This window comes from Dreissena polymorpha, chromosome 4, assembly GCF_020536995.1.
Source record: "Dreissena polymorpha isolate Duluth1 chromosome 4, UMN_Dpol_1.0, whole genome shotgun sequence".
NCBI lineage: Eukaryota > Metazoa > Mollusca > Bivalvia > Myida > Dreissenidae > Dreissena > Dreissena polymorpha.
Window position 1 is genome coordinate 47,162,389 of NC_068358.1, and position 61,059 is coordinate 47,223,447.

A 61,059-nucleotide genomic window follows, 5' to 3' on the forward strand; every position below is an offset into this window, starting at 1 on the left:
TAGAAGTTTTATGATGTGTTTGATGTAACCTCATTTTAATGTCTCCCCTCCGGCATTTCTCAAAGACAAATGTAAATAAATATAAAAACAGTTTAAAAACATTGCTGTAACACAACTTACTAAAGTCATGTTAAAGTAATGCTTAATCTGACCCGTTGGATAAGTCTCTCTATATATTTATCAATTTAAATCGCAATTCTCAACATACATTTCTCCATTTAAGACCCAAATCTCGACATATTTATCAAATTAGTTACCTGTACCAATTTAAGACCCAATACCGTACATACATGCATCTATTGTAGACCCAGCATACATGTGTCCATTGAAGACCAAATTCTCAAAATGTATTCATTTAAGACCCAACGTACACGTATCAATTTATGAGCCAGTTCTCTACATACATGTACTCATTAAAAACCCAACTTAAATGAATCAATTTAAGACCCCATTATATATACATGTATCAATTAAAGATCCAACAAACACGTATCAATTTGAAACCCAGTTCTCTACATACATTATCCATTGAATACCCAACATACACGTATCAATTTAAGACCCAATTCTCTACATTTATGTATCCACTGAAGACCCAACATATATGTATCAATTTAAGACCCAATTATCTACATACATGTATCAATTAAAGATCCAACAAACACGTATCAATTTAAGGCCAAATTCTTTACATACATGTATCACTTAAAGACCCAACATACATGAATCCTTTTAAGGCCCAACACTGTACATTCATTTATCAATTTAAGACCCAGTACTGTACATACATTTATCCACCATAACAATGCTTGTGAAATAGAACTAAAGTGAAAATAAGAAGACATACGATGCATATTAGCATTATTATATAATTAGATCTAACGTATACATGCGTATTGCACATATTTTGGCATTTTATCTATTAACATATATAGTAGTAGGAAAATTATTACAATGTTATAAAGTTACTCTTTACAATATATCACTATAGTAACCCGTGTTATTTGGTGACGGACTTCAGCGATAATTGTTGAATTGATTTGTGCTGCCAGAGTCTCTGTGTATTATCTAGGTATGTGTTCAAATTATGAAACACGAATAGAAACACTATAAATTTGTATCGTAGGTCCCACAAAAAATGCTTTTCTGTTACGCCTTAAACGGCATTTGATATCTGCCAAAGATTCAAGATAGTCAAGAACATGTCGAATACAAATGTATATGTAAAGACTCCGCGCAACGAATTGAAATGGCAACACATTAGCGCGAGCATTCCAAGATAGAACGGTTCCGGTGTCCGCATCCCATTATAACTTTTTAATCGTGCTCTGTTTACCTTCAAACTTGTCCCTAGAAAGTTCGCCATAATTATAATTAAGATGTTTTCAAACATGATTTGGTATATTTTCTAAATAAATAATTATATTTGTAATATATCAAAAACGATTACAAGCATATTTTAAACATGTTTCCTCTCACATTTTGTTCTCTGACACTTATAAGAAACTCGGCTTTGTTCATGTTTGCTCCGGTTATTACTAAAGCGCCCAATGTTTTCCACAGAGACTTTCCAGCCAGACCGTAAGTCCCTATCTTTATTGAAACATTCTGGTTTTCCCGTTTTGTTTACTGCGCTCTTCGGCAACACTTAGTTTGCCGACGTCATCCGCTAATATGTTTCATTGCAACGCACTCCGCAATTTTCAGTCTACTCAACAACATCAGACGCTTGTTTTCTTCGGCTAAATAACACTAATACAATAGGTGTGTAATGTTTATGCGAAATAACAAAGTAAATATTGTTATAACGTTAACATACACTGTCATGGAAATCTATCTACGAACTAATGTGACTGTCCCTTATACATCCAAATCATGTTTAAAGTATAAAACAAGAGCACCGCCTTGCGGGTGCAGACCGCTCATCTATTTTCTTTTTAAAGGTGAAGGGACTCTCATTTTCAATCACAAAGGAGGGAGGGGTGGAGTGAAGAGGGGTGCATTGTGTGGGGGTGTGGACATTTATTACATTATGTTCCAAAAATGCAAAAAAAGGGAAAAAAATATTCGGGGAATGGGGGGGTGGTGGGGGTGGCGGGGGGGGGTGGGGGGGTGGGGGTGGGGATTCTTGGGTGCGATGGTTGGAGGGTATTTCAAACATAAAATAATAAAAATAAATATTGGTGTTTTTTAACCGTTTCAAAAAAAAAATTGGGGGGGGGGTGAGGTGGGGGGGGGGGTATAGTGTGAGGCTGTGGTGGTAATTTGTGAGATGATCTAAAAAAAAAAAAAATTAGGGGGGGGGATTCGGGTGGGGGGTGGGGGGGAGGGGGGGGTGGGGGGATTCTTGGGTGCGATGGTTGGACGGTATTTCAAACATAAAATAATCAAAATAAATAGTTTTGTTTTTTAACCGTTTAAAAAAAAAATTGGGGGAGGGGGTGGGGGGGGAGGGTGTGAGTAGTATGAGGGTGTGGTGGTCATTTGTGAGATGATCTTAAAAAAAAAAAAAAATAGGGGGGGGGATTCGGGGGGGGATTCGGGGGGGGGGGAAGGGGGGGCACGGGCGATGGTTTGGGTGGAGTCTATTGTGGTATGTCAGGTAAGAGTAGTTTTGTCAAAGTATCAATCAAATCTAATCATAAATAAAGAAGTTATGGCAATTTTAGCAAAATTTAATAATTTGACCTTGAGAGTCAAGGTCATTCAAAGGTCAAGGTAAAATTCAACTTGCCAGGTACAGTAACCTCATTATAGCATGAAAGTATTTGAAGTTTGAAAGCAATAGCCTTGATACTTAAGAAGTAAAGTGGATCGAAACACAAAATTTAACCATATATTCAAAGTTACTTAGTCAAAAAAGGGCCATAATTCCGTAAAAATGACATCCAGAGTTATGCAACTTGTCCTTTTACTGTACCCTTATGACAGTTTGCGAGTGTTCCAAGTATGAAAGCAATATCTATGATACTTTAGGGGTAAAGTGGACCAAAACACAAAACTTAACCAAACTTTCAATTTTCTAAGTATAAAGGGCCCATAATTCCGTCCAAATGCCAGTCAGAGTTACATAACTTTGCCTGCACAGTCCCCTTACGATAGTTAGTAAGTGTTTCAAGTATGAAAGCAATAGCTTTGATACTGTAGGAATAAAGTGGACCTAAACACAAAACATAACCAAATTTTCAATTTTCTAAGTATAAAAAGGGCACATAATTCTGTCAAAATGCCAGTCAGAGTTACATTACTTTGCCTGCACAGTCCCCTTATGATAGTTAGTAAGTGTTTCAAGTATGAAAGCAATAGCTTTGATACTTAAGGAATAAAATGGACCTAAACACAAAACTTAACCAAAATTTTAAATTTTCTAAGTATAAAAAGGGCACATAATTCTGTCAAAATGCACGCCAGAGTTATCTAACTTTGCCTGCCCATTCCCCTCATGATAGTAAGTAAGTGTACCAAGTTTGAATGCAATAGCATTGATACTTTCTGAAAAAAGTGGACCTAAACGCAAAACTTAACCAAAATTTTCAATTTTCTAAGTATAAAAAGGGCACATAATTCAGTCAAAATGCACGCCAGAGTTATCTAACTTTGCCTTCCCAGTCCCCTCATGATAGTAAGTGTACCAAGTTTGAATGCAATAGCATTGATACTTTCTGAGAAAAGTGGACCTAAACGCAAAACTTAACCTGACGCCAACGCCGACGCAGACGCCGACGCCGACGCCAAGGTGATGACAATAGCTCATAATTTTTTTTCAAAAAATAGATGAGCTAAAAATGGATTGAGAATAGAATGACACGAACAACATGAAATGGGCAATTTCACAGATTTTGACATGTTATGAACATGTTGAAGTTTGTCATTAATTGCTTTATATTAAAAAAAGGTAAACATCGGATCTAAAAGCTCCAATAAAAAACACAAGAATACAATTAAAGAAAGAAAAAAAAGTAACTCTAATCTCGGCTCGAACCACTTACCCCTGGCGTAAAAGTCTAGCACTTTGACCACACGGCCATCCGTACTCATACAATGAGTGTCCGTATTTTATACTTTATATAAGAAATCCTCGTATTGTTACACAATATAACGACAACAACAGAATTTTCCAAATTATGCAATCGTTTCGCGTTGCAATGCTTTATAATTCTCAGGTTTTTAAATCATCAAAAGATGCATATAATGGATATTGTAGAGCATGGTAAATGTTCAGTACATGTTTTACTGTTTCCTCACAAATATCATAGCTACAACGAAAATTTGCGAATCTGAAACAACATTTTTTTTCAATTTTATCAATTTATCAAAACGTAAAAATGCCCCATTAAAAGAACCACCACAAACATAATACGACATCATCAAAACTATTCTTCACATATGATTATATTTACGGTGTCCGTGGTTGATATATCACGAATTGCGTTACAACATTAATGTTTCAGTTTCAGTTAATTGGCATTGGCAAATGCACTTGCCTTTGGCCATTAACAAACACCAACAACAAAAACTTGGCAAAGACCATATATATATATATATATATATATATATATATATATATATATATATATATATATATATATATATATATATATATATATATATAAAAGCGATCAGAAGACAGGTAAATTATCAAGCGTATTTTGTCGTATGCATAATGCTTCTTTAACATATTTTGCAAGATTATACATACATTTTTTACTTGAAGTTGACATTTACGAATTACATTTTTGTACTGTAGGCCATGAACATTGAACATTGGCCTAGGAATTTTGATCTGATACAACTGTATCGTGAACAACATAACATAATGTGATATTCAGACTCTACTGCATTTTGGTTACATAATTTACACAATCTATTATTTCTTTCTGTATTGTTATACCTTCCTAGTTCTATCTCTATTCTATGAGAACATAATCTTAAACAAGTTAATTGATGTCTAAGTTTATTATTTGATATAATATCCAAATACTTTTCAAAGCAAAATTCAGTTTTATACTAACAATAACTATCTAACTTTGACATTGAATTAACATTATTACTCCACTCTTGAACAAATTGATCTTATTCTCGATTTTAATGAATTATAATAATTAACACTGGGATCAAAATACAATTTAATAATCCGTAAACCTAAATGGTGTATGATAAAATTTATTCTACTAGCCCAACAAGAAGTAGTTACATTGCTACATAGGTCATTATACATTCTATATATAGGTGATTCATTATTTTTCATGATTTTCAACCAAAATTTCATTGCTCTTTCCTTACAAATAACTGACAAAGGTACTCGACCGAGTTCAGTTTGTTTCTTTACACCAAGTATATTCTTACAAAACTTAATATGTAATTTATCAACATGTTTATAACTATACACACCCCATACTTTACAACCATATGTCAGTATAGGTACAATCATAGAATCAAATAGGGATAGCTTCGTCTTAATATCTAGGCTAACTTTATCAAACACATTTAAAAGATTAGTGTACGCCCTAAGGGCTTGATCATGCAGTGCTTTTACTGCATCGGCCATTTTACCAGTATAAGTAAATTCTATTTCAAGATATACAAAGTTGTCAACAATGTCAATTTTTGCATTATCTATATAGAAGTCAGGATACACAGTTTGCTTTCTTTTTTTCAAATACACATATTTTAGTTTTATTTACATTTATTTTTAAACCCCATTTCATAGAATAATGATGTACAGCATCTATTTGCGACTGTAGACTATTTGGATCTGTTGTGAATAATACACTATCATTGGCAAATAAAATCATATACATGGACAAAAGTTCGTAATCTTGTTCAGTTAACGCATTAAAATTAATGTTTTTCAGTGATATCATTTATGAACAATATAAAAAGAAGAAGAGATAAAGGCTCCCCTTGTCTTAATCCAATTGTTACATTGAAAAAGTCAGACATATTCATATTACTCGACAATTTCACACAGGCTTGCACATTTAAATATATACATTTTATCATAGTTGCCATTTTACAACTAATTCCTGATTGTAGCAATTTAGTACATAACGCATCTCTAAAAACTGTATTAAATGCCTTCTGGTCATCAATAAAAACACACCATAATTACTGACTCGTAATTCTCTAAATCTACAGTGAAGAAAACAATAATTATTTACGGCGAATTTTAAGACTTTTTTGAATTATAGGTACAATTGGCTGTGACGTGATGTTGCACCTTTCAATAAAGCGAAACTTTGTTCTTTTGCCGCTTGCGAAAACCAATTGGTCCACTCGTGAAGAGGTCATTTACACAAACTATTTTGAAAACTTCTAAGGTGTTGTTTCAGTCACAATGGTAGAAAATTTCTTGCACAAGTAAGATTAAAATTGTGTATGTCGCATAGTGTACAAATGCGATATAGTACCTCTTAAACCTTCGTGTGGTGCTTTCTTTTTTGTATAACATCCCAATGTGTCAAATGCAGAACAATGTACCTGCCAACGCGTTGTCAACAACAGCTGGACTCTTACGCGGTTTAACAACTTCCGGTGTTATTGTGTATCTGACAGTTTTTTTTTTATTTGTTTGCAGACGACACTTTTTGGGTTCGTGTGTACCATGAGTATGATGTTAGTTGGCATTTTTAGAAAAAAAGTATGAAACTCGTTTCTCCTGTTTTGTGATAGTCCTATTATTGCAAAGTTATACATTTTTGTAAATAGCTTATTTGTATCATCTTAAGAAACAATTAAATACATTTTTTTAATATTAAAAATCTACGCTAAGTGTTACATAGGTGATACATAAGCAAAATATATGTGCATTATAATTAAATAATACAATTAGTATGTGTACGGTTGGCCTATTTGAAAAATCTTGTTTTCTGTCATAATAAAGATTTTAATGTACATGTTTCTTTTAGCGTCGCGTTGAATTTTATTTAAAAAATCCTCAGATTGTATATGATTTTGATTTTAAAATATATGTCGTATTACATCTAAATAAACATAAATTATTCTTTTTCGATATACCAGTCAACTTTTTATTTTCAGAGTTCACCTGTTGTAAATTGCGATGTATTCTATAAAAAACACATATACCACGATGATATATAGTGCATTTTTGGACATATTTCGGAAACAAAATGCCACCAATCAGTGAACAATTATGATTTTAATAAAAAGGAGTGCACGCGTACTAAACTATCACTTGACATACAATGAAAACACATAGATATTTAACTATATAACCGATTTGAGAAAACATGTGCGCCGAGTTTGAAATACAAACATTTGTTTGTATAATAAAATAAGGGATGTATTGTAAACGGTCACATCTTAAGCATCGAAACATGGTTTAGTACGATTATAAAGCGATGGCTTTGTTGGCCGATAGAACAAATGTTATGTGAAATAATATTACTTTACAAAATGTGCATATTGTTCTAACTAATATAGATTAATAGCATATACCTGCGTTGGAATATTTGGACTTAGAGATTATTTGTGTTGTCGTTTTTGTTGTTGCGTAGTTAGTTGTGTTTGTTCTTGTTTATGGGAGAGGATTAATACTAATTTTGCGTCATGTATGAATGGTATATATTACATGTATTATTATATGGATTTTAATGAAATTTATTTATCAATAACATATTAACGTAATAATACAGAATCATGTAAATCAATCTAGATCTAGACGTTCTGTCAGTCGATTAATCATAAAGCAACACATATTTCATTAATAATTTCCATTGTAAATTATGTTTGAAACATCATATCAAAAGATAGATGAACAACGAGTTGGACACTGAAACTTTATTCAATACTGACCATGTTAAAACGAACAATTCCACCAGATCTGTGACAGAATATCTCTTTTTTCTATCTCTTTTTGTCCAATTCATATTCCACAAGCCGTTAACAATTGGCTTCACAAAGCAAAAACAGAGTAAACTACTTATTCGATTTTAAAGAGACCTTTTCACAGATTTTGGCATGTATTGAAGTTTGTCATCAAATGCTTTATGCTGATAAATGTAAACATAGGATCTAAAAAGCTCCAGTAAAAAACACAAAAATACATTTAAAGAAAGAAAAAAAGCCTCAACGGGGCTCGAACCACTGACCCCTGGAGCCCTGCTTAGACCATTCGGCCATCCGTGCTCATACAATACCTTCTCCGTAATGTATTATATACTTTATATAAGCAATCCTCGTAGTAAAACAAAATATAAGGCCAACAGAACTTTCCAAATTTTTCAATCGTTTCGCGTTGCAACGCTTTATAATTTTCAGGTTTTTAAATCGTCAAAAGATGCACAGTATGTATCATTTAGAGCATGGTAAATGTTCAGAATTACTGTTTCCTCACAAATATCATAACCACAACGAAAATTTGCGAATCTGAAACACTTTTTTTTAAATTTTGAAACGTGAAAAGGCCCCTTTAATGATCATTTGGATAATTGTAAGTATATAAAGATGACGACGTGGTCAACTATTAACAGCAAAAAGGTCTCCTTGAGTTCATCGCTTGCGGAATACGAAACATCCCTGTTCACACTGATTCCCAAGCTTGTTTATGTGATTTAGTTATGTCGTTGTTATTTTCCATAAAAATAATTATTCAATACTAAATAACGTTTTAAAAGGAAAACATGTTTTGTTCTTGAGAAGTCATTTTTAAGGATTCGTCGGCATGAAAAACAATGACGCTTCTGAGATGTTGGTAATAAACATCTTTAGATATTACGTCTTTCTCTCAATGGCTAATTTTAATTATTACCTGTTTACATAAACTTACTTGCGATTTTTATTCTAAAACTATTTTAAAAGGCGCTAAAAAGAATACTGCGTTAAAAGGTGCGGACAAGATGGTGACGATGATAAAACATAATAAAACAAAAACAAGATGCACGTACTGACCACAAGGACGTGCATATAAATTCCAGCTGTGCAATGATTGATGCGTTCACACATATTTGTATCGGCTACATTCCATATATATTTTTTATTTGAAATCTGGAATGTTAATACAAAAAAAGAGTACCTGATGTTTTTCAGTTGTTTCCTAAAAATATAAACTTTCTTAATATTGATTTAACGGTACCTTTTAAAATACTGAAGAATAGAAATGTTTTACACATATAAATTCCAGCTGTGCAATGATTGATGCGTTCACACATATTTGTATCGGCTACATTCCATAAATATTTTTTAATTGAAATCTGGAATGTTAATACAAAAAAATGAGTACCTGATGTGTTTCAGTTGTTTCCTAAAAATATAAACTTTCTTAATATTGATTTAACGGTACCTTTTAAAATATTGAAGAATAGAAATGTTTTACACATATCCGAGAAATTTAGAAAATGGTGTATAAATAGGACAAACAAAAATAACACTAAGGACAAACAACAATAAAAATAAATCATCAGCAATCATCCGTATTTTAAAATGAAAAAAAAGGATGCGTTTGTACGGCAAAATGATTGATTAATTCGGCATGTAACCGTTTTTTTTATATAATGCTGACAACAGGTGAAAACAATGTTGTTTGTTTGAATTAATCTGACAGACCCTTATTTTTATGCCGACCCTAAACTTGTTTTTTCTTTACTCATTCTTCAGTTTGCCATAAGTTTTTCTTTTATTGGTCCTATTCGCTAAATTAGCTTTCACATAAAAAAGACATGTCGAGAGTTGGTGTTGGAAGATAACGCACTAACTATTATATGTTTTAGATGTTTGTAGATACACAGAACATATATTTTGGCTTTACATGAATTAAAACCCCTGTAATATTGTAACGTGATGGGAGGACCGAGTGTTTAAGATGTTTAAGATCCAGCCGATCCGCGTATGAACCCCGGCGGTAGCAACTTATTTGTTCAATGTTTTTACTTGTTCAATACATGGAACTTGATGTTTATAATTCTTAAGTTAACAACAAAGACATAACGGGCAATACTTTAAAATAAACACATATCTGTGCATACGTTCCTTAAGTTTAAATCATCAGTAAACATTGACATTTTACTTAAAAATGCATATAATTTCATTTCCAACAATCCGATCTGAACAAAAAATACAATGTTATGCTCCTACTGAAGACGTTTTTTTTTCTGAAAGCAGCTTACGTTGACGCTATACTGAAAGCGTCTTACTTTGATGATTATGACATACCTTAAGTTTAATTTTAAAAGCTAGTTGAACTTTATTGCGAGATATAGTAAAGAGAATGTACCAATGTAAAACAAGTTGATCAAACTAAATAATCAAAATTAACTATTATTTCTTAAAAACAAACTGCGTATTTAACCGTGTACATTTAAATATTTAACCTTTGATTTTTTTTATTTAAACTTACTCAATATGTAATGTTTCAATAACGCGGCATCAACGACATGATGCATTAAAATCGACTGATGTTCCGACAAACAGAATAACACTGAATGCTGCGTTAAATGTTATTGAGCAATACAAATGTATTGGATTTCAAAACAGCAACTCTCGTTGGAGGTCTCGCTATCGAACCTGAAAACCAAGTAGGAGGAGTTATTGTTCATTACAACCATTCTGTGTCCAATAACCGAAGTTCTCGCTTAGCGCGGAGAGGAGCAGGGAGGAGGCCAAAGACCAATAGCAAACAAGAAATAATTGAGAACCAAATATTGATGTTTTTTGGTCCTTGAGATTTGTAAGTTGTGATCGCCAGTTGTGATATTTAATGCCTTTATAGCAGAGCAGTGAGGCATTAAAAAACTGTTTTTATAGGTATTCGATTCGGACAATTAGTGAAACAGTTGCAAAACTACGCACATGTTTTAGATGTGTTCTGACTCGAGCAAAACTTTATAACATTGGATGCTACTAACACTGTTACTGTTGGTGGATTTCTCATACAAATTGATGTTTCAGGTGATAATATATTATTATATTGTATAGCCATGGAACCGCACATTCCTTTTTTTCTTTCCAACGCCGGAACTGCGACAGGCTCTACGGCTGCGCACTTGGAGTTTCAGCGAGCCCAGTTTCAGGAGTATGCCCAGCGGTTACAGATGGGAATTCGGACATTTCCCGGACATTTTCAAGGGATCAATTCACTGGCCTATCAGGGTCATTTGATAAACCCTTATTTCCACCCGTACATGTGCAAGGATCCGCGCACGCGCTATTTGCAAGAGGAACCCAAACCAAATCACAGCTATATTGGTAAATATGAGGGCATTTCGTGATTTGTTTGTTTCCCACAGGTCTCGTATTCACACAATTTTGTGGCTAAATCTCATTATTATTATGAAATATTCAAACATTTTCTATGTGATATCCATTTTTACAAAAAAGTACAGACACACATTGTATACTGAGTCATAGTTTTTATATTTTACTAGGCTAAAAAGATGTAAATCTACAGAGTTTTAAAAACAGTCAACACATCAGAGTTTTAAAAACAGCCAACACATATCTGTCTTCAATTTATTTCAGCTAAGTACTTGAATTTGTGCTCCACAAATGTATTAATATAACTACTGTAATATATTTGTTTCAAAGTAAATAACGGTGGTCTCTTTTATGGTTAAAGGGAACATTTTGTATTTTATTCTGGTAAGCAACAGAAGACTTGTATGCACAATTCATTCGTTAAATCAATTAAAATCCCTCTTTTAATTTTTAATTGATTAAAAACGGGCTAACATAAAAGAAAAAAATGTAAAATGCATATGCATTTTTAATTGTATACTGATGTTAACATGCAGGTATAGTCTTGAAAAAATATACGTGTTTCGTGTTCAGCTAATAGTCTGTAAACAAACATTTTGTATTTTGAACTTCTGGTGTTAAATTTAATATTTTTCTTACAGCATATTGTTTTTGACAAACGTTAATTGTCTACATGAATTCCATGTATAGCTTCCGAAATTTAAGTTGACAATTAGTTTTGATGCACGAATATATTAAAATAACGTTACCATGAATATATAACTTACCGTGGAATCACGTTAAATTGATTAAAGCACATCACACTGATCATAAATTTCTCGTTACAAAATTCACAATAAAAAAATATGAACGATGAGAAAAATCTTTTGGCGTTATTTACGCTAAAAGAGTTCAGGAGGTTCAGGCCAATGTTGGCTAGCTAATATATTAGCTAAATAAATTGTATGAGACTAAATAAATATGAGCCGTACTCAGCGACAAATAGGTTTAATGCATGTGCGTAAAGTGTCGTCCCTGATTAGCCTGTTCAGTCCGCACAGGCTAATCAGAGACGACACTTTCCGCTTTTATTATATTTTTTGTTTAAAAAGTCTCTTCTTGGCAAAAATCCAGTTTAGGCAGAAAGTGTCGTCCCTGATTAGCCTGTGTGGACTGCACAGGCTTATCTGGGACGACACTTTACGCACATGCATTATACTCCTTGTTACAGAGAGCGGCTCATATATGATATATCAGTCAGAAATCTTTCACAAACCTCGACACAATTATTTGAATATAGTATGTCCCCAAGTGTCGTTAGTTCTTATGAATAACAGAACGTTTCTATATTTGTTATAAGACTTAAGACTGTTCCACATTTGTGTACTACCTTTTTTTAACAAAACGTTAGGCACGAATAAAACACACGCTATGTGTTTAAGTACTAGCGGAATAAACTTAAAGGCCCCAACATAGCAACATTAGCAATTGCACAAAGCGATAACAAAAATCCGCTTTCACAGCTTTCGATAACTATTGGATTTGAGGTTGTAAGAGATTCAACATAAGCGTTTTTGTCTGTTTGTATTATTAGTATTTTATGGACTTTTTTCTAGAAAAAAGTATCACACTACGAGTGGGTTTTAAAGTCAATGGATTGGGCAAACCTAATTATTTTACTTCGAGGTTGCCGAGTATTGCAGTTCGCTGTGGCAATACATATATATTTCCGATACATGTTCTGCGCAGCGTATTCATCGTTACGTTACTACATTCATTTAAAAATAATCGAATTGTTTGAGTTTCTGGTAAAATGCTGCGGAAAGAAAGTAGTGACTTATATTAAGTTTATGACATGAAAATATTGACGGACCATACTATGTGTGAAGTCAATTTCATTTCTAAGAAACATAACACCTCTGATTGAAGTAAGAGTTTCAAATGCAAATCATTGTATGTATTTTTTGTTGTTGAAAATGTTCCTATTTTTTTATACATTATTAAGTTATGTTTCACGTAATTGACGTTTAAGCGTGGTCATTTCATCGTACCACAATATACATTTTATGACATTATATATTTTACTAGATAAGAAATTGAAGCGTTCAACGTGAAAAATATTGGACCAGATTTGACTTATGTCTAATGCGTAAACGAATGTTTAATTAAATAAAAACTATTCAGAACAAATAGTGTTGTCACGACAATCGGTCAGTTATTTTAGAAAAACAACACCCACAATAATACCGCGTCATATTAACTATAGCAACAGTATTCCTACAATTACACCATATTAATACATACGCTAAGATAATCATCAAATGTGAAGTTTGCGCTTCACACTGGAACAAGTGCTAAATGACAGAGAAGAAACTGATGACAGCAGCGTCTATGTTGTTGACAATGAGTCAACTGCAAACAGGTTCCCTAGCTGTTGATTTAATTTGCAAGGAACGTGCAATAAACATCACAGAGATTCTTATCTAGCTCACTATGGCACTTTCAGAGACCTCTGTTTTGTGTGATTTTTAGGCTTGATCGCAATGGCAATCTTGAGCGCTAGAGATCAGAAACTCGTTCTTAGCGACATCTACCAGTGGATCCTTGATAACTACAGCTACTTCAGAACCAGGTTGGACTTTTTTCCGTTAATTCAAAGAGCCTGTACACGTGTTTTTTTCTCCATGTTTAAATGTTATTTTTAAATTGAAATCATATCCACATTTTTATTATAGGGCTCATATTTTAAATCGTGACCATTATGTATGTATTTAAATATGAGATTTAAAATAATTTAATGAAAAGGTCTTAAAAGTATACTTTGCATTAATATTTTATAATAGAAACCAGATGATAACTTATTTTAAAATTGTAACGCTCCGTTTGCCTATTTACTTAATTGTATTTAAAACATCCATGTGTATCTTTCATTTTCATTGTAACATAAAAACAATTTAAGAAATACTTGTAGAGTTTCATTATTCGTGGCAATACGTTTGCAATGTATCGTTAGTTAACACCAATGCCGGCACGAGTATTCCATGGAAAGTTTTATCATATCAAAATGACATCCCTGAATTCCAAGATTAGTTTGCATAAATTTACAAAGTTATTTACATAGCTTCATCAAAAATACCTAAATAAAACTACTTTTCGGTAAAATATGGTAATAGTGTACACATATTTCGACAGTTAAGCAGCATTTGAACGTGCATGTTATTTTCGAAAAATATCAAACAAATAATTAAAAGTAAGTGATTGGATTTTAATTGATATTGATAATGTGAAAAAATCATAAATATGTCTAGCGCCCAATACGTGTCCTAATGTAATTATAAAAAAAGTCGTTTTCACTTAATATATAAAAACGTTTTAATAAAAGTAAATAGTTTAATTAATATTTAGAGTTATGTATACATGCACAATTTGACGTCTGTACGATGCATACTTGATTTCTGTATGTTAATTACTTACTTTTATATATTTCAATTTTTATATATTACATACATTTCAGAAAATAAAGCAACGTGTCATATAATTTATTGAACATTTAAGATCATAAAAACAATTATAATGATATGAATTCGCAGGTTTAACATTTATTTACTTGTCTTCGCTTTAAAGACTTTAATTATTCCATATTGTCATCGTTTTTCACCTCACATGGTCGATGACGGTAAATATATTCAGATTCAGAGACATCGTTGAAATTAATTACACTAGAAACGCGTGGGCAAATGTAATGCGTATTCTTTAATTTGATAAATGTCATGAATACACACATTTAAGGATAAAAATGTATTCTACAACTTTTATATAGCGAAAAATAGCATCACAATTTAAATGCATAATACTCTGTCAAAATTAAACATGGTTTGATGCCAAGGTAAAATAAGATTACGTTCACCTTAAATGAATTGTTGTTGCCATAATCTGCTACGTATATGGTGTGGTATTTGAATAAGGGTGCAATACATGTTTTGTATTATTATTTAAATTGCGGTTTTCTTGAACATTATAAATAAAAAGAAAACGTGCGCATGGCTCAACATAGTCAACAAGGAACGCCGCATTCCGAACTTATAATTCATGATTATAATTATACCCCCACCACGTTTACAATATCACCTCCTTTGTTAAGTTTAGCTACTTTAGTTTTGGTCCATTATAACCGTGAAAAATCCGTGCACATTTTTTTCTTTTCTTAAACAGACAATAACTTTTTGTTTGAACTCGTTATGATCAAGGTCCTACAAACGTGTAAGATATTTGCGTTTCGTTTTAATTGTAAACTTAAAACTGCTTTAAGCATCCGCCAAGTCCAAAATGTAGTAACGTACCAGTTCGTGAAATTGTCCGATTTATTTTGTCGATTTCGTAGCGAAAACTTTTTTTGAAAAGTTTTTAAAAATGTTTTTATAACATGTATACAGAGAGACATTTACGTCGATGTTTGATCAATGGAGCGTTATATAACATATGTGTCATAGCAAAATGTATTTCATACACCAACACTAGACAAAACAGCATAACTGTAGAAACACTAAGTGTAATTGAGAAGGGACGTTTATTGCGTTTTTATTAAGAAATCCATTTCGAGTTTGTAAGTACAAGAGTAAAATATGTCATATCTGCGTGACCATGTACGAAAACTGTCATATACTATATTCGTTTTACATCTGAATTTGAATGATGCGTCATGATATAAACATGATATAATTTCCACATACGTGTTGTTCCTATAAATACACGTTGCACTATTATATTAAAGTGATACTACACAATATTTAATAAAAACATGCATATATAGTGTAGCATTTTTCATGTTATAGAAAAACAATCGCTAAAAATTCCTCTTTTTGCATTTTACTTACATAAACAATACTGACGAAGACACAGTAATTGTACAACATTGAAAGAAAATAAATACAATTGGAGATTAATCACACCTCCGAAAACAATAACATTTATTATTTTAAATATTAATTGCAGAGGTCCAGGTTGGAGAAACAGCATACGTCATAATCTTTCGCTTAACGATTGCTTCGTGAAGGCCGGCCGAAGCGCGAACGGAAAGGGGCATTACTGGGCAATCCATCCTGCCAACATAGAGGATTTCCAGAAAGGCGACTTCCGGAGACGTCGTGCGCAAAGACGCGTTCGCAGACACATGGGTCTTTCTGTGGCGGATGACGACGACGACGATAGTCCGGCACCATCGCCCGTTCCTCCACCGCAGCCCGGTTCGGCAGTTTGGACATCCGCAGAAGAAGTCCCATCGGGCTTTACAGGGGATTTGTCAAAGGAACAAACACATCACCATTTATCTACAGAGTCATTAATCGAAGCTGAAAATGGTGCTTTAGATCTTGTATCGCCGATACGAAAAGCGCGTCGTCAATTTGACATGGACAGTCTGCTTGCACCTGACCCTCAAAGAAAAATTGAGTCAAATATTGTATATTTCCCGCCTGGTCATTTTCACAAACTTCCACTTTTTCCAACAGCTATGGATCTGCATTTGTCCAAACAATCCGCGCCAACTTTTAAAGCAGAATATCCGAGAGAAATAAAACAAGAAAACGGTGCAAAGGACGAGAATGACGTCAATAATGAAAACTATACGATAAGAAGCGACACCGATGACCTAAACGATAGCAAACATCAGCAGACCGCGGACGAAAACGAAATTGCTAAATATAGAATAGAAGATGATGAAATTGATGTATCAACGTCTAGTCAAGGATCCCCCTCGGAAAAGAGGTCGATGAATAATAAGTCGCCTAGCGACGAAAAGTACAACGGAAGCGAAAACGGCGACAGCGTGGATCACAGCAGCATCGAAAGCGACAGGGGAAAAGAGGTTGACAAGAAGTGCAACGGCGGCCACGAAACATCGCATCCAAAACGCGGCAGTGATTCAAGTTCAGACAACTATGGCGTCATATCCACCACCTCCTGCAGTGCCGTTTCAAGTCTGCCCATCGCTTTTGATTCCTCGCTGTACGGAAACATAGGTGGGCTGTCTAGCATTGCTCTACATGGCTTCAATGGGGACTTTCAAAGACTCGGTGGACTGGACTTAGTCAGACATAGACTCACATTTCCTGCTCTTCAACGGCACCCTATCTATGCCAGAGCGAGTGTGCCGGCCATCAGATTTGACCACGATGCAATCGCAAAATGGCAGCAGTCCATGAGTGCTAGTTTTGTTTTGAAGAATGTGCACAAGGGCAGCCATGTCGTATTATGAATTAAATTTTATTATTTGCTAATAATAACATATTGCCACTTCTATCTTCATGGTCGCGATTATGTGACACTATTTATGGGAGTAGAAAGAGTCAAAATATCAAAGTAGTGGTGGAAAGAGTTCAACACAAAATGTGTTTAAGATAGAAAAAACGTGAATATTTGAAATGTATATCTTGTTGAAAAAAGCAGCTCGGTGCTTCCGCAAAGATCTTAAAGCACCCAATTTGATTTTGCAATTTATATTTCGGTGTTTGATTTGACCAAAATTGTGACTCGTAACTGTTGACGTCATGTTTCTGCAGAATTTGCAGGAATGTTACATTGCAATTTGAGAAGGAAGATGTTAACAACACTTGTGCGTTGTATAAGTGCTTAACACCAATACTGAACGTTATTTATTAGAATGAAACATCATACACGTTTGTTTTCAGGTTATGAAAATGTTTTGTTCAAGCCTAAAATAAACACTCACTGGGAACGAAACTGATGTCTAGTGACAAGTAAGTTTGAACGCATAAAGAGATCATTTAGTTACATGAAATAACGGTTGAAATGGTTGCTTAATTATGTTGAAATTTCCAGGATGTAAATCAATGTTGTTTGTGACTTAAAGTTCATCTGGGTTTTAATGTGATCTCCGTCATGAAATATATGTGATTTGCAATCGTCGTAAAATCGGTGATCGGTGTTACGGTATTTTCTATTTTTCAATTGTTAAAATAATAAATGTAATTTATTCATCTAGTATTGCATTTTGCATTGCATGTGTACATGTATAACAGTTTTAAAATGTTTTTACCTTTAAGTAGATTGCATGAGTTTTTCTTTTGTACAGTTGGTTTCCCTGTGCAAAGTGCTGTATTTATATTTGCGTTGTTTAACACTATTACTTCTGATAAATTTCAGATTTGTGGAAATATCTTATTTTTGTTTGTGTTCTTCTTTACTGATTCTATTCTAGTAACAACATAGTAAGTGTACATGTTATGCAGAGCGTCTTAGTCATCAGAAGATGCTTGTTTATATGTTGCTTTCAAAGAAAATTGTACACATACAAACACTGTCGTTAGTAAGAAAGACAAGTGGAAGAACGGACGAACATCTTGCGCCAGAACAACGTTTTCTGTCAGGTTACTGTGCGTAAAAATCAGAATTTAAAAGATCAAGTACTCAATATTTATTTCTTTAGACGCTAATTTTTTTTGCAATTTGTGGCTCTTATTTTCATTTTAAATCACATTTGTATATAAAAAGTCAGCATCTTTGCGCATTACATATACAATTGTTTGAAGAACAACAAGCACACGCAATTTTGCGTCTGTATATCTCAACACCATATATTCTGTGCTTCGCTTTTTTGAAAACGTTGGTTATACGGCTCAAGTCAGCCGCAATGCTTGTTAATATTTACCGCTTATACATTTAAGTGTTTGCCAAAACAATAGGTTACTCCATTAAACACTTACTTTTTTCATAATATCTCCATTATGTATCAACGGCTTTGGTACAAAAATGAATATAAGTAAATAAATAATATTGTAAAATCCATTAATCGATAAACTATCATTAACAGTCAGGGTAATACCACTCGAGAATAAAATGTCATAGAATTATGCAATTAAATAATATATACTTTCATTGAAAATAAGTAAGCAATTCATCTCAATGAAACATGCATTAAATGAGTATCAAGTCCTGCTTGATCAGTATAGTCAATTTTTCTCAACTGTCAAAGAATGTATCATTTTTTTCACAGTGGTTGAATGTGTGTTTGTTTTCTTTAGAAATGTAGATGTCAAAGTATTCCCCGGTAGTGACTGTTACTGATTATGAATAAATAGCATTTAATGACATGTAACATACCTGTACTATATGTCGACCGATGTAGTGGACGAGTGGTTTATATCGACAAAGTAGCTTTTAAACGAACTATTCTGATTCGAATACCTCAGCAAAAATATTAACTATTTAAAATTATATCATATTAACATTTTTCTAATATTATTCACGAATGGCATTTCTATAAGATCTGCATTATGACAGCAGCTATACGACAACAGATACGACAGACGTTAATAACAAGAACATTTTTATTATTCATCAATTGTTTGCTGTAGAATTTTGAAAATGATTAAAAGAAACATCAACAAGCAAAAATAGCAAAAAAACTCATCGTATAACTATAAATAAACAATCAAATAATAAAAATATAATAAAAATACATCGGTAAAAAAGTTCAATCTATGAGACTTGAACCTGCGAAATGTTAATCGTACGAGCGAGCATACCACTAGAGCGTTCGCTTTCCAATATGATGCAGCTAGCAAACACTGCTGTATTGACACCAATGCTTTCATATCTCATATAACTTGTGTATTTTCTAACCAATACACGCAGTACGTCATCGATAAATCATTAAAGCTTATCGAGAATATAAAATAATGAATTAAAACACCGTTAAATTACCAATGCTTTGATAAAAAAAGGGCTTTATTATTAAATGTCAAATTATTGATCTGATGTCATCGTGACAGATGCACACATTTATCTCATCGAGAAGTACCGGTATTTCAATGTCTTATATAGAGAAGATTCTTTCATAGAATCTACTAGACACACGTGCCAGTGTGATACTTTCTATCTAGTTTTCAGTGAATGCACGGCCGTTGTCTGCCTCTGAGAGGCAGTTGTCCTGGACAACTGTCTCTCAGAGGCAGACAACGGCCGTGCAGTGCCTGAGAACTGTCCCTACCTAAATAGCAATGAACGTGCAATGAAACACCTGCTTAGGCAGAAACATGCTTTAATATGTGTGGTCATGTTGACAATTGACATTTTACTGACAGAGATACCTTGTTATGCGGAAACACACTTTGGTTGGTGTCGTGTTCATTTACAGACTATATACGTTTACACATCAGAACAAAATTAAGTGAAGCTGTTTGACTTAAACATATTCATTACACTAAAGATGCATTGCGTAGAAAGCCTTACCCTATTTGAGCAAACTGAGGATTAAGTTTCCTGGCTAAAAAATAATATTGTGGGATCAACATTCAATAATGTGGAAAGTGGAATGTGGAATGAATTGCGGAGTCCAAGCATCTCCTGGACCTATTGATGACACTGTATACATTTCCACACTTGCCACCACATACTATTTTATTTATTAAACAAACACTCAAAACCTTATTAAAATAAACTGCAGCAATCGTCAATGATTTGCATTGTTATATAACAAGGATGCACATTATTTGAATAAAAAATAAAACAATAGATACATGCAGTACATTTATTCAATAATTAAAACTTTAAAAGCTATATAAAAAGTTTATTGTCCTTAAATAATATATTTTCAGCTGGTGTTCTTAAAGTCAAACATATGTAAGTCTTTCTTTGATTAGTTAAAATCTCAGTCCCTATATTGCGCTTGATAATTCGAAGGTTACAGAAGTGATTGCACAGAACTCTTCAGAATTAGCCTTGGATAATTGCATTTGGAGTGTCACCACTTTCAGATGAGTTATACCCAGTGCAGTAATAGCACTCAAAATAGAAGATTTCACTAAATCAACCGCGAGTGCCCACACCTCACCGAAACTACCCGGTAGAGCGCTCTTACCAGTATGGTGTCTTTGTGTCCCCAACCATAACATGTGGCGCTGAAAGATCGGGGCGTGACTCCCCTCCTTCAATTGAATTACGAAGCACATCAATTACGCGTCTAAACAATCAGGTGCGCCGTGAGAAATCACTGTCTCGTGACAATCGCTTGCGGAAGGTTTAAAATCACCATTGAGCGGGGAGAACCCAATGACTGAATAGTAACTGTTGTTAAGTCTTTAATGATAAGAGGTTTGAAAAACCGACACAAAACTGTCAAAATGTTGTTGATAGAGAAGACGGTATCCTGTTGAGTTTTTGTGTCAACTGATAACCTAATCAACAGAAAAACAGCACAATGGAGGCTACTTCTCAACTGACCAATTGGTGGTGCTTTATTAGCCGAAAAGAACGCTCAATTAGGTTTTAAAGTGGTTGTAATTTGTGAAAAATATGGAAAGGTTACCAGCAACCGCTTTTTATGAATACGTGAAGCTCATCAGCGAAGCGATGTAAAGACATGAGTCCCCTGACTTTCTCCCTTTGATTTCTTATCATCATTAAATAATGAACATAGATACGGTACTAATGAGTAATTTGGCGAACGGACGTAAATTACATTTTTCATGTATGTATTTGCACCCAAACATTGCTGTAGATGGTATATGCGCAACCCCTGCGAATTTCTGATACATTGGTTGTAATCCATAAAAACCATCCTGCTAACAATTTATTATCACTTCGAAAAAAATCTGAGCTTAACATATCCCTTGACAGATATTTTTATTTGATTTGGTCTATTTGCCGCCGGATTTTAACATTGAATTATAAATTACATTTTCCATCCATAGAACTGTATAGAATTTGACCACCAGTCCTTCTTGAAGAAACACCGAATAAAACTAACGTCTTTGTTAACACGTCCACTGAGTCTGGATCATATGTTTATGTAACAATGAAAACTGTCACTTGCCAGAAATCGACGGGTATAAAATCCGTACAATTACCGTATCATTGAGCGAATTAACCCCGAATTTACACGAAAGAGCTGATTTGTGATTTTGTTACAAAACGTTACATGTGTTAGGAGACTCATATGACACAACGAATTAGAGACGCAATCAGCTTTCTCGCCTTTGATATGATTTTGGTATTAATCCTGTTAATTATAACGTTCGGACACATGATATGTTGGCAAAACATCTCCTAGGACTTAATTACTGTTTCCATTCTGTTCCTCATACAGGGAAAGGTCTCGACGGGACGATAAATCAAATATAAAGTCTGTCACCGACGGACAACAATGAGCTAAAGTGTTAGTTTCTCACAAACCACTGTTTAATATTCCAAACAAACGCTGCCATAGGGTACAACAGACCGCCTCCAGCCAACTGTGGCGACTTGCGATGTATGAGCAAGATGTAGGCTTAGGGGTATGAGCAAGATATAGGCTTTGGGGCATGGGTGGTGTCCGTAATGAATTAGGGTAAAGTAAATGTATCTGTAAAGGAATACACTGGCTTAATACGTTTATTTCCAAATAACTATTGTATTCATGAAAATTAATAAATTAAATAATGCGTTGACAAGAGCGAACAGAAATCAAAAGAAATAAACCAAGAGTAAAGGGGGAACTATTTAACAATTGAAAAAGTGTACCCTTTCTGTGACACCAACAATTATGCAATTAATGCAAGCAATTTATTACCTGCGTATGCGTTTTTGTAGCTTAGACGTTTTTGCATTGAAGAATAAATTAAGATTCTTCTTGCTAGAAATAAGGACAAATCTTCATAAATGTTATACAAAATCACGCCGTTTAATTATGTCGTTTGACCTAATTCCTGCTTATACAATCATAGTCATAGTCTTACATTTTTGTACTTACACCTTGAACTATCAAAACATATTGTTTTCCTCTTATGTTTACTTACATCGGTGCTATACACTGAGCACGTAAAAGAACCAAGGTATCTATTCGCAAAGAGCTAGGGTATCGCACCCGGATTCCTTGTATCCCAATACTGTCTCTTCTGCTTGCTGTCTCTTCAGCAAAACCAAAGGACCCCATTGGAAATAAGTGCTTGCACTTTCATGGGTTATCCTTGACCGCAAGGTCAAAATAAATACATACATACATACATTCGACAGATTCTTCAGACACCCAAGAGAGAGCCTATATAATTCAAGTAAATAGATAATTGTATTATTTTCTCAACATATATCGCGTTTTATATGTCCACACGGCTCTTCAGTTTCTGTTACGTTTTCTCAGATTGTCTCGTTTGTTGTCCTTATTGATTCCAGTGGAAATTTGTAAATTGTTTTAAACGGCCATTTAGGGAACATCCGAGTGACTTTTATTAGGTGTGCGAAAGCGCGAGCAAACTGCTAGACACTGTCACGGTGGGTAATTGCATAAACGATGCGTATATTTGAACAAATACCTCAGCAGGGATTTGGTCGGCGGAGTTCTGACACGATGAGATGTGAAGCAAAGATATGAAGGCAGCATGGAAAACGAGATTTACGGTCTATACCTTTCGGTCTTTCTAGCCTTTTTAATGGCCATGTTTTCGAAAACAAGCTTCATTTTCGGGCGCAGTTTAGTTACAACAAAAGGTCATTAGTTTCGGGATGACAATACTAAAGAGCAATCCTTACAATAGTGATGAGCAATCCTAGGATAAATATCAGGAAAAAAAAAGTGAGTTCATGCAAGGCGAAGGAAGTAGTTTATTAATTGAATCTTCATATTAAATATGTTTGAGATCATATTTTTTAGATTGAATATAAAGAAGAAAAAAAGAAAAAAATCATGGCGATTTTTTAAACACTGTTTAAACTTTTTTTCTGCATATAAAACATACTAAAGCTTTTATTTATAAGTACGTTGAAAAGCGGTCCAATATTGTGAAACTGTTAAAATTGTTCGAATCGTTTATTGATTTGACGGTTTGACAAGTAATCGTATCCTCAACCAATCAATACTATGACCAAACCCTTATAATTTAAAAATCCTAAAACAAATACCTTGCATACGACGAAAAATATTAACACTTCATAATATTTATTTATGCTTTTTAAGTTATGTATTACTTAAGCCTGTTTTGTATTTCAAGCACTTATATAAACGTAGAGAGAAGTGTGCGAGTTTTGAATAGTGATTAAGTTTTGTATTCGAGGCTGAGAAAATGGTAGTTCTAGCTTTCCTAATTATAGAAAACGCGTGCGGTTGTTTCCGATGGTTGATTCTGATGTGTTTTATGGTGATAGAAAGTAAACCATTGTCAATGGGTACCTCCGTCCGTCCAAACACTCTTCACTTATTTACAGCAGGTTTGGAACGAATAAACCAATAACTTGAATGACATATGGCTGACAAATGGCTACCAAATACCTCAGGACTGACAAATCCAGTCGATTACAGACATGTGAACGTGTACGTGATTGTTAAATATTATTTAAGTGTGTGAATTCCTTCAGCATGTTATTTTCTTTCAACTGTAAATTGCGAAAAAATATGTGATAGGTTTAACATAATTATGCATTTTTGCAAGAGAACTCATTAAAACTAAGACATACCGTTCGTAATGTTTGCATTTATACATTGGTAATGTAAGTTTCCATATTAGTGTATGTTTATGAAGATAGTTACCACATATGCACGCCTTCTCTTACCTGATATTGTAACTTACTAATGCCAACGGCAGAAACGAAAATTGGTAACACTATATAGAAGAAAACTATACTTGCCTGCTTGAACAAATATATAAGTATATTAAGTAACATGTGAAAATAGAGGCTTCACTCATCACGTGTAAACACGTGGAACGGCATCATTTTAATACATGTTAAACGCAACAACAATATATTTTTAACATTAAATCTCTTCAAACTTCCAACAATTCGAAACATGAAGATAAAAAAAATCTAAGCAATCGGTAAATTTGTATTCTATATCACGTGACGCAGTCTCAATCATATTTTTCTATGGCTGATAAACACCACGTCTCTTTATATTTCGTATGATCACCTACAATGTTGATTCTAGTGACACGCACGCAAAACCGCTGAATTATGGTAAAACGTTTTCCTAACACCATTCCGATAGATTTATACAATTACTGTAGCCGGAAAGGTAGTTATTTCCGCAAGCAAATGAACAAAATATTTTGCACACAACCGAAGCCAGTTCTCAAATCAGACCACTTCCGGTTTAGTAAATGTCGTCTGATTGGAACTCAAGTTTTATCCCGACGTCTCCGCTTATTTCCAATCAGAAGATTTAGAGAAAGTTATTAATATACTGCTGCATGTGTTGTTAGAGATAAAAAACTAAATTCGGGCGGAGGAACGAAAATGTTAATTTGGCCTTTATATTTAATTCAATGATCTTAGGTTGGGAAAGATTAAAAGCAAACAAACATCGTCATCAGGTGTGTTGATGATACAATAAAACAGTTTTCAATTAAAGTGCAGACAGTTATTTTTTCAAATATTTGATAATTCAATGACTATCGTTCAGAAGTCCTTCAGACGATCTGGTCGGTGATCAGAGATGATAAAGATATTTACTGACATGGGAATCGGTACTAGCAGGGAAGGGAGAGTATAGCTCCTTAACAAATAGCCGAACCAATCAAAAGCTAAATATGAACATATAAACAAGTATGCCTTTGATGCAGTCAATGCGTAAAATAAAACGAAAAAAATCGCTTCATCATAAAGAAATCAGTTAACATACCTACGTTATTGGGGTACAGCCCTTTACTGTTTCTTCTTCTTCTTCTTTGTCTTCTTCTTGATAACAGTACTCCACCATACTAGGATAAACCTAACTGATGATTATGTACTGGCGCTGGGTGAGATTTTGTGTATGATGCAAGCTTGGATCAGAAGCCAAAAATAGTGCCAGATAAAAGTTTTGTATATACAGGCTTGTGCCAGAAGCAAAAATTGTGCCAAAGATAAAACTATGTACACTGGTTGCTGTTAAGACTTGCTGAGATATTACTTGCAGTACAACAGGCAAAGTGACAACTGTTTTGAAGATGTCGACTGTGCCTGCTGTACAGGCCATGATAGGCAACATGTCCCACTGACGGATGGTTCTAGGGTAAAAGGAGAACTTGTATGGATCGTATAATACACCTATATGTCTGTATATATGATTGTGTCAGTGCCTAGTACTCATATAAGAGGATTTTGGAATTAACAGGTTGCTAATTGTGGCTGATGGAATGGCTACTATGTTGTTAACAATTTTATAGAAAAGTATAAATCTTGCTCTTGCTCTTCTAACTTCAAGTGATGGCCAATTAAGTTATTAATCATTTCTGTGAATGATTTTGAGTTTGGTCCCAGTACGGTAATAATTTATGACGAAACGAGCAGCGCTCTTTTGCACCTTTTCAATTTGGTTAATTTGATTACTATTATGGGGATCCCAAACTGTTGAAGAATATTCAAGTTTTGGTCTTACAATTACTTTATATGCATGTTCCTTAACTTGATGGGGCATTTATCTTGAGATTTCTGCGGAGAAATCCTAGTGACTGGTTTGATTTACTGGTGATAGAATTTATATGTTGACCCCACTTCAAGTTGTCTTGGATAGTTAAGCCTAAGTATTTTGATGATTTTACTTTTTCTAAGGTATGGTTATGTAGCTGATATTGGAAGGAGAGAGGTCTAGCTTGGCGGGTGATGCTTAACACGTTGCATTTATCGGGATGGAATAACATGAGCGAATCCTGCTCCCATCTACCCGCAGCCTCCAGATCACCTTGCAGCTTCTGGGCATCCTGGTTGCACTTTATCTCTCTATAGATGATACTGTCGTCTGCAAACATGCGAAGTGTGCTGTTCTGCAAGTAGTTCGGCAGGTCATTGATATAGATGAGGGAAAGGATAGGCCCAAGGACAGTTCCCTGGGGGACGCCAGATGTGACTGGAACTTTTTGTGATGATTGGCCCTCCAGGACGACCGTTTGAGTACGGTCATGAAGAAAGTCTGATATCCAATTTAGAGCATTATGGGGCACTTTATCGAACGCATTTGCAAGGTCCATGATGATGACATCAGTTTGAGTTCTTTCATCGTGGGATTTGTAAAGATTTTGAAAGAAAGGGACTTGTTGAGTTTCATATGAGCGTTCAGATCTAAAACCATATTGCAAGTCATAGAGAATGTTATTGTTTTCCAAGTGGGTCATCACATTACTAGAAATAATATGTTCAAGGATTTTACAAATAATACATGTTAAAATTTGGGCCTGTAGTTGATGGCATTATGTTTGTCGCATTTTTTTAATACAGGGCATACATTTGCATGTTTCCAGTCATTAGGGATTTTGCCTGATACTAGGGATTTATTGTGAATGATTTTAAGGATTGGTGCAACCGTATCTTTGCATTCTTTAAGGACTCTACCATTAAGACTATCTGGGCCAGAAGCTTTATGTGGATTGATTTTGCCTAGCAGTTTGACTTAACTATTAGTGGTGATATCAATGTCATGCATAAGGGGTCGTGGACTTGGTCCTTTATCAGGGCTATCTTGGGCAGAGGTAGGAGTGAATGCTTTTTGGAATTGGTCATTAAGGATGTTTGCTTCAGATGTTGGGTCAGATTTTAATATACCATTTTCACGGAGTGGGGAATGTAGGAGGAGTCTGATTTTTGTGATTTAATATATGAGAATAGGTTTTTGGGCAGTTTGCTAGAACTTGGTTTATCTTGATCTGGTACGGGAATATCAAGTATCATATTTTCAATAAAGGACCAGTATGCTCTCCTTTGTTCATTTTTAATTTCAGATTTGAGTCGATAAGATGGTCAGACTTTCTTTCGTCTTTATTACGCTTATTTAATTTGTGCCTATACTTATTCATTTTCTTCCTAAGTGAGTCTGTAATCCATGATAATTTTTGTTTATATGAACTCATTTTGGAGGGAATATTTTTTATATTGATTCTAACATGTTTACTTTAAAGTGATTCCAGAGGAAGTCTACATCTCTGTTGTTGTGTTTCTCTAATATTTCATTATGTATTATAAGAATATCCTTATTTATTGCGTCCCAAATCGGTACTAGCAGGGAAGGGAGAGTATAACTCCTTAACAAATAGCCGAACCAACCAATGGCTAAATATGAATATATAAACATGCCTTTGATGCAGTCAATGCGTAAAATAAAAAAAAATAAAAATTCGCTTCATCATAAAAAAATCAGTTAACATAACTACATTATTGGGGTACAGCCTTTTACTGTTTGTTTCTTCTTTCAAGATGTTTACCTATTATTTCCATTAAATACGGAATGCATTCCCGACTCAAGCGGTATGGATGATTTCTAAGTCAGGTAGATGTTCAATATCCGATCTAGAGCGAAAACCCTCTGTATCCTTCGCACGTCTCGTAATAAAACGAACGCGGTGGTCATATTTGCGAGCGCTTCGACATAATTGAGCATCCGTAACTTTTACGTTGGACCTTACGAATTCGTAGCAGGTGGTTGTGTAAGATTTTTTTAATGAAACGCTCAGATTTTCTTATCACGTTCGTAAATATTCTTACGTAAGGAAACTTTCGTACGAACTTTTATAAAACAGGCCCATATATGCCCACAAACATTTTAACCAAGTTTTATAACGATGCTGTTAAAAATGTATAAATAAAACAGCTGGCAAGATCATATTAGCAAATTTCTTTCACCTAAGGGCAATACTTGATTATTCCTTAATGCTGTCTGGTCGGTTATCGAGCTTGGTCAAAAATGATGCCCACAAACACTATCAACCATTTTTTTTTTAATCCGGATTCAACATTGTGAACAAGAGGGCCTGAAAGGCCCAAAGTCGCTCACCTGAGATTCTAAGGAACTGACCTGTTCTGTGCAGCCCAAGATGTCACTAGAACAAATGTGCTAACCAACTTTAATGACTAGTGAACACTCTGGCAGTCACGTTTTTCAGCAGGCCAGAACCATTTTCATACACATCCAAGATATCATATAAACAAATATTTCGACATAGTTTCGTGAAGATTCATGAAGCCATATAAGGAAAAATGCCCCGCCCCCTGGTGGCCATGTTTTTCAAGCAACTGGAACTATTTTCGAACTTGTCAAAGATATTATTGGGAAAAATCTTCTGACCAAGTTTTATGATGATCGGACAATAAATGTGTCTTCTGGTGTTAACAAGGTTTTACTATAGCTATATAAGGAACAATGCAACGCCCCCAATGCAGCCATGTTTTTCCACCAACCGGAAACATTTTCGAACTAATCCAAGTTATCATTGGGACGAATCGTCTGACCAAGTTTCATAATGATCGGACAATAAATGTGGCCTCTAAAATGTTAATAACGTTTTACTAAAGCCATATACCATATAGCCATATAAGGAAAAATGCTCCCTGGGGGGCATGTTTTTTAAAGTAACCATAACCATTTTCGAACTCATCCAAGATATTATTGGGACAAATCTTCTGATCAAGTTTCATGAATATCGGAAAATAAATGTGGCCTCTATAGTGTTAACAAGATTTTATTATAGCCATTTTAGGAAAAATGCCCTGCCTCTTGACAGCCATGTTTTTTAAGCAAACGTTAATATTTTCAAACACATCCAAGATATCATTGAGACCAATCTTCTGATCAAATTTCATGAAGATTGGACAATAAATGTGACCTCTAAAGTGTTAACAAGGTTTTACTAAAGTCATATATAGTCATATAGAAAAATTCCCCGCCCCTGTTGGCCATGTTTTTAAAGCAAACAAAACCATTTTCGAACTCATCCAATATAATTGGGACAAATCTTCTGACGAAGTTTTATAAAGATCCGAAAATAAATGTGGCCTCTAGAGTGTTAAAAAGGTTTTACTAAAGCCATATAAGGAAAAATGCCCCGCCCCTTGGCGGCCATGTTTTTTAACCAACCAGCATCATTTTTTAACTCGTCCAAGATTATATTGGGATGAATCTTCTGACCAAGTTTCATGAAGATCGGACAATAAATGTGGCCTCTAGAGTGCTAACAAGATTTTTTTAGCCATATAAAGTCATCTAAGAAAAAATGTCCCGCCCCTTGGCAGCCATGTTTTTCAAGCAAACGTAACCATTTTCTAACTCAATCAAGATATCATTGAGACCAACCTTCTGACCAAATTTCATGAAGATTGGACAATAAATGTGGCCTCAAGAGGGTTTACAAGGCAAATGTTGACACCGCACAACGGACGACGCACGACGGACAAAAGGCGATCACAAAAGCTCACCATGAGCACATTGTGCTCAGGTGAGCTATAAAGGGAGCGGACATCGCATTGGCTATGGCCAGCCCAACGCAGGCTTCTTAACATCCCGTTTCTACATGGGCGTATAAACATGTTACAAAAAATTACTTCTGGTTCTATATCGATTGATATTAACACAGACACAAAACATTTATTAAGTGAGTGTTTCTACGTGTGTTTATATGTAAAGATTTGTTGACTGCTAGTACTTGTTTTTTGTGTGATTTTCACAATCCGTGAATAAGACTCGTTTCCGCCTAAACTTGTTTTTTGCCAAGAGACTTTCTTTAAAAAGAAAATATTATAATGCTTAAAGTGTCATCCCTGATTAACCTGTGCACACTGCAATTGCTAATCTGTGATGACACTTTACGCACATGCTAGTTTTTCACAGAGCACAGCCAAATTATATTCAACTGTAGTAGAAGTGCTATAAAAACAAGAGATGTGTTTGTCAGAAACACAATGCCCCCTAATGCGCCGCTTTTTCTTTTTTTTGACCTTGAAGGATGACCTTTCACCACTCAAAATGTGCAGCTCCATGAGATACACATGCATGCCAAATATCAAGTTGCTATGTTCAATATTTCAAAAGTTATTGCAAAACTTTACTGTAAGGTTAAAGTTTTGGGACAGAATGACAGACAGAAAGACAGGCAAAAAACAATATACCCCCGATCATTTGATCCGGGGGCATAAAAATGTTCCCCTCGATTGAAATACTATTGAGTGGGTATACTATAGATCTAATAAGATGTATATTATATAACACCAGTTGATTTTGCCAGACTTGACTCATAAAATACACTTTAACATGAAAGAATGTTTTACAATCTTATTCGTTACACACTGAACATGTAAAATGCAGACCGTAGCAATAAAAGAGCTAAGTGATGTACACAATAAACAAACCACATTTCGTTTATGAAAATATTTAATGGATAATCGTTCTGTCATAAAATATACATACAATTTACAGAAAAAGTATGAATCCGAAATTAACAAAATATAACAAAGAAACAGCTGGCTTACGTCAATCATTCTTCAAATTGAACCTCTTAAACAAAATTCTTGATAAATCATACAACGGACATGGACTATGAATTCAAAATGTCAGTTAAAGCCTTAAATAAGTGATTAGCCCTTGACCTTTCCTGTCTGGATTATGTAGAATATCTATGTCTGTGTTCCATCAGTTGGTAATTACTAATAAATATAGCCACCTGTTTAATAAGATTCTCTTTAAGGTCAACAGACAAAATGTCAGAATGCATACATTGAAAAGTCCCATAAAAAAAATAAAACTAGCCCACCGAAAAAAAACTTCCAGTGTTTCACATAGGAATAACAAACATAACACACCAGTCTTTATGCACAAAATTTGTATGAAGACCATGCATATTTGAGCACGGTTAAATGTGATTATTTAAGCACAGAATTATTTGTTTTGCTTCCTAAAATGAAACCAAAAATGTTAACTGCAAACAAATTTACAAATACAGGTCCTGTTTTTCGTGGAAAATAAAATAGCTAGCAATAATTTAAATTAACAAAAATGACTGCCAAACCATAATAGGTATGTACCTACATAACATTAATTAAGGTATTAAAGCCCATGTTCTTCATAAAAACACAGAATATTTTTCATTTTTGAACAGCATTACACATGGGATAAGGAATTCACAGAAACCACATACATTGTATTTAAATTATCAATTGAACCAGATAAACAATATATTGCTATTTCATAAGTATTAAGAAAGAGATAATAAATGTTAGGCTACCATACTATAAGGAGTCTGATTCAGTGTGAACCAGTCAAACTATTGTAGCCTGCAACAATGTTCAAAGCAAAGGCAAAACACAAATTGTCCACTTCAGCAGAAAATAAGCTTTTTAAGAGCAGCATTCTCCGAAAATGGTTAATATGCCATATGCAACCAGCTTGGTTCCTGACCAGCCTGAGCATGTGGCATCTTACCCATTTTTGAAGGACAAGGTTCAGAAATTATTCTTCTTCAAGGTAGAAATGAAGATTAACCCATACAAGAATATGGCATTCCAACTGTCATTGGTTTTCAAACTTATACTGTTCATTTTTAATCTGATCATATAGAAGATTATTAAGTAAACAAATAAAGAAAACCACAATAAATTCTATAAGATCTACCAACCAACAAAGTGACTCTTGTATAAGCCACTTCAAAATTTTGTTTGTGGAGGAATAAAAATGAGGTAAACGCTCAAACAAATGGAGAATAAAAAGAAGCAAATATACAATGTCAATAACATATTATATCGAAGTACATGTTTGTATTAGATCGGAAAAGGTTTGGCATTCTTGTACAAAATAGTTATCTGGATCTACGCTAGCTGCACATATGGCAAAGGATCCTTTTTTGCAGGACACAGGTCATATGAAGTGAATATTTCCATTATTTGATATCTTATTTTCACTGTTATCACATGATGAATAAAAGAAATGTATGATACTATTGTACAAGAATTATTGCACGATCAAAAATTGTTGTCAAATACAGGTTTTGTTGGCTGACGGTCTCCTTGTGCATAAAATAAATTTTGTTACAAAGGACGGAATTTGTGTTGTGCTTTGTATCAATATATCTTCACGTACAATATTTAATTAATATTTATTCTTAGCAATGTTGGAGTTTAATATATGTCAGTAAATACTGTCTCTGCTAGATATATATTCTTAATTACGGTACCAGAAAAAAACCAGCTGAATTTATTTCTTTGAAAAAACAACACAACAATCACATTAAATCTGAAGGAATTAAACCATTTTCAGCATAAACTTTTGTGAATGAGACTTATGATTAAGCAGAGAATACGTAGCTAATTTTCATCTGGTGACAAACAATCCTTTAAACTATTTCAAAATTTTCCTGCAGCCCACTCTTATGTAGATCTGTTTTACATCTATAATACAACCCACAGGTTCATGAACATGTCAAGTGAAACTATGATCATTTATTACTTCATATCCAGGAGAGTAATTTCATAACTACAACAAGGGTGAAATCCCACTTTCCCTCTAGTAGCGCTGTTCATACAAAACATCCTTAACCAAATTTAAGGATTAAGGACTTTTCCTATTTTTTCAAGAATTTTTCTCAATCTTTGAAGCACTAGTAAAATCAATGATCCTTAAAGAAAATATCCAAACAAACATTTTTTGTACAAATCATAGCAAAGAGCTTATATCATATACTCAAACCATAATACGCTTTAAGATGTAGGTATATTATCTGTAAAAACTATCAAAATAATAGTTTCCTACATACTTGATCTGTTTTTACAACAACATTTAAAATATGTTTGTACGGTTCACATTCAGTTAATTCCATTCTCTAATTACATTAATTGCATTCCTTGTAATCTATTATATAATGGGAGATGGAGTTTAGAATGATCCATGGATCGCAATCGCAATTCATCTGGATCACACTATAACTTGTCAGGTATTTCATGCATATATATATAAAATAGTATGTATGCATTAGCATATTTTAACCAGCTCAATACATTAACTCAGATTTTTATTGTTGCATAGTATGATAAATACATATGCAAAATTAACTGACAAAGAAAGTCCTAACATCAACAAACACAATATCTATTGTTTAACAATGTGTCAATTTTATGACAATTTTTTCTTTTTTTTACTATAAAAAGGGATATTTTTAACAAATTCCGTGACATTTTAAGAAATGTTTTTGAAGTTTCTAATTTAAGGACTTTTTAAAGACTCAGTACAAAGTTCAAGAACTTTTTATTCTTCTTGCAAGCCCTGAGTAAGGTAACATAGACTCCTCATTATTTGATGGATCTAACAATATAACTAAATAAGCAAAACATGACAGATACATTCTAAACAAAGGCATGAGAAAACAATATTAAGGGAAAAAAATTGTGAGAGCTTTTTTAAACCGGTTAGTTGTTGTTTTTCAAAACTTTGTTTACATTTTATTCTCAAAACAAAAAAAAGTCTTCACAAATATGTAACAATGATCCACAAAGTTGTACAAGAAAGTCTTGACCAAAGTCATTGTTTATGTATCATATGAAATAAACATGCAACAAACATGTACAAGTTTGCAATATAAATACACTTCACGAAAATCATGGCAGTTACAATTGCTTGAAGCAATGGCAACCACACATAGAGCTGGCTTGTTTACGAAGCATACCCAGCAGTTGTCCAGGTTGAACATACTTTCAAGAATGAAACAAAACCGGTAAAACAACAGAGAAAACATTAGTCAGCACTCAATGGTCACAGTCTGCTATCCATCCTCTTGAGGGGGTGTAAACCATCCTTGAAATAAATATTCAATATGTTACTGTTAACAAGATTGTATGAAAAATATGCAAACCATTTGAATAATCAGTATGAAACTGAAAAGATTCACAACAATATTAGCTTTACATTTACAATTGAGCAAAAATGGCAACAAACATTTGTTAAAATAATATACTTTAAGAATCTCAAAAGTAAACCTGAATCACAACATTTGCTATGTTATATTTATTATCGCCATCCTTGGTATATGCATGTTAGGTGCACAGTGCACTACACAAGGTTAATGCTTGTTTTATTAACAAAACACTTTCGTATTTTCTGTGATTGCAAATTACTAGACAGATTACATATAAACATTCTTTCATTCACAGTCAACAATGCCAGTGCTAATTTTACTCTTACAGCATTAATGTCTGTACAAATGATTAGATATCTCAAACATATTAAACGGTTGAACCCTAACTTTTTATCACAAATAAGCACAACCAAAGAAACCTTCATTTACCTCTACTTTTCATGTACTGGGTATGTCTTATAAGTCATGACGTGGACATTTGCATTTTCTATGAATCTTTTATTTAACAAACATAACATTTAAAATGAAATAATCCTAAGCAAAATCAGCAGATCTAGTCATAAATAAGTAACAAAGCAACACAATGCAGATCAACTCACCATTTTTCTCATGGATTTGCACCAGAGATTTGAAAGACTGTTGAGCTCTTACTAGGCTATATTGGTTCTGAAACAGTATCAACAAATAATCAGTTCTACTTCTTAGCAATTGATTAAAAAGAACACAATTTTACCATAGGAAAATATCTAAGCTAACTTAAGGTACAGGTAGATACGCAAAAGGGGCAGGATGGAAAAGAACCACTTTGATAACATTTCTTTTAATTAGCTAGATCCAGGTATTTTTTTCTATAACATGTGTGATGACTTAAGGTTTTCAAGCAAATAATGTCATCAGAAATATGATACATTTCAGAAGACGAAAAAAGAAGAGCTGTCAGCATAGGATGACATATGCCCCCTATAAACGCTTTGATAGAAGTTATGAGCATTTTTCGAAACCTAAACGCAGATTCTGAAACCTAAGCGGTGACCCTAAGTTCAAGGTTAAGGTCACAGGGGTCAAAATTTGTGTGTGTATTAAAAGGCCTTGTCCATATACACATGCATACCAACTATGAAGGTTATATCTCAAGGGACATAAAAGTTATGAGCATTTTTCAAAACCTAAACGCAGATTTTGAAACCTAAACGCGGACATTAAGGTCAAGGTCACAGGGGTCAAAACTATTGTGCGAATGGAAAGGGATTGTCCATATACACATGCATACCAAATATGAAGGGTATATCTCAAGGGACAAAGAAGCTATGAGCATTTTTCAAAACCTAACGCAGATTTCGAAACCTTAACGCGGACCCTCAGTTCAAGATCAAGGTCACAGGAGTCAAAAGTTTTGTGCGTATGGAAAGGCCTTGTCCATATACACATGCATACCAAATATGAAGGTTATGTCTGAAGGGACATAGAAGTTATGAGCATTTTTCAAAACTTAAACGCAGATTTTGAGACCTAAACGCAGACCCTCAGTTCAGGGTCAAGGTCACAGGGGTCAAAATTTTTGGGCGTATGGAAAGGCATTGTCCATATAAACATGCATACCAAATATGAAGGTTGTATCTCAAGGGACATAGAAGTGATGAGCATTTTTCGAAACCTAAACGCAGATTTCGAAACCTAAACGCGGACCCTAAGTTCAAGGTCAAGGCCAAAGGGGTCAAAATTTGTGTGCCTATGGAAAGGCCTTGTCCATATACACATGCATACCAAATATGAAGGTTATATCTCAAGGGACATTTTTCGAAACCTAAATGCAAAAGTGTGACGGAAGGACAGACAGACAGACAGACAGACAGACAGACAGACAGACAGACAGACAGACAGACAGACAGACAGACAGACGGACGGTCTGATCACTATATGCCCTCCTTCGGGGGCATAAAAACCCAAGTACACCTAGATAATTCCAGTATATTTTTTCAGAACTATAGAAAAGATGTCAATAAAAAATCACATTTTGTGTTTTCTTGAAATAGAGCTCGGGAATTGATAAACACATTATAAAGTGTTAAATCAAAATCACCTCTGTAGGCTATTTTCAGACTTGTTTGTATGATAAATTGTAAATTGCTGATAGCAATTTTTGAAGAGCCTGTAAATATTTCTGCAATATTACTGAAAAAAAAGTATAAAACATCAGGTCACAAATTAACACTTTCTGTAGGATGATGTAAACAACTGTCAATGCTAAATAACCCTCTGTTTTGCCATTAACAGGTTTCACAAACTTTACTTGCATTTCTTCAATTTATAAGTAAGTAGCAAGTATGTATCATTTAAGTAAAAACGCAAAGTGATGTTCAATGTTGTTTAAAGACTATTATAACTTCATGTCATCAAATGTATTGTTTTGAAATATTAATCATGGTAATATGCAGAGGTTATAGTAAGATATATGTGGTATCTGTCACGGTTATTGAAACAACTGAATACAGCCCCTATATAGGAACGGTCCAGAGATGAAATTATTACCAGTACTACCCATGGAACCAGAGAACACAATCAATTTTTCATTTAAGACAAATACTGTAATTAAAAGGCAAATTACAATACATTTAAAACAAGAGATTGCCAAGCAATATGGTCACCTAGCAGTGAAACTCCGCCATTTTCAGTAATTTTTTACATTTGTTGCCATAGCAACGACAATTTTTGAGGTAGGAAGAAAATGAATTGACGTGCAGAATCTCCATATTGTCATCTTCCATGCTTAGAGATCATTAAAAAATATGAAGCACTTTTTAAGTTATCGCAGGATCCAGAAAGTGTTGCGGACTGACAGACTGACGCACAGAGTGCAAGCAATTAGTCTTCTCCGGTTTCACCGATAGGGGACAACAAATCTTCAGCATACAGAAGAATGGAAGCCTTAAGATGGGATATACATGTACTTTAATCTAGTAATACATTTTGATGTACTTTAATCTAGTAATACATTTTGAACATTTAATTTAAACAAGAGTGCTATTGTCACAAAGATATATCTATCTTATAGTGCTTATATGGGTGATGATTGGACGTAGTCGAAACAAATTATATTTGACCCGTGTTCTTCACTTATTAAATTTGACCTTGGGGTCTGGTTCTTGTGTAGGCACCTATGTAGCAGTGTGCTTAAAAACTAATCTGCATAACTAGTATTTGAAAAACCCTGTTGTACACATTATGGTTTGACCATTAACCCTGGATTGTGACATTCCCTTAACGCCTTAATATTTTGTGTGACACTATCAAACAGTGCCCGTTACTTCTGCTGTATTGTGTTATGCTCGGGACAAGGTTTTCGGTTAATGTCACAAAATTTGTACTTAAACAGTCTTCGAATATAACACATGTTAACGATGTTTTCCACATGCATCAATGTTGCCATGAATTACTTATTTATTTTTGTCCCCCCCCCCCCCCCTCCATTTTGCTAAGTGTTTATTACAAAAATATTTCTCAAAACTGGGAAAGAAAGTCACGCTGCATTTGAGTGTAAATAACCAGATTTTGGAGGCCCGACAACCAATACAAAGTAATTCTGCTTATAAACAGTTAAATTTGCTTCATGATTGACTCCAAAAAGAAGTCACTTCTGTCGGTAACTTTGAAGCTTATGAATATGTATAGTGACTATTAGGTAAACTTTAAATATGCATTTGTTATTTTATTGAGTTATCTGTAAAATAAAAATAAAACTTCTTACATAGTTGTGCATATTTTACTTGTTTCACTAAAAAGTGAAATTTTCATCTTTAAATTGGTGCAATACATTCCTTGAATATCAATTTTTAAATGGCAACCATTTTCCTTGTTCTCATTTCCTTGTGTTAACAATATTAGATATGCTGAATCAACATTGTGTAATTACAATAAAAAACAGGGCTCTAACAATAGACCATACAATACAAGAGTCCCCTACCAGTCAGGCATAACTTAAGTACACACAACTTCATCCTAGCATCTTCAGTACCTTTTGAGAAATCTCAGGAATTTTTTGAAAACAAAGGGTAAAGTTACATCCCGTTTTGGCAAAACTGTAGTTATAACTGAAAGTGATAAGGGATAAATAAAAAAAGATATATATTTTAATCACTATTTGTCCGATTTGTTAATTTTACACTTTCCCACTCAGAGGCAAAGTGAAAATAGCTATGTGCAAACAGCATTAAACCAGAACGGCCTGCGATGAACTCTCAGTCTGTTCAGGTTTTATACTGTTTGCTGCTCATCTGTATCTAATTGTTGGAAATGAAGGCGATTAATCTTGAATCTAGTAAGAAAGGTTTTTAATACAAGAGCACCGCATAACGGGTGCCACGCTTGGCTGCGAAAGCTTGTCAGAATTTTTTTAATTTTTTAATTTTTTTTTAGAGGTCACAGTGACCTTGAAGTTTGATCTAGTGATCCAAAAATGGATGTGGCGTGTAGAACTCATCAAGGTGCATCTACATATGAAGTTTCAAAGTTGTAGGTGGAAGCACTTTGATTGCAGAGCAAAATGTCAAGGTTTTAGCACGACACCGGCGGACGACACGACAACGACAAGCAGGCTATGACAATACCTCGAATTTTCTCCGAAAACAGCTGAGCTAAAAATTAACTTTCTACGGACGTATCTAAGTGATAAATGGTTAATTCTTCATGTGTTGATGACTTTTTTTACCTACCTTTGAGGCTCCAAATAGTATGCGGGCCTTGCCCTTGACCAGTGTGGCAGCTATCTGATATATCACGGACTCCATGCTGTATGCACTGCTCCAGCCCTGTATACACAATACACACTCAAGTTTCAAACACCTGGAGTATTAATTTGAGCTTAAATGCTTTTCACCTGGCCATTTCCACCAAAAAATAACCCCAACATAAGAAATTTCAGATTTTTTAAAGCTCCAAAATGCTTAAACAAATATAAGGTTTCATCAGATGTACAATCGACGCTGAAATTTGAGACAAATTTTTAATTTTCAGAACTTGACCGCATCAGCTTACTGTACTTAGAGGCATTCTGACACATTTTAAATGTTGGCAATTTAAACACATACAGTAAAGTTCCATATTCACTCTAAAGAATCAAATGTAGATCAGTTTTGCATATTCCTGTACGGATACTAGTAGGTTCCTATAAACTATTGGATAAGTCACATTTTGAAATGCTGAAACACACCCTTACTACGGGCACAAACTTTAAGGACTGTTAGTATACCCTACTTACACCAACAATTGAAAGATATTTTTATATTATGAAACCACACACTTTTTCTATCGTTGTCACAACAAAATGATGGTTATTTCCAATGTAAAATGTATACATTTTAACTTAATTTGGAAAGGAATAATACCAGTGATTCATTCTGATTGATCTGATATGGCAATGGCTGAAGCAGGTTTTGTACATGTATTTATAAAAATAAATTTAATATCAAATGATTCTGCTACACATAGTAATTATATTATTCATTCCGGAGGGAACTAATTTAACCCTTTTCCAGTCAGAAGCAATGTGATTGCATGTGGCTATGTGCAAACAGCATTAAACCAGAACAGCCTGCAAATAACTTGCAGTTTGTTCAGGTTTTATGCTGTTTGCTGCTCAGCAGTATCTAAGGGTTGGAAATAAAGCCTTTACGATTTGAATCTAGTAACAAGGGCTGTTTGTAAAACATGCATGCCCCCCATATGGGCTATCCGTTGTAGTTGCAGCCATTGTGTGAATACATTTTTTGTCACTGTGACCTTGACCTTTGGCCTAGTGACCTGAAAATCAATATGGGTCATCTGCGAGTCATGATCAATGTACCTATGAAGTTTCATGATCCCAGGCGTAAGCGTTCTTGAGTTATCATCCGGAAACCATTTAACTATTTCAGGTCACCGTGACCTGGACGTTTGACCTAGTGACCCCAAAATCAATAGGGGTCATCTGCCAGTCATGATCAATCTACCCATGAAGTTTCATGATCCTAGGCATATGCGTTCTTGAGTTATCATCCGAAAACTATTTTACTATTTCGGGTCACCGTGACCTTGACCTTTGACCTAGTGACCTCAAAATCAAAAGGGGTCATCTGCAAGTCATGATCTATCTACCCATGAAGTTTCATAATCCTAGGAGTATGCGTTCTTGAGTTATCATCCGAAAATCATTTTACGATTTCGGGTCACCGTGACCTTGACCTTTGACCTTGTGACCTCAAAATCAATAGGGGTCATCTGCAAGTCATGATAAATTTACCTATGAAGTTTCATGATCCTAGGCGTATGGGTTCTTGAGTAATCATCCGAAAACCATTTTACTATTTCGGGTCACCGTGACCTTGACCTTTGACCTAGTGACCTCAAAATCCATAGGGGTCATCTGCGAGTCATGATCTATCTTACGATGAAGTTTCATGATCCTAGGCATATGCGTTCTTGAGTTATCATCCGGAAACCATTTTACTATTTCTGGTCACGGCAGGTTTTTTTTTGGCCCGATTTTATAGCCGAAATTCGGCTATGTTCCCAATCCCATAAAGTATACTTTTTTCCCAAAATGTGGCAAAAAATTCCCAATTTCCAAAAAAAAAAAAAAAAAAAAAAAAAAATTTTTTTTTTTTTTAGAAAGAAGTGCCTAATGTGTATTTTATCTCAATTTTAATTCAATTACCTCAAACAAAGTATTATATGATTTTGTTTTTTTAATTTGAATGATTATAAAGAGTTATATCAAATTAAGTATTTCCATTATCTGTGGACTTTTCATGTGGGAAAAAAAGGCTAATGAATTTATTTTCCCAATTTCATGAAAATGCCGATAAAATTCCCAAATCCAAAGCCATGGGCTATCTTCCCAAAAAGTGGGAAAATACCCTGCACCGTGACCTTGACCTTTGACCTAGTGACCTCAAAATCATTAGGGGTCATCTGCGAGTCATGATCAATCTACCTATGAAGTTTCATGATCCTAGGCGTATGCCTTCTTGAGTTATCATCCGGAAACCTTTTTACTATTTCGGGTCACCGTGACCTTGACCTTTGACCTAGTGACCTCAAAATCAATAGGGTCATCTGCGAGTCATAATCAATGTACCTATGAAGTTTCATGATCCTAGGCCCAAGCGTTCTTGAGTTATCATCCGGAAACCACCTGGTGGACGGACCGACAGACCGACCAACCGACATGTGCAAAGCAATATACCCCCTCTTCTTCGAAGGGGGGCATAAAAAGTCTTTAATTAAATTTTAATTTCTGAAAGACTACAAATGCGTAAAAAAATGTATCTAAGTGGTAAAGGTTTAACCAAATTCAATGTTCCAACCTGCTTTGTTAACAGCTCCATACATATAGCACCACCGCCCAGCACATAGCCTCCCTTTAACACAGGCATGATCACTCGGATGAATGGGGGCTCAAATGGAAAGTTCTCCTGCAAGTTATGTGAATACATGTATAGATTACTGGTACATATGATTAAAGTAATGGATAAACCTTAATCTAAGATTATGGAATATAGATACATACAAATAAAGTCTTAAAACTTCCTCTACCATAAATTTTATACGACTAAATATGATAATACATTTTGTTTATAAAAACTGATCGTTGGACAAAGGCATTACCAGGTACATGTATTTGTTTTAAACCATATTTTCAAGTCATACGCACATGGACATTGTGAATCTTATAGAAGGGAAGCATCTTCAAAATAACCATGAATTTCATTATAAAACATGTTCAGGGTGGTCAAACTATATACATGTACTGTTTAATTTGTGTAAAACCTAAATTGTGACACAATACATTTAACCCATCTTTCAATACAATCATGTTCAATCTTGTAAACATTTATTTACCATATGTTCAATCTTGTAAATATTCATTCACCATATGTTCAATCTTGTAAACATTCATTTAACATGTGTTCAATCTTGTAAACATTCATTCACCATATGTTCAATCTTGTAAACATTCATTTACCATATGTTCAATCTTGTAAACATTCATTCACCATATGTTCAATCTTGTAAACATTCATTTACCATATGTTCAATCTTGTAAACATTAATTCACCATAACACGAGAGGCAAAATGGCCTATTATTATTATATTCAAAATATGTGAAAAATAGTATATAGACATATGTTGCAAGTTATAATAATCATGTTATAAAAATGTGTTCAAAAGCTCAAAAAGAGGCATAACTGTGTTAATCTTAGAGTAGAATAATAATGAGACCTTTCCAAGGATACTGGGCTCCACTTTTAAATGACAGCAGCTCTGTTGGTTTTTAAGTAACTAGGGGGAATCCATTTTTCTATTTAAAGTAACAATAACCATAACCTTGACACCACATGCAACCCTAGCGAGGATTGGATCTAAGGTGTTTATACAGTTTAGCTTCATCACAATAGATACATTTATTCTTGACTAAAGCAGAAAGAATCAATCATATTTACTATGACATTGACTGTTACTCCATCCATCCCATATGCAATCCAGCATCAAGCATAAAAGGCCCACCATTTTACAAATTTGGCCTATCTCAATACAGGACATTCATGTGTTCAGCTTAAATGAAATACTTTAAGCCACCGATGAGAAACAAGCTTATCAAAACACTTTTACTTTTCTATATAAAGCATATGCATATGGAATTGCTCCTCATTTTAACAAATGTCCAACTACAGTTATTAAAGTTGGTCTATGGGATCATTTAAATATGGAGAACAAAAAGAATACATGTTTAAAGAGTGAATTATATCCCCCAAGCCACTAACAAAGGACAAAATTGTCACAAAACCAGGTTTTCAATTTGAAAAACAAGAGAGCCTGAAAGGCCCAAAGTTGCTCACCTGAGATAACAAGATATTATTGGGACAAATCTTCTGACCAAGTTTCATAAAGATCGGAAAATAAATGTGGCCTCTAGAGTGTTGACAAGGTTTTACTATAGCCATATAAGGAAAAATGTCCCGCCCCCTTGCAGCCATGTTTTTCAACCAACCGGCATCATTTTTGAACTCGTCCAAGATATTATCAGGATGAATCTTCTGACCAAGTTTTATGAAGGTCGGACAGTAAATGTGGCCTCTAGAGTGTTAACAAGATTTTACTATAGCCATAAAAGGAAAAATGTCCCGCCCCTTGGAAGCCATGCTTTTCAAGCAAACATAATTATTTTCAAACTCATCCAAAATATCATTGAGACCAATCTTCTGACATAATTTCATGAAGATTCGACAATAAATGTGGCCTCTAGAGTGTTAACAAGGTTTTACTATAGCCATATAAGGAAAAATGCCCTGCCCCTGGTGGCCATGTTTTTAAAGCAACCAAAACCATCTTGGAACTCATCAAAGATATTATTGGGACAAATCTGAACAAGTTTCATGATGATTGGAAAATTAATGTGGCCTCTAGAGTGTTAACAAGGTTTTACTATAGCCATATAAGGAAAAATGCCCCGCCCCCTGCGGCCATGTTTTTCAACCAACCGGCATCATTTTTGAACTCTTCCAAGATATTATTGGGATGAATCTTCTGACCAAGTTTCATGAAGATCAGACAATAAATGATTTTAAAAGATTTTACTGTAGCCATAAATAGCCATATAAGGAAAAATGCCCCGCCCCTTGGCAGCCATGTTTTTCAAGAAAAGGTAACCATTTTCAAACTCATCCAAGAAGTCTGATGAAGGAGACATTTAAAATGTGCATTGTTACTGATTGTTCCTAGTTACCCCCCTTGTGTCAAATTCAATATATTTTTAGTCGTGGCGACCTTTATTTCAATTTGAAACAAAAGCTGTGTTTGTGAAACACAATGTCCCCTACAGTACTGCGCCTCTTTGAAGCCATATATTTGACCTTTGAACTTGAAGGATGACCTTGACCTTTACAACTCAAAATGTGCAGCTCCATGAAATACACATGCATGCCACAATGAATGGCATAGTTATGGCACGGACAAGATCATTTATGGCCATTTTTGACCTTTGAACTCAAAGTATGACCTTGCAGATATTGATGTAATTCTTTCGCATGACATACCATCCAATGCTGGTGAACAAATGTGCCAAATGATTTTAAAATCTCACAATGAACTACATAGTTATGGCCTGGACAAGCTTGTTCCGCCCGCCCATCCGCAGACATTCACCAATCTAATAACCAGTATTTTCCTTGGGAAAACCTGGTTAAAAATGAGATTGCGGAAAAACTTAAACCTGCATATACAGTGTATTTGTAAATATCTGTGAATGTAAAATGGACACTTACTTTGACGCAAGTCCAACTAGAGTTACCAAACTTTGCCTATAGTACAAACTTATTGTACATGGGAATAACATCTTTTGAGTTTGAAAAAATACCATCCAGCCATTCCTGACAAACAAGCTTACATAAAAACTTAAACCTAGCTCTCACACTAACGCCAAGCCAAGTAGAATAGTTTGCACTTCCTTCAAAAAATTCGAACCACAAATGCACATGCACATATCATAAGGGCCACTACATTTAAGGATGAATTTGTAGTTTGTAAAGCATTACCAAACTATGAAGGACATGTTTGTGTCTCATAAATTCAGTATCCCCACTAATTTCTTTTGGCGGTATCCATAATTATTTACAGAACACGTAGTTCTAAAAAGACCTTCCTGATCACATCGGTGCCTTACTTTAAAAGAGCAGCTAAGAAGTATGTGGTCTCTGTTCTCCTTCTCTTTGTAACACTCCAAGTCTTGGCTCAAAGGGCTGTCGGGATCTACCCTGTAACAGAAACAGTAGGCCTTAGTATGCCAGTAATATGAATAAGATTTTGAGATTTAGATACAATTTTAACAGCTAAACTCCTTCACAGCGGCCTTAAACTTTGGTTTTTGGACTCCACATAACTAACCCACTCCCCTACTCCCTACCTAACCCACTCCCCTACTCCCTACCTAACCCACTCCTCTACTCCCTACCTAACCCACTCCCCTACTCCCTACCTAACCCACTCACCTACTCCCTAAGTGAATCATATACCCAGTTTTCCATTGTATTATTTATTTATTTGGATGTTCATCATCACATTCCACTGTAGTAATTTAATTGAGGTCAACCTACCCTGAACCCATGTACCAGCTAGTTAACAAACACTAAGTACTGAACCCAAATACAAACAAATGCCCAACTTATATCATATGAGTAGCGCTCTGTGAAAAAGGTGCTTAATGCATGTGCGTAAAGTGTTGTCCCAGATTAGCCTGTGCTTTACATTGCTAATAGATACTTTCAAATTTCAAGATGGTGATCAGAAATCAATAAATAAAAGACCGGATAAAATCGGTACCGAGCCTGCGACGAGGCTATAACAATATTCGTTCTCAAACACTCGCACCCTCAATAAGAATTTGCCCCTACCCCCATCCTTTTAAACAAATTCATCGGGGTTACATTCATCTAAAAATTGACTCTGGATGGCTCAAATCAGGATTTCCGGAATAATCCAGAGTTTTGACACCCCTGACTTTCCGTCTAAACTAGATATTTGCTAAAAGAGACTTTTTTAAACACAAAAAAATCATAAAAGCGGAAAGTGTCATCCCTGATTAGTTTGTGCGGACTGCACAGGATAATCTGGGACTACACTTTACGCACATGCATTAAACCCCCTTTTCACACAGCACGACCCAAATATAGAGGAAGCGAAGAAGGGGCATAATTTCATGAACAACACCCACAGACATACAGGCCAAAAACAATATACCCCCGATCTTTCGATCCAGAGGCATAAAAACACTTTCAGTTCACATTACATAGCCTGTCTGTGAATCAAATCAGTGAAACTTGTATTTCTAGACAAAGGTTATTTACAAACATTCAATATTTTGGTCTAGGTGAGAACTTACTTTTTTAACCGTATATGCCATTCGTATAAACTGTCATTGACTAGCTCAACAGTAAAAACACCTGAAAGCAAATCAAGAAAAACATGAAAGAACTTTTTTGAAGTGAAAATAGGAACCAAATATAAAAATACCTGTCAAATTTATGGCAAATATGGGTCTTTTCATTTTGTTTAAAATATTTTCAAGGAAATATTTGACATAAACATTTCCCTTTTACATTATGAACATGTTCACCAAAATGTACATTTTCAAAAAAAACTTTAAAAACAAACAAACTTATTTACACAGAGTCAATATAATGTCATTAAAAGGTGCAAATAATATAAACCTAAATGTACCCAAATATTTATGACAGATTAAAATATGGAACTCATTCAGTATCAGTAAATGGTAGCATCTACCATTATGCTTCATACAGACGTACCTTTTTTAAAACTCTCAGATCTGTATATTTCACGCAGCTCCTTCATCAGTCTGTCAGTCGCCTGCACAGAGCCAGATACAGAGCCCTGAAAAACATTGAAACATTTCTCTTAAGTCAACAGTCCATTTAAGTCATAATTTATTAACCTGTTTCCTTATGTATGTGCGTTAAGTGTCATCCCAGATAAGCCTCAGCAATCTGATACTTTCTGCATAAACATGTGGGAGCAGTGGTCTAATGGTAAGACGCTGGCTTAGGGATCGAGAGGTCCCGGGTTCGAATCCCGCCCTGACCGCTAGAATTTCCTTAAGCAAGAAATTTATCCCACAACTGCTCCTTTCCACCCAGGTGTATAAATGGGTACCTGTGAGGCAAATAAGCCAATGTGCCGTGGCTGCATACTGCGCCAAGATGTTAAAGGACGACTTATGACCCAGTGATCAGGGAAAAACTGTAAAGCCCCTTTGAACGCACATCTCGAGTATGAAAAGGGCGCTATATAAATGTGCAGGGATCATATTTTTTTCGGTTTTGTCGGTCCTAGACCGATTGGGGTCATGAAAGACCGATTGAAAATCCCAAACAGTCGGTCCGATTCTGTTTGCTATTAAAATTCCCATGTCATGAAATCGATTACACAGTGTACATGCTAACACACTCTAATGACATTCTTATCTCGATTAGGTGTGATAAACCATTCGCTGCAGTCTCTAAACCGGTCAGGACCGGTTTATTGCACGTCAGACCAAGAATCAAAAACTTGTGAACAGCGGATTAAAGATGCATCCGAAAAGGCGTCTGAAAGAACGCGCTGTAACTAAACATGCCGATACATTTTCCACCAGCGTAATAATCCGGTCATATAATTATGAATGAATGAAAGTCGCGGATCTGATCAACAGAACAGCCGAAAGTTATTTTTATGGGCGGAACTTCACATAAAATAGAACACAAGAAAAACAATATACATTGAATAAATCTTTAGTAAAACCGTGTTAGAATCGAAATAATTCGTGTACTTTATACTTTGTTGTTGAATAACTCACGACCGGAAAATTAGATGCGTGGTTTCAAATGCTTCGCTCTCGTGATTAAATCCCTACACATCTAATCTATCAGCTGTGGGTTATATGACAACAATTTATTTCTTAATTATTTGGTTTGTTGTTGTCAGTAGCCAACCTACGCACAGACATTTGTTTGGTTCAGTGCATGTTTGTAAGCTATTATCGAGTCGACAACAATTTAAAACATCGGTATAGACTTACACAGATTACTAATATTGACAACGATGAAAAAAGTCTGATAAAACAGCACACAAAACAACAATGAAATACCAAATGATAAAACCAGTTGAGAAAACTCGTTAAGTTTAAAAAAAATGCCTGAGGAAATTTTACTTGTACATGTATTATACCACCTTCATGAATGGCGAAATCACTGGTATATATATTAACGCAATTTGTCATGATTTCGGATATACATTTTCGGATACTTTTCCCCATTTATATCCGGACCGATTGGTGTTAAGGGAAAATATGATCCCTGTAAATGTGGTATAATAAATAATAATATACATGATTTTACTTTGGATGAGACTTACTTCCATAAAAGCTGATGAAAGTGTCTACCCTGATAAGACTGCACAGGCTAATCTGGGACGACACTTTACGTCCATGAATTAAGGTCAGTTAATCAACTAACACTTTTATCCTACCACTACATGATTTTATATAAGGAAACTCTGGGTTGTATGTTAAATTGTATATTTATGGTAGGATAAAATTAAGTCTGAGGCTAGAGTCTTTAAGACCATGAATTTATCAGTTTTGTGTCTGAAAGAATTCTGTCAGATGCATTCAATTACACAAAGACACTATTTAAACCTTGTATTTTCTATTACCTGGGAAAGCTGATGTAACAAGTACACATACTAACAACAGTGACTGACAACAGCCCTAACAGAATAGGAGATACCTGAGAAGGGCCATAGAAATTAATACTTGAATGACCAATAAACATGCAAGTTATGCGGCTAGCATGGAATGGTACACACAAGCCTTGAATTTGTAATAAACAAGCACTCTAGCAACTGAGCTAGCAATTAAACAAGTAAGACAATTGTTTTGTAACAAATTTAAAGCAAAGATTATTATATTCATGTATCTGAACATAACATTCATATTCGTGTTATAATCTCAGTCACAAGGGATCATCAAAGGTTATGCCATTGATTTTTTTATTGAATCGCATCTTTATAATGTTTAAATTGACTTTATGACAGCTATATTCATAAACATTTATCTTAAGTTGAAATAACAGGGACCCAACCCCTTTTATTATTATGCCCCACCCTTTTTAAATATGCCCTACCCTTTTTGTCCTTTTCATTAGTAAATGATTAAGTAAATACAACGCAGAGAATACATAATATGGGATAATTATAATTTTATAGTGTAACATTTAGCATTACTTGGTATTAACATCAAATTATTTTTAAACAGCATGGAATGCATGCTTAATTGATGCTTCTATAGAAGTTCTTAAGTGGATACATCACAATTTAGTCATTAATAATGTACAAAGTTTACCATCAATTGATTTTCATGTAAGAGGTCACTTCCTTTTTTAAGACACCTCTCTCATTGTGTAGTCTGGCTAAATTACCTATTTACAGATATGAAAGGACTTTCCTTTCAAGAGGACATTTTAGCAAAGCTTCACTGTGTCAAACACAAAATGGGTCTAAACCGTAATTGAGCACTAAGTTAATACTGATTGTTATAAACTGTTAAGTTCGTGCAATATATAAACACTCATTTTTTTTAAAGGCTTAGGCTTATTTTAAAGTTCAAATAAAGGTTAAAAGTATTTGCAATCTTTTCCACATTGTATTATTCAAAACAACTACAGTATGTATCTTATAATTTTGAAGCTGGGCTCATAAGTTTTTATGGTCTCAAACTCAGTTTGCCATATCACACAAATGATATCTCCTATGCAGGTATTTCTAGGTACCTTAAGGTACTCGTCCCTCTGTGATTGCTTCAGGCGCGCCAGCACTGCAAGGTTTTCTGTATCAATTCCATCCACTTCCTCCTTGGCCTTCTGATCATTGCTGAAAAGAAAACATGCACATTGTTAAAAATGATAGCTCTACGAAACTGTGTACATCTTTGGTCTTCATCCTTTTATTGTGTTAACATAACTTACATCATAATAACAACAGATTTTGCTTGCTGTTATGGAAATTTTTAAGTATTTCATTTTTTTGTCTCAGTTGATTAATTGAAACACTTTAATAGTAATTGTTATCATGAGTTGGTCTGCAACAGTGTGTCTGTCATTGACTATGTGTTGGTCTTTTATTGTGTGTCAGTGTTTGACATTGCATCAGTCTGTGACCATGTGTCTGTATGTGACTGTTTATCAGTGTTGTTGTTGCATCAGATTGTGACCATGTGTCTGTCTGTGGCAATTCATCAGTGTTGTTGTTACATCAGTCTGTGACCATGTGTCAGAAGGTGACCATTTAATCAGTGTTTGACATTGCATCAGTCTGTGACCATGTGTCAGTATGTGACCATTCATCAGTGTTTGACATTGCATCAGTCTGTGACCATGTGTCTGTATGTGACTGTTTATCAGTGTTGTTGTTGCATCAGTCTGTGACCATGTGTCAGTATGAGACCATTTATCAGTGTTTGACATTGCGTCAGTCTGTGATCATGTGTCAGTCTGTGGCTATTTATCAGTGCTTGACATTGCATCAGTCCATGATCATGTGCCAGTATGTGACCATTTATCAGTGTTTGACATTGCATCATACTGTAACCATGTGTCAGTATGTGATCGTTTATCAGTGTTTGACATTACATCAGTCTGTGATCATGTGTCAGTACGTGACCGTTTATCAGTGTTTGACATTGCATCAGTCTGTGATCATGTGTCAGTCTGTGGCTATTTATCAGTGCTTGACATTGCGTCATTCTGTGATCATGTGTCAGTATGTGACCATTTATCAGTGTTTGACATTGCATCATTCTGTAACCATGTGTCAGTATGTGACCGTTTATCAGTGTTTGACATTGCGTCAGTCTGTGATCATGTGTGAGCCTGTGACCATGTGTAAGTATTTGACCATTTACCAGTGTTTGACATTGCATAAGTCTGTGACCATGTGTCAGTCTGTGACTGTGTGTCAGTATTAGACATTGCATCAGTATGTGACCACGTGTCAGTATTTCACCCTTTATCAGTGTTTGACATTGTGTCAATCTGTGACCATGTGTCAGTATATGATGACCATTTATCAGTGTCTGACATTGTGTCAGTCTGTGACTGTGTGTCAGTGTTTAACATTGTGTCAGTCTGTGAAAATGTTTCCGTATGTGACCATTTATCAGTGTTTGACATTGCGTCAGTCTGTGTCAGTTTGTGACTTTTTATCAGTGACATTGCGTCAGTCTATTACCTTGTATCAGTCTGTGACTGTGTGTCAGTGTTTGACAGTGCGTCAGTCTGTGATCATGTGTCAGTATTTGACCGTCTATCAGTTTTTGACATGGCATCAGTCAGTGATCATGCATCCGTATGTGACCATTTATCAGTGCTTGACAGTGTTTCAATCTTCACCTGTGTGCCTGCCTGTGACCATATGTCGATCTTTGACTGTGATGGTCTGTCACTGTGTTTCCCCCTATGAATGTGTGTCTGTCTGCAACCGTGTGTTTGACTATATATCAGTCTGTTACCATGTGTAGGTCTTCATCTGTGTGGCCATTTGTGACAATGGATCAGTGTTTAAAAGTGTGATAGCCTGTGACATTGTGATAGTCTTTGAAAGTGTGTTGTTCTGTGAATGGGTTTCACACTTCGACAGTGGGTTGATCTGTGACTGTGAGTAAATCTGTAATCATGTGTTGGGGTATAATTATGTGTCAGTCTGTGACTGTGTGTCAGTGTTTCAAAGTGTGTCAGTCTGTGATCTGGTGTCAGTCTGTGACTGGGTGCTGTCTGTGTTTCAGTGATTGACTTAAAGTCAGTCCGTGACTTTGTACTGGTAGGCCTTTGCCCGCTAGAATGTCTATGACCATTTCAGCATGTGACAATGTGTCAGTATGTGACTGCCGGTTGGCTGTAACAGAGTGTTGGGTTGTGACCCCACATTGGGCTGTGATCATGCACTGTAATCAAGTGTCCATGTGAGGTGTGTGTGCCATGGATGCGTACCTAGTGTGGTCCTCCTCCATGTCATAGTGCAGCTCATCCTCATCCTCACTCTCCGAGCTCTGCTCCACAGAAAGCATGCCCTGCACAGAAAATGCAATATCATATATATATATATATATATATATATATATATATATATATATATATATATAAATAATATATATATGTAGGAACCTCGCTGTGGGAAAATCAAGCTGTATACATATGCGCAAAGTGTAGTCCCAGATTAGCCTGTGCAGTCTGCACATGCTAATAAAGGATGACACTTTCCACTTTTAGTGGACATTTTTTGTTTAAAGTAAGTCTCTTCTAAACAAAACTCCAGTCTAGGTGGTAAGAGTTGTCCCTGTGTGGTCTGCACAGGTGGTAAGAGTTGTCCCTGTGTGGTCTGCACAGGTGGTAAGAGTTGTCCCTGTGTGGTCTGCACAGGTGGTAAGAGTTGTCCCTGTGTGGTCTGCACAGGTGGTAAGAGTTGTCCCTGTGTGGTCTGCACAGGTGGTAAGAGTTGTCCCTGTGTGGTCTGCACAGGTGGCAAGAGTTGTCCCTGTGTGGTCTGCACAGGTGGTAAGAGTTGTCCCTGTGTGGTCTGCACAGGTGGTAAGAGTTGTCCCTGTGTGGTCTGCACAGGTGGTAAGAGTTGTCCCTGTGTGGTCTGCACAGGTGGTAAGAGTTGTCCCTGTGTGGTCTGCACAGGTGGTAAGAGTTGTCCCTGTGTGGTCTGCACAGGTGGTAAGAGTTGTCCCTGTGTGGTCTGCACAGGTGGTAAGAGTTGTCCCTGTGTGGTCTGCACAGGTGGTAAGAGTTGTCCCTGTGTGGTCTGCACAGGTGGTAAGAGTTGTCCCTGTGTGGTCTGCACAGGTGGTAAGAGTTGTCCCTGTGTGGTCTGCACAGGTGGTAAGAGTTGTCCCTGTGTGGTCTGCACAGGTGGTAAGAGTTGTCCCTGTGTGGTCTGCACAGGTGGTAAGAGTTGTCCCTGTGTGGTCTGCACAGGTGGTAAGAGTTGTCCCTGTGTGGACTGCACAGGTGGTAAGAGTTGTCCCTGTGTGGTCTGCACAGGTGGTAAGAGTTGTCCCTGTGTGGTCTGCACAGGTGGTAAGAGTTGTCCCTGTGTGGTCTGCACAGGTGGTAAGAGTTGTCCCTGTGTGGTCTGCATATGCTAATCTGAGTTCTGACAACACTTCACGCACATTAATTAAGCCCAGTTTTCCTCAGAAAGAAACTCATGTTAACATACATAACATGTACACTAGCATAATTGCATCATGTCACCGTTATTTACAGGTATTAACTTGTTTGTTGTAGACTGCAAAGTATTTACCATATGTTTTCACAAATATGCATCTGGAATTCCAAAAGTTGGCAATGGTTGAACCAGGCTTTCTTATACACAAACATTAAGAAATACATTCTGACTTATGATATATTTTATAAAACTTGATATGTGTCACAAACCCTGATGCCCCCACAACACTTGTTTGTCACAGAAATTATTCAACTAGTCTATCAACTCTTTGTATTCTACAGTGAACAAAAAGGCAAAGGACCACAATTCAGCCTAAACTCCAGAGGGGGGGAGGAGGGGGAGGGGGGGGAGGCAAAAATAACAATAAATAGATATGACTCTCCTTCAACATTCCAGCAATAACTTAACTAGAAATGGCGCGGCAGAGGCCGACCCGTATCCCCACGCCGCATGTTTGACCCAGGGGGTGCCCCAGGGTTGATAATGGGGCCATGCATAGTTGAGATTGACTGTATTGTCATAAGATATGCTCAGTATCAATTTGAAGTAAATCGGTGTAGAAATAAAGAAGTTATAGTAAAAGGAAATTTTGGGTGGGCGTGGTCTATGTGGGCAGGGCGCCCCAGGGTTGGTAATAAGGCCATACATAGTTGAGATTGACTGTATGGTCATATGAGATGTTCAGTATCAATTTGAAGTTAATCGGTGTAGAAATGAAGAAGTTATAGTAAAAGGAAATTTTGGGTGGGCGTGGTCTATGTGGGCGGGGTGCCCCAGGGTTGGTAATGGGGCCATGCATAGTTGAGATTGACTGTATGGTCATAAGAGATGTTCAGTATCAATTTGAAGTTAATCGGTGTAGAAATAAAGAAGTTATAGTAAAAGGAAATTTTGGGTGGGCGTGGTCTATGTGGGTAGGGCGCCCCAGGGTTGGTAATGGGGCCATGCATAGTTGAGATTCACCGTATTGTCATAAGAGATGTTCAGTATCAATTTGAAGTAAATCGGTGTAGAAATGAAGAAGTAAATGTAAAATAACATTAAAAAATGAGTGAAAATCTCTAACCTTGCCCCACCCCAACCCCCATAACTTTTGACCCAGGGGTCAGATCAAAATTCCAAATAGTGCAGGGTCGCACATATGCTCATAGCAACCATGTGTGTAAGCTTCAAGGTTCTAGTCCTTATAGTGTAGGAGGATATAGTGGCCAGGACGGACGGACAGACGGCAGAGATAACCACAATATCCCCACGCTTTTCAAAAAGCGTGGGGATAATTAGATCAATAATACTAGATACGTGATAATGCTTTTTAAAATAATTTCAAATCTTTGGTACAATGAAGTAGGCAGAAATGGTACAAAAAACCTAAAAAGGTATTGTGCCATACAAAAGTGTACATCCATGTCTATACCTTTTCTTCAAGTTTCTTGTCCAATGAATGGAGTCCAGCTGGTGACCCTACGTTTGAAAGACTGCACAGCTCTGTCACAAGGATCCGCACTTGCTGCAGAATCTGAAACAACAAGGGCAATAGACATCAAGTCAACCTACTGTGATGCCTCTGGAACCGCCGACAAAATATCTCCCTTCAAGGGACTTTTAAGGATTTTAAAAACACCTTATTTTACCCTCTCATTTTCAAGGTTCAATTAACATATATGTTATTTATGTTCTGTCTATTAATGAGTTTATGTCAATCTATATATAAACATGAAAAATATGTTGAAAATCAGGCACACTGTAGTTGGTTTACCTTGTAAAATTAGGTGTGCCAATAGCAGTTTAAGGATAATTGGCACACTTTATAGGTGTGCCAAAAATTACTTGACGAGAAAACTCAAATACATGGGAGCACACACAAAAATGTAACATCATTTAAAAAAATGTCACACAACCAAGAGATTTTGTACTGCTCTGGAAATCTACTACAAAGCACAAACACCACAATTGTAACATTGCGTTCTTTAATATATAAAACAAAAATTAAACAAGATGTGTTTGTGAAACACTATGTCCCCCCATATATTTGACCTTTGACCTTGAAGGATGACCTTGACCTTTCACCACTCAAAATGTGCAGCTCCATGAGATACACATGCATGCCAAATATGTAATTGCTATCTCAATATTGCAATAGTTATGGCAAATGTTAAAGTTTGACGATGTTGACCCATATATCTGACCTTGATGGATGACCTTAACCTTGACTTTTCACCACTCAAAATGTACAGGTCCATGAGATACACATGCATGCCAAATATGAAGTTGCTATCTTCAAAATTGCAACAGTTATCGCAAATGTTAAAGTTTGACGCAAACAAACCAACAAACAGACAGGGCAAAAACAATATGTCCACCAGTACATGTATAGACTGAAGGACATAAAAAATAAAAGAAATAGTCTAACTTCATAATGTAACTTGTAAGCAGTAAATTATCAATGGATTAGAAGATTGAACACACACTCAACACAAATTCATGTTCACACACTCATCTTTATAAACATTATACTTGTATGTCCATGCTGGCACACCTGACAAGTAATGTTCCTCAGGCTAAGACTGGTCACATGTATCAATATAACAGCTGGCACATTAGTCCTATGCGTTTGCCTCTAATTACTGAACTGTCCACAGATAACATGCTTCATAACAATTATAACAGTACATGTACTCTGTCAAGAAATTTACAAAGCGAAACAGCCTGTTAAGCTTTCACATCAGACATGTGAAAGAGCGCAACTTAACCTTATATTGATTCAAAGGACTCGTAGACTGGTACTATGCCATTTACTAATAAGCTTAAGGCTAGAAACAGAATCATTTTGTTAAAGAATAAATGGTACATTTGAGTTCATATTTTTTTCTTAAAAGATGTTAGATTGCAACACAGCTATAGAAGGGAACAAGGTAAGCACTGTGCATGTATTCGCTTGTTAAGTTTACATTGTTCTTATCTGCTGCTAGGTTGGCGAGTCTTTCCACTGCTGCCGTTGCCACCACATTGTCATCTTCGCAGAACCATATGGGAGGAGTTTGTGGGTACGTCTCCTGCAATGTATTAAAGTTGCAGACTGTATTAACCATCAACATGCAGTATCTGCTCAAGTTCTTTAGACCTTGAAAAATGCTACGAGTTTAAATGAACCAACAGGGTCCAGTAAAAAAAAGTTCAGAAAAGTGACAAATGTCTGCTCTGCATAATATGTAACAAGGTTAACATAAACACTTAGACAAAATAGCCATTTACTACAAATATTTCTTATTGTCAGCCATTGGCTAGATATATTTCTAATTGTCAACCATTGCATGATATTTCTAATTGTCAGAAATTGACTTCCAATATTGCTAATCTTCTGCCATTCAGGGGTTGGCTAAAGGTCAAATTTAAGGGAGAAGTCACTTCTTCTTTGACTAGGATTAAGGAAGTCAGGAGAAATCAATGAAAAGTCAAGTTTCTTGGTAAGATAACCTGGTATATCTTGTAAAAAGGTGCATTTTTTACCATTTAAAAGTATTGACACTTTGAAAATATATTTCAGCATCGCTTTTCTAAAAAAAGGCGTTTTCTTTTTTATTATTTTAATGAGACCAGTCCACCAAAAAAACTTGACTTTATTGGAAGAGCTATTTATCAGCGTATAAAATATGCAACTAGTCATTTTCCGCAATAAATGTTCTCTCAGCAAATACTGCTGAGTGGATGTAACAATAGGTTACTACAATGTAGTACACAGAATGTCTTGTTCGGCAGAGATGTGTGTAATTTTAAATGTCCAATGCAGGGGGGAAAGTGTGTTTAATTTAATATTATTTTTAATTGGACACTATTCTGGAATAGTTAATAGTAACAGGTATTTACATCATTCTTATCTTGAAGTATTAATGATAAGTAAAGTATCTTTTATGCAGAGTTTAAAAAAATGTGTGACAGGTACTCACAAATTTTGAGTGGGTATCATTAGACTGATAATGAATTTTTCTTGTGTAGTGTCAAGCATTTTGTGGGTTGGCCCTGCGAATATTACCAATACAAAAAGTATCTTAATATTTGCTGAGGGCCAAACTTTTCTTGCTGAAACATAAACTTGTTGCAATAATCCAACTCCCAGCTATTGACGATTCGGGTCACTGGGATTTACAACTGGTTGGGACAAATTTCATGTCAAGTTCCCACCCGGAATCCAGGCGGCGCTTTAATCGGTAATATTAGCAACATAAAACTATTTTTTTGGCATAAATAAACACAAACAGATCATATATATATAATATATATATATTATATCACTTATGCAAAAATTAGAACAACAAACATGACGTGGTGTGCTCGAATAATAATGATACGAATCCAAAGTTGCAAGCATGTTAACGGTTCATAAAATGTTTAAGTTTTTGAAATGGAAAAAGCCAAGAATTCTGTATTCGAAAATACTCTTTTGATTATCTCCGGAATCCCCAGCGAGATAGATCTCGTGTCTATTCAACTAATTGTAATACACTGACTTTCTTCGGAACCTCAGTAAGATAGATTGAATCGTTAATTCAAAACTTTGGCTTTCGGCTTGATAATGTTTTTTATCAACTTTTTGTTTTGAGCATTTATCCACAAACAACACGACCTTTGATATTGATGGTATCGATGAATTCTATTTTATAGACAAACTTGAGACATATTCTTTTAACATTGAATTTGGTTTAACCAGGAAGAACTCTGGGGACCGTTTCAATAAACGTTGTAGTACACATTTATTTTAAGATACGATACATTTTTCAAAGATGCATAATTGCTTAAGTCCATATCATATGATTATACATTTTAAGTACAAATGTACTTTATTAATATCATTGGCATCTATAACGACATATACATTTGATGAACACGGCGAGTAAGTTCGTCTACTTCAGAGCTCCAGATAAGAATTGTGAAATTAGTAACGGTACTGCCACTGGCAGAAAGAAAAGGAGTAACGCTTAAACTCAATTAGTACCTGTACTACCATATCCAAAAATACAGGTAGTACTGTACTACCCGTGTTCTTGGATATTGAAGGGTGTATAACTGACTTTACAGAAACATTTGCAGCAATTATAATAAATATATGTAGCTTCTTTAACAGTTACTGTATTAGGTTTTCCATTCTGAATTATGATGCAAATACAACTACACATTACAACTAATGACTAATACTATTTCTTCATTTTTCTTGACAAGAAAACACAAGCCAACTAGTAAGCTAAGTAAATGAACACTTATTTCACAGTCTCATTCGTTTCTCATCATGTTTTCTAACGTTTTAAGCCACTGATGCAATCAAATCGTTTAATATCGGGGCGACAATGTCTTTTTCTGGGTTTACATATTTAATGTCAGGATGGTTAGACGACACCGTATGTAGCCATTATATGCCAACAAAGTGTTGTTTTGAACCGCTTTCGGTTAAGCCGGCATTCCATTGCGCGCAGACATATTGTTTTTGACAGATTTACAAGTTACAGGAAATCACGCGACAGAATAGACAAAAATATATGAACCCAGTCTACAACTTTTCGGTAATTTAAATTAACGAAAAGCGTTGTTAGGTTAGGGACCAATAAAATAAATCATGCCGTGCTGACGCAGACGTATCGGTACGGCCAGATTGTTTTCGCAAATGCGTAAAATTGATATTAATGCCGTTATTGTACGTCCAGTTTAAAAAAATAAATGCGTAAATCTTCATGAAAAAGGCGTATTTACGGCTGTACGGCCCTTATCTGGAGCTCTGCTACTTATTTCGATTACAAAATTCTCTTGTAAGTTAAAATTGCATACATTCCAGACGTCCTGATCTCGGCGGGACAGTCCCGCTTTTGGGCCCTTTGTCCCTGCGTCCCATTATGAGACAATTTGTCCGGACATTCGTAAAAAACGATGAAAGGTCTATAGGTTCCCAATAAAATTCGCTTTTCAAGCTCTGTATCGCTAACACTTACCACCGCTTATCCCTTTATTGCACCCAATTAACAATCCGATTCTACTTCTCGTGTGTTCCAGTGTTGTTTATGACACCTTATCAGCGAGTTATCGGCTAATTATTGATTTTATCAGGCATTTACACCATGGTGGTCTTCAAGATAGTGGTCGCTTATTGCTATCGATAGTTGTATTATAATGAAATAAATGTTGAAAATGTGTTTGTTTTTGTCTTTGTTTGAAACGGTCTACAAAACAATTGTTTTGTAAAATTAATTCTACGTCATTAATGAGTCTTTTACATTCAATGTTTAGTTCCAAAATAGCGGGATAATCCGAATGTGCAATATACCAAAATCGCGACAAACAGTCCAATAAGTGATACCCATCCTGTCTAGTGTAATTGGGTGTAATTGTATAATGAGTATTGTTGTCGTAATCTTCCAGATTTTGTACTCTAAAAAGATTAATATTATCTTCGTTGTTTGCTATTGTCTTATTTAATAAAACTGTTATTGTTATGTTTTAGATTTCATGCTTCATATCAGATGTTTTATGTCTTTAATAAAAGTATCAAGAGTTTATGTTAGTACTATACTGACTACAGTAATGGTGGAATGATAGATCGTTTTAGGTGTCCTGCTTTTTGGTCAAATGTCCCGACAATTTTTTATGGAATGTTCCGCTTTGGACCTAAAAAATTCTGGCATGTATGAAAATTGTCGTACGATCGTTTATGAAACTGCCCCGAAGCTGTATGTATGTATCCATAAAAGCTCAGAGCATTCAATAAAAACTAAAATGTAAAGATGACTGGAACACAATTCAAAGTTTAGACAAGCAAAATATGAAGTCGTGCATTTATAGCGTGTTGATTTGGTTACATATAAAGTCTACAATACAAACAACGATTGAACCTTACCGTTATATTTGCGATTATTTTTAGAGACTCGTTTTTAGTACCAAGAAATTCACAATTCACTTCGTCAACTGAAGCAGACAGAATTCTAAAACGTTCATTTTCAGGCGTAAAAATAGATTCAAGGAGTTTTATATCCTGTTTCAGGGCTTGTAGACATGCCATTGAGGAAAATATCACTCATCAAAACATTATACAAACTCAAAATAATTAACAATTTTGGTAATTTCCTAAACTTTTTTCCTTTTTCAAAATGCGATGTTATGATCCTCCATTATGTCGAATACCTTCCGCCTGAGCATGCGCAGTTAAAATCTAAAGTTAGCTTTGTTAAAAAGCTGTTGGCTATCAATGCTAATTAATGTTTCAGAACACATTTGTGCACCGTTTCAAATTTCCATTTACGTGTTACTCCGACATTCTATTTTCCGGCATATTATTATCATTGACGAGCTTTACTGCAGTTATCGGAGTTATAGATGTAATTTATGTTTAATTTAAGCTCTGAATCATATAAATAAACGTATATGTAATAGTTTTAATGTCGTTTTGAATGTGAGAGATTGATTACAGGCTGTATGATGGAAAGCTCTTATGAACATTTAAAGTGAGACGAA

The 61,059-nt window shown here is 35.2% G+C and overlaps 2 protein-coding genes across 2 annotated transcripts; one reads left to right on the top strand and one right to left on the bottom strand.

Annotated features, from left to right (window-relative positions):
* The first annotated feature begins 10,934 nt into the window (after positions 1–10,934).
* LOC127878409 (uncharacterized) lies at positions 10,935–18,078 on the top strand. The gene is made up of 3 exons (XM_052424936.1): positions 10,935–11,202; positions 13,723–13,822; positions 16,183–18,078. The coding sequence occupies exons 1-3, from the start codon at positions 10,935–10,937 to the stop codon at positions 17,441–17,443; spliced, it is 1,629 nt and encodes a 542-aa protein (XP_052280896.1). The 3' UTR covers positions 17,444–18,078.
* Positions 18,079–31,270: 13,192 nt separating this feature from the next.
* LOC127877711 (ubiquitin-conjugating enzyme E2 Q2-like) lies at positions 31,271–60,736 on the bottom strand. Its single transcript, XM_052423844.1, has 12 exons — positions 60,446–60,736; positions 56,517–56,621; positions 54,983–55,084; positions 52,326–52,405; positions 50,112–50,211; positions 47,094–47,178; positions 46,670–46,730; positions 45,455–45,545; positions 42,098–42,205; positions 39,467–39,562; positions 35,357–35,423; positions 31,271–34,696 (listed from the first exon to the last, which is right to left on the bottom strand). The coding sequence occupies exons 1-12, from the start codon at positions 60,605–60,607 to the stop codon at positions 34,665–34,667; spliced, it is 1,089 nt and encodes a 362-aa protein (XP_052279804.1). The 5' UTR covers positions 60,608–60,736; the 3' UTR covers positions 31,271–34,664.
* Between the last annotated feature and the right edge of the window lie 323 nt (positions 60,737–61,059).

Bases quoted from the DNA above. Each gene is read 5' to 3' on its own strand.
- LOC127877711 (XM_052423844.1), bottom strand. From the start codon at position 60,607: ATGGCATGTCTACAAGCCCTGAAACAGGATATAAAACTCCTTGAATCT. The intron at 56,622-60,445 runs GTAAGGTTCAAT...AATACATTGCAG, and splicing joins AAATAATCGCAAATATAACG to GAGACGTACCCACAAACTCC. The intron at 39,563-42,097 runs GTTGGAACATTG...TTGTGTATACAG, and splicing joins TGGAGCTGTTAACAAAGCAG to GGCTGGAGCAGTGCATACAG.
- LOC127878409 (XM_052424936.1), top strand. From the start codon at position 10,935: ATGGAACCGCACATTCCTTTTTTTCTTTCCAACGCCGGAACTGCGACA. The intron at 11,203-13,722 runs GTAAATATGAGG...TGTGATTTTTAG, and splicing joins ACCAAATCACAGCTATATTG to GCTTGATCGCAATGGCAATC. The intron at 13,823-16,182 runs GTTGGACTTTTT...TATTAATTGCAG, and splicing joins TACAGCTACTTCAGAACCAG to AGGTCCAGGTTGGAGAAACA.